This window comes from Equus przewalskii, chromosome 20 (assembly GCF_037783145.1).
Source record: "Equus przewalskii isolate Varuska chromosome 20, EquPr2, whole genome shotgun sequence".
Taxonomy (NCBI): domain Eukaryota; kingdom Metazoa; phylum Chordata; class Mammalia; order Perissodactyla; family Equidae; genus Equus; species Equus przewalskii.
This window is the reverse complement of record NC_091850.1, coordinates 382-61,593: the sequence shown is the minus strand read 5'-3', so window position 1 is coordinate 61,593 and position 61,212 is coordinate 382. Positions and strand designations below refer to the sequence as shown.

Genomic DNA, 61,212 nt, shown 5'->3' with positions numbered 1-61,212 from the left:
ATGTAGTAGGAATGGTGGTTGCCTTTAAGCGTATAGATTTCCAGGCCATAAGAGCCCGCAGCAGGTTAAGGGGAGGCCTGCACATCACCCAGACTCTGGACTCTGGGCTGAATGGAGGCAGCAGGTGGACTTTGGGTTTGACTCCCTTGGGATGTTGCGAGTGTGTTCCTTGTCTAGGAAGCAGGGTACACACGGGATGTTTTGGTAGTCAGCAGGATGGCCTGTTTGGGGACTGCTAATTGTGTATCAGGATATGCATTTTGCTCTCTTAGAATCCTTAGTTTGTAGGTATGCACATGGCTGGCTGTAACACAAATCATACCTGAAGGCTTTTCTTGAAGGTAGACTGGTTAAAGAACTGTACCATGTCCCATATGGAGAAGTCAAAACTACATAGTAATTCCGGGAACCCTCTTGAAGAGACAGCTGAGATGCTCTCCCTGTCCAGTCTTCCCCTCTCCTCCTTCCTGTTGCATGGACCATTGAGGTGGTGGGTGGAGCTCCATCTTGGGTCACAAGGACAAGACTACTCTTTGGAGCAGGTGGAGCAGACACCTCGATGCCATCAGGGTCAAATGACCCTGGATCAACCACACCCTGGAGTTGTACTACCAACGTCACAATCTCAGTCTGCTCTTTACCAGCTGTGTGGCTTGTGGAGAATTGTTTCTCTCTCTGAGCCTCAGTTCCTTTCCTGTGAAGTGTAGGCACTTTACCGCACTGCTGTGGAGATTGAATAAGCAAGCATGTGCAGCATGACTGGGTCAATATCTGGTGGGCATCAGCACTCAGTGAGGGTTACTTTCCTCCCTTTCGACCCTCTTTTTGTATCCCATCCTAAAATTTAAAATGTTTTAAAGTCATGAAGCTTACATTTAAGTTTTGAGGAATGTGGCGACTGGCTGTTGAAGAGAAGTATGATTAGAAGATTCAGTGAGTCCAAAATATCCATAGTTATACCTGAGAAATTACAAGGGCGTTCGATGCGAAGCTGGCCTCAAGCTAGGAAGTGAAAATGGTATTTTTACCCAGAGAAGCATGACCCGGACTTCATTTCAGCCCGGATATTCCAGGAAGTGGGGGTCACGCTGGTCTGCAATACCGAGAGTAATGTGGAGGGGGTGGCAGTGAGGCTGTTTCCTTCAGCACCTGGACAGCAGCCGCCCCTGGACTGGCTCCTGTCAGGCTGCAGTGTGTCCGGGGGTACAGGGTACAAGTCTCAGAGCCTATCAGGAGCCCACAGATTGAGGGCCTGGTTGGTTGGGTAACAAGCACATGAAAAGTTACTCAGCATCACAGCCACTAGGGAAATGCCAATCAAGGCCACACTTGATACCACTTCACAACCACTAGGATGGCAAGAAAATAAAAAAGGGAAAATAACGAGTGTGGATGAGGATGTGGAGTGATTGGGACCCTCAGACACTGCTGATGTGAATGTAAAATGGTGCAGCCATGAGGGAAAACCGTTTGTTGGTTCCTCTATAAATTTAACCTAGAATTACCATATGACCCACACCCAGGTATATTCCCGAAAGAATTGAAAACAGGTGTTCAAGCCAAAATTTGTACATGAAAGTCCACAGTGACACTATTCACGATTGCCAAAAGTTGGATTTTTGGGAAATAATCCAAATATCCATTAACAGATGAATGGTAAGCAAAATGTGGTCCATCCACATGAAGGAATATTATTTGGTCATAAAAAGGAATGAAGCACCGACACATCCTACAACTTGGATGAACATTGAAAGCATGATGTTAAGTGAAATGAGCCAGACACAAAAGGTCACATATTGTACAATTCCACTTACGTGAAATGTCCAGAATAGGCAAATCCATAGAGACAGCAAGCAGATTGCTGTTTGTCATGGGCTGGAGGGTGGGGGAATGGGGAGTGCCTGCTGATAGGGATGAGGCCTGGTCTTTGGTCAGGAAAATGTCTTGGAGCTCGATAGAGGAGGTGGTTGCACAGCATCATGAATGTACTAAATGCACGGAATTGTGTGCTTTACAGTGGCTAAAATGGTGAATTCCATGTTACGTGAATTTTACCTCAACCAAAAAATGATATTTTCTCACATATATGATATATATTCGTTATATACATTTGATATACATATATATATATTTGTTAATCTGGGTTTTTCATATAATAATATATTGTGAACATCTTTCTATGACATTACGTTATCTTACCGTGACATAAAAATGATCATCTTGGTATTTAAAATGTTTAAGTGTTAAGTGTGAAGCCACTCTCTACTTTTTAAAATGGAATCATGTTTGAAAATAGCAAAAGTTTGCCTCACTTTGCAAGAACTCTCATCATGCCATCGTGTACATTGATGGCTTGAGATATGCTATGGATTATAGATTGTGGTGTTCTTAATCAAATAACTTTTCGTGTACAAATTTCATTTTTAGAGCACTAGATACCCAGATATTTATGTAAGATGTGGGTGTTGTCAAAGACCTTTCATAGAACGTGTGTGGACTCTGCAGATACTGATGTTTTTGGTCCTTTCAACAGAGGTAGACCACTGAGAAGGGAGAAGGCAATAGTTCAGCTCCCCACCACAAATGCTGATAGCAATTAACTCACTTGCTCAAGGTCACTCAGTGAGTGGTGGAGTGGGGGTGAATTTGGTCAGCTTGGCATAAGAGGCATGCCTTAACCTACAAAGGAAGTGATCTCCAAGGTGTGTGTCAGCCCTCAGGTGCATCAGATCAACTGGGGAAGGACTCCAGGATTCCTAGATGAGACTCTGACAGTGGTGCCTAAATTCTTAAATATAATAGTTTTCACATGGAATACATTCACTCACATAAAAACATAATATGCACAGTGAAAATTATTGGTCCTCCATATGTCCTTTGCCCAGTTTCTTCTTCTTTAGGTAAACACTTTTCTTTTTTTATATTGTTTCATAGTATATTTATGTAAAGTAACATATGTGCTTAGTTACACTTGGCCTGATCTTAACATTGTATGTAAATATACAAAATTTACAAAAAGTAAAATTTTGCATGCGTGCTCACTGTGCCATGGTGGCCCAGCCTGTTGAGTGCTTTCTGCTGAGTGGTGGTGGCTCAGCCCGTGTGAAGCCCCACCTCTGCAAGCAGGACCTGCCACCCAACTGTGGTTGCCTAGCCTGCCTCAGTGAAGGCACTCTGCTGAGTGGCTGTGGCCTGGCTGGTGCAAATGCAGAGCATCCTACTGACACAACCATGAGTAGATGAGGCAGGAACAGCAAATGCAGCCCAATAATGACAGGGGGAGTCTGACCAGAAGTAACAAGAAGCACAGCAGAACCAGTGACCCTGTCCCCAGTGGTGGCATCCCTGGCACCACCTTCACCACCAGCAGCAGCTGTACACAAGTTCCTGAGTCCCCAGGCCCCTGCCAAGAACAGTGACACCAGTGAATGCAGCACCTCTGGGAGAAGTGCAACCAGCACCCCAAGACATCCTAGGAACAGCAACACAGGTGGAGCACGGGACTGCAGTGTGTGAACCTGCAGAGACCCAGTGGAGGACCATGGGACCCAGGTGACCAGAACCAAAGTAACCAAAACTGTACTCAAATAAGAAAAGGTGGTTACTACCAGAAATGCACCAGCAGAGGATCAAAAACCATCATCAGAACTTAGATCATCAAAAATCATGAAGAACTACAGTAACATGGCAGAACAGAATGAGAAGGACAGCTCTCTAGAAACAGAACCTGAAGTCACAGAAGATTACAACCTGACTGATGGAGAATTCAAAATAGCAGTCATAAAGAAACTCAGCAACTTACAAGAAAACTCAGAAGGACAGTTCAGTGAGCTCAGGAATTAAATTAATGAGCAGAAGGAGTACTTCACCAAAGAGATTGAAGCTCTACAAAAAATACAAACAGAAATTCTGGAGATGAAGGATACAGTTAATGAGATAAAAATAATGTAGAAAGCACAAAAAATAAGTAGATCATACGGAGGAGAGAATTAGTGACGTTGAAGACAGAAATCTAGAAATGTTTCAGGTGGAGGATGAGAGAGAAGTAAGATTTAAAAAAATGAAGAATTTCTTTGAGAAACATCAGACTGAATTAGGAAAAGCAACATAAAGATTGTAGGTATCCTAGAGGGAGAAGAGTGGGAGAAAAGAGCAGAGAGCTTGTTTAAAGAAATAATACATGAGAACTTCCCAAACCTGGGGAAAAACTGGACATACATGTACATGAAATCAATAGAACTCCTAATTACATCAGTGCAAAAAGACCTTCTCCAAGGCATATACTATTAAACTGTCAAAAGTCAATGAGAAAGAAAAAATATTAAGGGCATCAAGGCAGAAGAAAATAACCCAAAAAGCAACCCCTATCAGGCTTTCAGTTGATTTCTCAGCAGAAAACTTAGAGGGTAGGAGAGAATGAAATGATATGTTCAAAAGAGGGAAAGAGAAAAACTTTCAGCCAAGAATATCCTATCCAATGAAACTATCCTTCAGATACCTTGGAGAAATAAATGCTTTCTCAGATAAACAAAAGGTGAGGGAGTTCATCGCCACTAGACCTCCTTTACAAGAAATGACTCAAGGATGCTATGATACCTGAAACAAAAAGGCAAAGGTCTACAATGTTTACAGCAAGAAGATAAATAGACAAAATCAGAAAACTGTAGCTCTCTTTCAGGAGAGCAAGTACTTAATTATAACATAAAAGATAAAGGGAAAGAAAGCATGAAAAATAACTGTAAACACTTCATGGTGCTGGCCTACTGGCATAGTGGTTAAGTTAACACACTGCGCTTTGTCGGCCCAGGTTTGTGGATTTGGATCCTGGGCATGGACCAACACACCACTCATCGAGCCATGCTGTGGCGACATCCCACATACAAAATAGAGGAAGATTGGTACAGATGTTAGCTCAGGGCAAATCTTCCTCAACAAAAAAGCCAAACAGACAAACAAAAACCCTTTAAACACGTCAATTGAGTCACAAACTCACAACACAAAATAGAATAACTTGTGACAACAAAAACATAGATGGGCAGGAGGGAAGGCATAGAACCTGCATAGGCTAATGGAGAGATGAGGTTATCAGAAAGTGGACTATCTCATCTACGAGATCTTTTATACAAACCTCATGGTGAATGCCATAAAGTATTTCAGAGCAGAGTAACAAGTCATAAAGAAACAGAAAATTGAGAAAACCATCACAGAAAACCACCAAACTGAAATGGTAGTCAGAAATACAAAGGAAAAGAAACAATGGAAATATAGAACAATTGGAAAACAAGAGATAAAATGGCAGGATTAAGCCCTCATATATTAGCAATCACTCTAAGTGTAAATGGACTGAATTTACCAATCCAAAGACACACAGTGGCTGCATGGATTAAAGAAAAAGGCCCAACCGTATGCTGCCTCCAGGAAACACATCTCAGCTATAAAGACAAACAGAGCCTCAGAGTGAAGGGATGGAAGATGATATTTCAAGCAAATGGCAATCATAAGAAAGCAGGTGTAGCTATGCTCATATCACACAAAGCAGACTTCAAGAGAAAAAAGACAATGACAGAAAAAGATGGGCATTATATAATGATAAAAGGAATATTCCAGCAAGAATACATAACACTTATTAATGCATATGCTCCTAACACAGGAGCAGCAAAGCATATAAAGCAACTATTAACAGACCTAAAGGGAGAAATTGATAGCAACACAATAGTAGTAGGAGACCTCAACACTCCACTTACATGAATGGATAGATCATCCAGACAGAAAGTCAAGGAAAGTGGCCTCAAATGAAATACTAGACCAGATGGACTTAATAGATTTATTGAACCCTCCATCTCATAACAGCAGAATATACATTCTTCTAAAGTGCATGTGGGACATTGTCAAAGATGGACCATATGTTGGGAAACAATGCAAGCCAATAAAATTAAGAAGATTGAAATCACATCAAGCCTCTTTTCTGACTATTATGCTGTGAAAGTAGAAATCAACTACAAGCAAAAAGCTAGGAAAGTCACAAATGTGCAGAGAAGAAACAACATACTACTGAAGAAACATTTGATAAATGACAAAATCAAAGGAGAAATAAAAAAAATCTTGGAGACAGATGAAAATGAAAGCATAACATATCAACTCCTATGGGATGTGCAAGGGAGTCCTAAGAGGAAATTTATGGCAATACAGACTTACCTCAACAAACAAGAAAAATCTCAAATAAGTAATCTTAAACTACAGCTAGCAGAGCTTGAAGAACAAACTGAGCCCAAAGTGCAATGCTTTCTAATGGATTCTATGAGGCCAACATTACCCTGAAGCCAAAACCAGACAAGGACAAAACAAAGAAGGAAACTCCCAGGCCAATATCGCTGATGAACATAGATGCAAAAATCTCCCCCAAATATGGGCAAATTGAATACAACAATACATTAAAAGAATTATACACCACAGTCAAGTGGGATTTAGTTCAGGGATGCAGGGATGGCTCAACATCCACAAATCAATCAATATGATACACAACATTAACAAATTGAGGAATAAAGATCACATGATCATCTCAATAGATGTTGAGAAAGCATTTGACAAGATCCAGAATCCATTTGTGATAAAAAACTATCAATTAAATGGATATAGAAGGAAAGGACCTCAACATAATAAAGGTCATATGGGACAAACTCATAGCCAATATCATATTTAGCAGTGAAAAACTGAAAGCCATCCCTCTGAGAACAGGAACATGACAAAGATGCCCACTCTCACCCCTCCTATTCATCATAGTACTGGAGGTTTTGGCCAGAGCAATTAAGCAAGGGAAAGATATAAAATGTATCCAAATTGGAAAGGAAGAAGTAAGACTCGTGCTGTTTGTTGATGACATGATTCTATATATAAAAACCCTAAAGAATCCACCAGAAAACTATTAGAAATAACCAAAAACTGAAGCAAAGTTACAGGGTACAAAATCAACTTACAAAAATCAGTTGCATTTCTATACACCAATAATGAACTAACAGGAAGAGAAATCAAGAATACAATCCCATTTACAAGCGCAACAAAAAGAATAAAATATCTAGGAATAAACTTAACCAAGCAGGTAGAGGAACTATACACTGCAAATTATAAAACATTATTGAAAGAAATAGAAGATGTAAAGAAATGGAAAGATATTCCATGCTCATTGATTGGAATAACAAACATAGTTAAAATGTCCATAGCACCTAAAACAATCTACAGAGTCAATGCAATTCCAATCAGAATCCCAATGACATTCTTCAAAGAAATAGATCAAAGAATCTTAAAACTTGTATGGAACAACAAAAGATCACAAATAGCCAAAGCAATCCTGAGAAAAAAGGAACAAAGCTGGAGGCATCACAATTCCTGACTTCAAAATATACTACAAAGCTGTGTAATCAAAACAACATGGTACTGGCAGAAAAGCAGACACACAGATCTAAAGAACAGAATTGAAAGTCCAGAAGTAAAACCACACGTCTATGAACAGCTAATCTTAGACAAAGGAGCCAGGAACATGCAATGGAGAAAGGAAAGTCTCTTGAATAAATCGTCTTGGGAAAACTGAACAGCCACATGCTGTTCACCTAGTTAATATAACCATTCTGTCGGGGGTGAGGTGACATCTCAGTGCAGTTTGAAATTGCATTTCCCTAATAATTTGTGAGTTTAACATCTTTTCATGTGCCTGTAGGCCATCTGTAAATCTTCTTTGGAAAAATGTCTGTTCAGATCCTAAGCCCACTTTTTGATGGAGTTGTTTGTTTTTGTTGTTGAGTTGTATGAGTTCTTCTTTCTGTCATGAGGAAACATTGGCCAAGAGCTGAACATCTGTGCCAATCTTCCGCCTATTTTGTAGGTGGCCTGATGAGCAGTATGTAGGTCTGTGCCCAGGATCTTAACCCGTGAACCCCGGGCCACTGAAGCACAGTGCATGAACTTAATCACTGTGCCCCAGAATAACCCCTGACTATGGGTTCTTTAAATATTTTGGAAATAACCATCATCAGACATATGATTTGCAAATAACTTATCCCAGTTGATGGATTGTCTTATCGTTTTGGTCGTGGCTTCCTTTGCCTTGCAGGAGATTTTTAGTCTGATGTAGTCCCATTCCTTCATTTTTTTCTTTTGTTTCCCTTGCCTGAGTAGACACAATACTCAAAATAGATGCTGCGAAAATCCATGTCAAAGAGTGCACTACCGAAGTTTCCTCAAAGAGTTTTATGGTATCAGGTCTTACATTCAAGTCTTCAATCTATTTTGAAGTAATTTCTCTGCATGGTGTAAGGTAATGGTCTACTTTCACTCTTTTGGATGTGGCTGTTCAGTTTTCCCAAGACGATTTATTCAAGAGACTTTCCTTTCGCCATTGCATGTTCCTGGCTCCTTTGTCTAAGAATAGCTGTTCATAGACGTGAGGTTTTACTTCGGGACATGCAATTCTGATCTTTAGATCTGTGTGTCTGCTCTCCTGCCAGTACCATGTTGTTTTGATTACACAGGTTTGTAGTATATTTTGAAGTCAGGAATTGTGATGCCTCCAGCTTTGTTCTTTTTTTCTCAGGATTGCTTTGGCTATTTGTGATCTTTTGTTGTTCCATACAAGTTTTAAGATTCTTTGATCTATTTCTTTGGAGAATGTCATTGGGATTCTAAAGTATTAGAGAGGATGTGGAGAAAAGGGAGCCCTCGTACACTGCTGGTGGAAATGCAAACTGATGCAACCACTGTGGAAAACAGAATGGAGATGTATCAAAAAATTAAAGATAGAAATTTCTTATGATCCAGCTGTCCCACTACTGGGTACATGAAATCAATGATACAAAGAGTTTTATGCATCCCTATGTTCACTGCAACATTATTTACAATAGCCAGGACATGGAAACAACACAAGTGCCCACCAACTGATGAATGGATAAAGAAGATAAAGATATACCACACACACACACATATATATGTATACACACAAACAATGGAATACTACTGAGCCATAGAAAAGTCAAAATCATCCCATTTCCAACAACATGGATGGAACTTGAGGGTATTATAACTGAAATAAGCTAGACAGAGAATGACAAATATTGCATGATTTCACTCATATGTGGAAGATAAACAAACACTTGCATAAAGAGACCAGATTAGTGGTTACCAGAGAGGAAGGAGGGATGGGAGGGTGGGAGAAAGGAGTAAAAAAACACATATGTATGGTGACAGATAAAATCTAGACCATTGGTGTTGAGCACAATGCAGTCTATACAGAAACTGATATGTAATAATGTACAACTGAAATTACACAATGGCATAAACCAATGTGACCTCAATAAAATAATAAAAAAATAAAACTCCCCACTCACCAATCCCTTTCTTCAACACACACAATACTCCCACACAAAGATTGGCACTTGACATTCAAAATGCTTAGGATGACATGTAAACTCAGCCTTCATATGGATAGAAATGGCTCTAATTCTTAATCCAAAGAAACATTAGAACTATCTCTGAAAGATAAAGAATTAGGATACATCATTCCCTGGAAATCATTAATTGAGTAATCTTAACTCTTGTGCCACTTGGTGATGATTATAGAAGTTTAAAAATGGCAGTATCTAATCTTAGACAGCCCTGACATTCAGTTAAGAGTGGGTTTCAACATCTTACATCTCTGCTCTATAATAATTGAGGCAGCAAAAGTAACACATACTTGGACTGACCAGTTAGGGTCATCTTGAGTGACAGACTTCCACTTCTGTAAAATCTAAAACTATGACTCAAACAAAGACACAGCTAAGAACCATCAGGGTCAGGGACTCTCTGAGCATCACTGTCAGAGTAACAGCCTCTGGATCCTTTTTCTTGCTTTATTTCAAGGTTTGGATCCCAGACTCATCGCTCACTGTGCTGAAATGTATAAGAATGGAGTGTAGGGAAGGGCTCTAATAGGTGGCCAAAATATCTAGAAGCTGGGGCTCATCTCTGCTTTTGGGTTGGCCTTCTTCTAGTAAAAAATTCGTTCTGTTTAAGACTAAAAAACCCCCCCTCGTTTTGTTTAAGTGATTGGGGTCATTATGTTTGCTTTCTATAAATCCACAAGATAGGAGGTGAACCTGGGAAGAGAAAGGGAGCTGGTTATAGTACATCTTTCACCTGTACTGTGAATAAAAGAGGTTTCTACTGTAAGAGAGGGTCCCTGCAACAACCCAGCATCCCCCTTGAGGTCATCTCTTTGATCTGAAGCCAGCTCTGCCAGGGACCTTGACCAGAGCCATTCGAACTTCTCGATTTCTTAGGCCATAGATGAGGGGCTTGATTGTTGGAGTGACAAGACTGTAGAAGAGGGAGACCACGTTGTCTTGCTGTGGGCTGTGGTAAGTACCTGGCACCATGTACATGAACACGGCTGCCCCATAAAAGAGCCCCACTAGAGCGATGTGCGAGGAGCAGGTGGTGAAGGCCTTGTGTCGGGCCTCAGCGGAGTGCATTCAGAGAATAGCCCCCAGCACTTGGCTGTAGGAGGTGGCTATGAGTGACAGGGGCAGCAGCAAGATCAGCACCCAGGAGATGGACAGCGCCAACTCATAAGCTGAGGTGTCAGCGCAAGAGAGCTTCAGCAGGGCAGGCAGTTCACAGAAGAAGTGGTCCACAACGCGTGAGGCACAGTAGGGGAAGTGCAGGATGGTGGAAGTCTGGATGCACGCCACAAGTACACCTGACAACCAGGAGGTGCCCAGCATGAGCAGGCAGACCTGACGTCTCATGAGTAAGGGATAATGCAGGGGGTGGCACACGGCAACATAGCAGTCATAAGACATGAGGGATAGCATGACACCCTCAGAGACACCCATCAGCATCAGAAAGAACATCTGAGCTCCACAACCTTTGAAGGAGATGGAACTCTCTCCCTGCAGGAAGTCGACTGCCATCTTGGGGATGGTGACCAGTGGAAAGCCAACATCCAACAGGGAGAGTTGGCTGAGCAGGAAGTACATGGGGGTGTGGAGCCTGGAGTCTGTGCTGATCAGGAAGAGCAGGATGGCGTTACCCAGAAGGCCCATGGTGAGTACGGTGACCACAAGGGAGAATAGGACCAGATGTGGTCCTGAGTGGTTGAAGAGTCCCATGAGAGTGAAGTCGAGGTCACGGACTGATTTGATTCCTTCATCCTCCAGGAAGTGTCATTCATCTGCAAGAAGAACAGGATATTTGGCAAGGAATCTCACTGGAGGTTAGGTTCATCTCAAATGACAACTGCAGTCGTTTGATAATGGCTGCCTGGAGTCTCTTGAGAACCATGCTGAGCACATTCAGGTTCAGTAGGGAAAAAGTACCATGATTGATTCATTATGTCTGCTCTGGTCGGGAGATGAGGAACAGGAAAATGATGTCTGCATTTGTCATTTATTAATAAAAGTCATGTTTTCACCCTTCGGGCAAACACCATCCACCAACACTTGCAGTTAAACCACCTGTCACCAAGATAGACAGTGCAAGTCAGCCCCAGTGGAATATTGGACTACACCTCATGCTAGAGGCCTTGAGGTGAAAGCAGAAGTGGGATTCTGAAGAGACTAGAATATGAAGTTGGAGAATTGCCAAAGATGATAGGGGATGATGAGGCTGGATCAAAAATTAAGTCCCAAACCATGAGGAAATTCTCATTTCCAAATTCTGGAATGAAAGAAAGGAAGGGCTAATGTCTGGTAAGAGTCAGAGGTGGGATGACATTTAGGATGTGGACCCAAGGTGTCTATACCATAAAGAGACATATGAGGTTGGAAACAAAAGGGTGTGGTGTGGGGGACAAGTTATTCAGAATATCAGACCTCTTTCTGAGGCTTGATTTCATAGGGTGGGAGTGGAGAATATTTTTCTTAATGTGTATTAAGTATTAAATCTGCAGTATCAATTAGTGGACAAGGAAGATGTCTGAAGGATCGGAGGGACTGCCCCCACCTAACCAAAAATACTGATACTTGACCTTCCTACCTTCAATGTGACCTCCAGGGAAACTCAAATTGCCCTGGAATACTATTCACACACATCACCTCAAACACTGAGAACTTCTGGGCCAAAGTGGCATCTGTCACCATCATCAGTGGGGAAGCACAAAGAAGTGTATAGAGAATTATAGAGGAGCCAGCCTTTTGAGACCAGGAGGGTTCTACCTTGGAAAGATCCAGAAGAGGTCTGCTTTATCGGATGTGCAAAGGAAGTGAGCTACTTAGAGACCAAGAAGGGTCAGTGTTGAGCGGGTGTCTACTCAAGACCCTCTGATGCCCAAATCATTGATCACACTTACCCTGCATGTCTTTCAGCTTCTCTGACTTGATTTCCTGTAATCATGAAACTTGGCCAAGTGTTTTCCCCTTACCTAACTGCTGACTGCTGCCTTCTCTCCATCTCTCTCTCTCTGTATTGCCCATTTCAATGTCACACTAAAGCTGACATTGAAGGCTTTCTTAAATGACTGCCTATCCAGATTTCCCATCACATCAAGGTCCTTCATTATCCTGTCCACAACTATTCATTTATTCATTCATTCAAAGAAAATTAAGTTCCTCTTAAGTGCCAGTCACTGAAGGAGGCATAAGGGACACAGTGGTGGAAAAGATGGACAAGGTCACTGCTCTCATGAGAGATATAAGAAACAAGGAAACAAGTAAAACAAATAGTTTTTACTAGAAATAAATACAAAGAAATAAGCAGGGAGATCCTATAGGAAGTCACTAGAGAAACCATCTTTGGATGAAGTGGTTGAGGGAGGCCTCTCTGCACCGGTGAGAGCTGCTCTCAGAATCAAACTGTTATAAGAAGGAGAGGGAAGCCGTAACTATCTCATTTCACCTGTGGGAAGGAGTCAGACAGGCCAATTATGGTTCTGGCTGACATGGAATTCTTTAAGAGTGAAATCTACCCCAAATGGAATGAGAGCTTCATGAGGTAGTGTTTGTTGTATTCATTCAATGATGTGTGGGGTGGAAACACAAAGAGCTCTTAGTGCTGCCCTCAAAGAACTTAGAGTTTGGTTGGGGTGCAAGTAGATAAGCAAATCACTTTACGACAGCATGAAAAGGGATGCAACAAAGACATGTGTACTGAGCTGGGGGTTCCAATGGGGTCTAGTGCCCAAGTCTGTCTGTAGGGGTAGGACAGTAGGAAATGATTTTCAGAAGAGGAGACATTTGTGCTGTGTTGAAAGTCAGCTATGGTCATTTTTTAGGCAGGTAGAGAAAAAGGTCATTTCAAGGAGAAGCAATATGGTGTGTGTGGATTGTTTGGCATATAGTTAAGAGAATACACTCTGGGCTTAGAGCAAGATTTGAATGCCAACTCAGCTGCATCCTAACTTTGTGACTTCAGGTGCATTATTCAATCTTCCTGGGACTCAGTTTCTCATCTGTCTATGGGGATAAATAACACCTTCTTCACAGGAGTAGCTATGAGCATTAAATGAGATAATGAATTCAAGAGCTTAGCACAATGACAACCACATGGTAATTTCTTGATTTAAGTTCACAACTAGTGGTCCTATGGTAGAGGAAGGGTAAACATTAAAAAAGACAGACTGGATGACTTCTAAAACCCCTTCCAGAGGAGTGACATCAGCAACATGGCAGAGTGAGCTGTTCCCTTTGTCTCTGCCCCTCTGAATTAAACTAAATGAACATTCAATGACTGATCGGGGATACCCACACAGCACAACAGGATGCCTGAGAGACCTACACAGTTATACTTCTGAAGGTGGATGGACTGGATCCCCAGGATAGCAGAAGCAAGCCAGGTTTCAGGATCTCACATAGCAGTTGTTGCTACTCTAACAGGAGGTTGGGACAGCCCAGACTGCACATGAACACTATCCTCACCTACAGGAGGGTACACTGTGCTGTACCACCTGCCAGTGGGCATGCGCCCCAGCATGACTGTAAGAAGAAGTGGTGGCAGCCCTGTGAACATGCATGAACATCATCCTGGCCTCGGGGAGCAGCCACTGTGTCATTGCAGCCCTGCCAGTGGGAATGTGACCCATTGCGACTGCAAGAGTAGGTGAGTGCAGACCTGTACACCCATGTGAACAACATCCTGGCCTGCAGGAGCACAAACTGTACCTGCACTACTTTCAGCAGATGGTGTGGGATCAGAAAACATAGCTCCTGCTTCCCCTCAGTGGTAGCAATTGGAATCTGCAACCTGATACTATCACAAATGTGCCAGGAAAGGATTGGTTCATCAAACGTGAAAAAGTACTGTAACAATCCACAGCAGAAGGAAAATTACAAGTCTCCAGAAACCAATCCTGAAGTCACAGAAATATACAATATAAATGACAGAGAATTTAAAATAGTTTCATAAAGAAATTCAATGAGTTATAAGAAAAATAAGAAAGACAGTTCAATGAACTCAGGAATAAAATTAATGAGCAGTAGAAATACTTCACCAAAGAGATTGGAAGTAAAAAAACCCAAAGAGAGATTCTGGATAGGAAGAATCAAATTAGAGATAAAAAATAATCTAGACTCCTTAAAAAATAGAGCTGATTTTATTGAGGACAGAACTAGTGGTTTAGAGGATAGAAATGTAGAAATGCTTCAGGTGGAGAAGGAGTGAGAACCAAGATTTTCAAAAAAATGAAGGAGCTCTTTGAGAAATATCTGACTCAATTAGGAAAAGCAGCATAAGGATTATAGGTATTCCAGAAGATGAAGAGAGGGAGAAGAGAGCAGAAAGATTGTTCAAAGAAATAATAGCCGAGAAATTCCCAAACCTGGGGAAGGAACTGGACTTACAAATATATGAAGCCAATAGAACTCCTAATTACATCAATGCAAAAAGGCCTTCTCCAAGGCATATCCTATTAAAACAGGCAGAAGTCAATGAGAAAGAAAAAATATTAAGGACAGCAGGGCAGAAGAAAATAATCTACAAAGGAATTGCTATCAGGCTTTCAGCAGATTTCTTGGCAGAAAACTTTCAGTCTAGGAGAGAATGGAATGATAAATTAAAAATACTGAAGGACAAAACTATCAGCCAAGAATACTCTATCAAGCAAACTATCCTTCAGGTACAATGGAGAAATAAAAGCTTTCCCAGATAAACAAAAGCTGAGGGAGTTCATTGCCACTAGATCTTCCTTTGCAAGAAATAATGAAGGAAGCCTTCCTACCTGAAACAAAAGCCAAAGATCTACAAAAATTTGAGCAGGGAGATAAACAGACAGACAAAATCAGAAAATTGCAGCTTTCTATCAGAACATTTTAGACAACTCTAAATTATAACATAAAAGATAAAGAGAAGGAAATCATCAAAAATAACTATAAACACTTCAATTTAGTCACAAACTCACAACACAACAAATGATAATTTGCGACAATAAAAACTCTGAAAGGGAAGAGGAATGACATGGAATCTGCTTAGGCTAATAGAGAGAAGAGGTTATCAGAAAATGGACTATCCCATCTATGAGATCTTTTATACAAACCTCACAGTAATAACTAAACAACAAATCAGAGCATAGCCACAATTCATAAAGAGAAAACTGAGAAAATAATCATAGAAAACCACCAAACTGAAATGGTAGTCAGAAATACAAGGCAAGAGAAACAATGGAAATATAGAACCACCAGAAAAGAAGAGATAAAATGGCAGTATTAAGCACTTGTATGTCAATAATCACACTAAATTTAAATGGATTGAATTCTCCAATCAAAAGATACAGAGTGGTTGTATGGATTAAACAACAAGACTCAACAATATGCTGCCTCCAGGAAACACATCTCAGCTCTAAAGACAAACAGAGGCTCCAGAGTGAAGGGATGGAAGATGGTGCTCCAAGCAAATGACAAACAAAAGAAAGCAGGTGTAGCCATACTTACATCAGACAAAGCCAGCTTCAAGATAAAAAAAAGACAGAAGCAAAGAGGGCATTATATAATAATAAAAGGGACATTCCACCAAAAGTAAAAACTATGATATTATATCCACATAACTCTGGAGCACCAAAGCATGTACAGCAATTAATAACCGACCTAAAGGGAGAAATTAATAGCAATATAATAATAGTCACAGCACCTCAACACCCCACTTATGTGAATGGATAGATCATCCAGACAGAAAGTCAACAAGGATATAGTGGATTTAAATTAAATGATTTAGTAGATATATGTAGAACATTCCACCCTAAAACAGAATACAAATTCTTCTCAAGTGCGCATGGAACATTCTTAAGCATAGATCATATGTTGGGAAACAAAGCAGGCCTCAATAAATTTAAGAAGATTGAATACATATCAAGCATCTTTTCTGACCACAATGCTATGAAACTAGAAATTAACTACAAGAAAAAATCTGAGAAAGTCACAAGTATGTGGAGGCTAAACAACATAGTACCGAACAGCTATTGGATCAATGAGGAGATCAAAGGAGAAATCAAAAAAAGCCTGGAGACAAATGAAAATGAAAACACAACATCTCAACTCTTATGAGAAGCGCCAAAACTGGTAGTAAGAGGGAAATTCATAGCAACACAGGCCAACCTCAACAAACAAGAAAAGTTTCAAATAAGTAATTTTAAACTACACCTAGTAGAACTCAAAAAAGTAGAACAAAGCTCAAAGTCAGCAGAAGGAGGGAAATAATAAAAATTAGAGCACAAATAAATGAAACCTCAGCCAGACTCCCTACGAAAAAAAGATAGAAGACTCAAAGAAATAAAACTAGAAATGAAAGCAGAGATATTTACAATGGATACAAGAGAAACACAAAGGATTACAAAAGAATACTGTGAAAAACTATATTTCAACAAGTTGGACAACCTAAGAGAAATGGATAAATTCTTAGATTCATATAAACTCCCAAAACTGAATCAAGAAGAAATAGAAAATCAGAATAGACAAATCATGAATAAAGAGACTGAAACAGTAATGAAAACCTCCCATGGGGCTGGGTTGGTGGTGCAGGGGTTAAGTTTGCACATTCCACTTCTGTGGCCTGGGGTTCGCTGGTTCACATCCTGGGTGTGGACCTGTGCACTGCTTGTCAAGCCATGCTTGGGTGGCATCCCACATATAAAGTAGAGGAAGATGGTCATGGATGTTAGCTCAGGACTAATCTTCTTAAAACAAAACAAAACAAAAAAACCTCCCCCAAACCAAAAGTCCAAGACCTGATGACTTCTTTGGAGAATCCTACCAAACATTCAAAGAAGATTTAATACATATCCTTCTAAAACTATTCCAAAAAAATTGGAGAAGATGGAATGCTACCTAACTCACTCTGAGGCCAATATTACTGTGATACCAAAACCTGGCAAACACAATGAAAAGAAGGAAGGCAACAGGCCAATATTGATGATGAACATAGATGCAAAAAGCCCCCAAATATTGTCAAACTGAATACAGCAATACATTAAAAAGATCATACTCCATGATCAAGTGTTGATTGAGTGGTCAACATCCTAAAATCACATGATCATCTCAGTAGATGCAGAGAAAGCATTTGACAAGATACACAATCCATTTGTGATAAAAAAACTCTCAATAAAATGGGTATAGAAGGAAAGGACCTCTACATAATAAAGGCCACATGTGAGAAACTCACAGCCAATATCATACTTAGTGGTAAAAACTGAAAGCCATGCCTCTGAGAACAGCAACAAGACAAAGGTACACACTCTTGCCACTCTTATTCAGCATAGTACTGGAGATTTTGGTCAGAGCAGTTAGGCAAGAAAAAGATATAAAAGTTATCCAAATTGGAAAAGAAGAAGTGAGGACTTCTTGCAGTTTGTTGATGACACGATTCTATATAGAAAAATCTTAAAGAATCCACCAGAAAACTATTAGAAATAATCAACAACTACAGGGCAAAAGTATGCATAAAAATCAACTTACAAAAATCAGTTGCATTTCTATACACTATTCAGGAACTAACAGAAGAAGAAATCAAGAATACAATCCTGTTTACAATTGCAACAAAAAGAATAAAATATCTAGAAATAAACTTAACCAAGGAAGTGAAAGATCTATACACTGAATGCTATAACATATGAAAGAAATAGAGGAAGACATCAAATGGAAGAATATTCCATGCTCATCGGTTGGAAGAACAAACATAGTTAAAATGTTCATACTATCTAAAGCAATCTACAGTCAGCGCAATCCAAATCAGAATCCCAATGACATTCTTCACGGAAATTGGAACAAGGAATCCTAAAACTTGTATGGAACAAGAAAAGATACATTTTCTCAATCCTGAGAAAAAAGAACAAAGCTGGAGTCATCACAATTCCTCACTTCAAAATATACTGCAAAGCTATGTAATCAAAACAGCATGGTACTGGCAGAAAAGCACACACAGATCAACGGAACAGAACTGAAAGCCCAGAAGTGACACAACACATCTATGAACAGCTAATCTTCGACAAGGGAGCCATGAACATGCAATGGAGAAAGGAAAGTCTCCTGAATAAATGGTGTTGGGAAAACTGGACTGCCACATGCAAAAGAATGAAAGTAGACCACTACCTTATACCATACACAAAAATTAATTCAAAATGGATTAAAGACTTGAATGTAAGACCTGAAACCGTAAAACTCCTAGAAGAAAATATAGTCAGTACAGTCTTTGACATCAGTCGTAGTAGCGTCTTCGAATACCATGTCTACTCAGGCAAGGCAAACAAAAGAAAATGAACAAATGGGACTACATCAGACTAAAGAGCTTCTGCAAGGCAAAGGATGCCAGGAACAAAGTGAAAAGACAGCTCACTAACAGGGAGAAAATCATATATTTCTCATATATCTGAGGTTTTAATTTCCAAAATATATAAAGAACTACAACTCAACAACAACAACAAAACAACCTGATCAAAAAATGAGCAGAGGATCTGAACAGATATTTTTCCAAAGAAGACATACAGATGACCAACAGGCACATGAAAATATGTTCAACATCACTGATTATTAGGGAAATGTAAAGCAAAACTACAATAAAATATCACCTTACACCTGACAGAGTGGCTATAATTACCAAGACAAAAAATAACAAATGATGGAGAGCATGTGGAGAAAAGGGAACCCTCACACAGAACTGGTGGGAATGCAAAATGGGGCAGTTGCAATAGAGAACAGTTTCGAGATTTCTCAAAAAAATTGAAAATAGAAACACTGTATGATCTAGCTAGCCCACTACTGGATATTTATCCAAAGAACATGAAATCAACAACTCAAAGAGATTTATGCACCCCTATGTTCGTGGGAGCATTATTCACAATAGTCAAGACATGGAAGCAACCCATGTGTCCATCAACAGTTGATTGGATAAATAAGATGTGGCGTATATATATATATATACACAATGGAATACCATTCAGCCATTAAAAAAGACAAAATCGTCCCATTTACAACAACATGGGAGGAACCTGAGGATATGAGGTTAAGTGAAATAAACCAGACAGAGAAAGACAAACATTGCATGAGTCCATCATATGTGGTGATAAACAAACAGATGGACAAAGAGAACAGTTTAGTGGTTACCAGAGGCGAAGTGGTTGGGGGGCAGTGGACGAAAGAGGTAAAGGGGCACATATGCATGGTAATGGATAAGAAGTAGACTATTGGTGCATAGCACGATGCAGATTTATACAGTAGCTTATAAATAATAATGTACACCTGAAATTACACAATGTTATAAACCACTGTGACCTCAATAAAATAACTGAAGAAAAAACAACAAAAAGTGTTCACAAAACTATATGGAAGATTTTGTAAGGTCATTACTATAACAAATGCAGACACCAAACATGTTAAAGAAGGTTCCTATGATGGAGATGGGAAGGGGTATGGAAATTGAGGAGAAAAAATAAAATCATTAAAATAAAACAAGAGAGAAGACTTGCCAAAAAAAAAATCCCTTTGTATGGTAGGATAATGATGCCTGGTGCTCAGCTCAGTGTCTGTAGATAGCAAGACTGTTCAATACATATTGGCCCATTTTGTTGAGGTTTTTCAACATTATAAGACTTGTCCGGCTGCACGGCAAAAATTCATCAAGTTCCTTCTCAGTTGTGCTCTTCTGAAATGGCCATTCCCCTGTTCTCACTCTAACGCAGAGGCTCTCAGCCAGAGGTGACTTTGCCTTTTCTTGCTCAGGGGACATGGGCAATGTCTGGAGACATTTTTGCTTGTCACAATTGGGGGCATTCCTGGCATCTAGTTGGTAACAACCAGGGATGCTGCTAAATACCCTACAATGCACAAATGGCCCCACCACAAAGAATTATCTGGCCCCAAATTTCAATGGTTCCAAGATTGAGAAACCCTTCAACTGAAATTCATCGGCCCTTCTCTGACCTTGAATGGAGCCTTAGGGAGTTCCCTTGAATCCACTGACTTGGTCTGTCAGCAGAGATGAGCTTCATGCCCCATGCATCCCTGGAAATTAATCTGTGAATCTGAATTTTCAGATGCATTTTAAAGGAGATATTCATGAACTAGTGCCAACTTAAATCCCTGGACAATTGCATTGTTTCCATGTCTCTGTACAGAGAAGGGTTTGTTGTTTAATCATTATCATTTTGGGCCAACTCATAGCCAAATATTCCCTCTGGACCTTGTCCAGGAATGTCAAGTGCATGATGTACTTGGTTCTTTCTTTTCACCCATATCTCACCCCTCGTAAGGGGAAGAAAAGGGAGCTTATTCCTATTAAGCTTTCACTATGTAGCGGGCACCATGCTAGGGTCAGAGAGCGACTGATGGGTTTTGTTGAAGGGCTTTTCGACCTTGGCCCTATGGGCATCTTGGGCTGGATAATTTGGAGTATTTCACAGGCACGTTGTTTTCACGTGGTCCTTATCTGTAGGTGTTGGTATTATCTGCCTTGGATGGAGAAGGAACTGAGGTTTAAAGCAGTGCAGCAGCTGACTGTACTGGGGGGAATAGTGCTGCCACCAACTGTGCACTCACTGCAGCCTCAGAGTGTGGCCTGATTGGAAAGAGGGTCTTTGCGGATGTACTTAGTTAAGGATCTGGAGATGAAATCATCATGGATTTAGGGTGTGCCCTAAATCCAATGACCAGTGCCCATATAAGCAGAGGAGAGGACACACAGAGATGTTGAGAAGATGCCGTGTGAAGACGGAGGCAGAGATTGAAGCAACCCAGCTACACGCCAAGGAGCACAAAGATTGCCGGAAGCCACCAGAATCCAGGAGAGAGGCCTGGGACAGATTCCCCCTCAGAGCCCCCAGAAGGAATCCATGCTGCCAACCCCTCGATTTTCGGATTTCTGGCCTCCACAGAACTGCAGAAGAATAAATCTCAGTTGTCTTAGACCATCCAGTCAGCGGTGCATTGTGTCAGCTGCCACAGGAAAATAATACACCAAGCCAAGATCACCCCGCAAACAAGAGGTAGAATCAATTTAAAACCACAGCTGGTGTAACTCCAGAATCCCTGCTTTTCTCTTCACATCCTACCTTGCAACAAAGAGTAATGGATTGTTCAGGTCCTGCTTCCCTAAGGAAACCATTGGCTTTTCTGCCCCAATCATGGTGTGTTTATCTCCTCTGTCTGATGACTGTCTTACTGCCTGGCCTGGGGCAGAAGCCACCACACCGGCCACAGATCCAGGGTCCCCTTGGATGTCCTTGCCCTGGCGTACCCCCAGTCACTCACCTGGCTCTGGCATGCTGGTCCTTTCAGCTGGTTGGTCAACAGCCCCCCGTCTCCACCTCGAGAAGATACCATGCAGGTCAACTCTGGTTTCCTTCCAAGAGCTGTCGATTGGTATGGAACACAAAGTGAACTCAAAGCCACTGGCCTGGGACCTTTAGATCTTCCACCACTGAAGAATATATGGTATCTCCCTAATGTCTTAGCCATTGAAGGCCTCCTTCCTTCTATTGGGCCCTCAGCACTGCTTTTATCTGACTTTCTCTTCTCTTCCAGAATTACCAGGTGGTCCCCTTTCTACTGATGCATCCACAGAGCAGCACATTCCCCTCAATGGCTTTTGGAATCTCCTGCAAGCAGCTTCTCCAGTAGGAATGGATTCCTATGTCATGGTTGCCCTTGGGCTTCACACACATTCTTCCTTCAGGACATTTTAGGAAAAAGGCTGTTCCCTGCACTAAACCCACACTCCCCAGTCAGGCGAGCAGGGCTGGACACAGATAAGGCTTGGCTTCATGTGGGTTATCGCCTTGTCTTAAATCACCTCCTTTACTCCTCAGGATGAAGAGTCTCTACAACCAGTTTTTAGTTAGACTTTAAAACTCTTGCTTTCATATTCTCATGTTGCTCTTTGCATTTCATATCTGATGCCTTTTGCTGAAACGAGAGATCAAGAAGAGGCATTGGGGTTATCTGACTCTCCATAGCCAATAAAACCTTTCTAGCATCTCATAAGTGGGAGATATATATATATATATATTTTTTATTTATATTATATTATATTATATTATATTATATTTATATTATATATATATATAAAATATATATATATTTTATAGAAGAAAGAGCCATAGAGGCAAAAGTTCCTCTGGCCCATCCAAGTTACCCTGTAATTCTGCCTTTTCATCTCTTTGCTAGTTTGGTAATCAAATAATGAGTCCTTGAGACCCAGTTCTCAGAGCTCTTGCTCTTTATTGTCTATTCTGCCTCACTCGCAACCACAGAGCACCAGGTGCATAGCAAGGGCTTCATAAGCACCTTCTGTATGAATAAAATCTGAGAGAGAAATACTTAGTGTGATGACATGTCTAAGGTGACAGCGTGATTGACTGGCAGAGCTGGGAGTCAAACACACCCTGACTGATTCCTAGTCATGTGTCCTCTCTGTTCTGCCAAGTGAATGGAGGGTTGGCTGCTTCTGCTCTTGGCTCTCCAGGCCAGTCTGATTTGATCTCTGAAAACTGCTTCAGAGCATCAGATATCTAATCTGCCCCTGGAAGGAGAGCCGAAGGTGTGTCTGGGCTGTGCCAGGGAGCAGGTCCTAAATCCAATCTCTCAGCAGCAGCCAGAGCTCCAGGTCTTCCAAGCTCAGCAGCTGCTATGGAGGTTCAAGCGTGGACTTCAAAATAGATGACGTCCCCCTGAGGGTCAGGCATGCTCCGGCTCGTGAGGGGCTGACCGAGTGAAATAAAACAAATGGTCAGATGTCCGCCTCAGAGCTGGGGAAGATTAAGAGGCATACACAATCTGTCTTTCCCTCCAAATGCCTTCATAGACTCAAACTGCACAGAATCTTGAAAATGAATGTAAAATCATCAAGTCTGGGGGCTCTTTCTTGCCTTCAGTGTCTCCTCTCTAATCATGCCTAGACCCAAGAAAACCCCACAAGCAGGGGGTCCCAGACTCTCACCCCTACTTGTCAGGGTCTGAGAGACTCCCTCGTGGCCTTTACACACACTTCCATTCTCCTCCTCCTGGGACGCCTTCTCGGTAAAACCTCCCTGGAATCCAGCATCTTTAGCTAATGAATGTTGCCTTGGCCTTTGGGATGACTGACAAAACTGTGTGAGGGTAGAGGCTCTGGGGGACGGGGTTGCATCAGAAAGTCCCTTTTTCGTAAAGGGGAAATTAACAGCCATGAGAGCTGAGCTCTGGAGACTGGAATTATCCCTAGAGGAATGTGGGAGTCTTATTCCAGGAAGGTGGGAAGCAGTGTGATGGGTGATTGAAATTCCAGAGATTCCAAATCCAAACTATTGCTTCAGGCAATTCAAGAATTTTTATTTTTCCTCCTTTGGGAGAAGGGGATGTGAGAATCTCTTTTTCCTTAGCATCAAAACACAAGTATGCACACAAAATAACCTTTCTGATCTTCAGAGAACCTCTTATGAATGAAATAATGAAGCTGTGATGTTGAAGGAAAGCCAGGAAGTAGCCCAGCTTTCTTATTCTGCCTATTCTAGAGAAATTCTCTTGTCAAATCCGTATTCTCTGAGAGTATTCACAGACACAAGGGCAATCAGTAAACACTGGAGGTCTTGGTTTCCATGGGGACCTTGGCAAGGTTGCTGAAGAAATGGGAAAGGTCTTAGTATGTATGCAGTGATACCTAGACCAAAATCAGGTGATGAGGCAGAGAGTACACAGGAGTAATGAACCAAGATATAAAAGTAGCTGGATCCAGAACTGTAAGCTGATAAAGTCATAAACGGAGGCAAGATTGATGGCTACACATGAATCATAGTCAAGGAGTCAATTGCTCATCCCACTGAAACCATGGCAAAGGATATCCAGGTGAGGCAATCTGTAAGAGTGATTGCTTTGTACCCTTCTGGATGTTCTCTGACATTTTGGGGACCCTCGTGGAGGTGAAAAGATGTCACGAGGGAGAAGTCAGGACAAGATGAATTCCAAGGGTGCATGGAGGTGAGAGTCAGAGATGATAAGCGAGTAGTCAGCCACAAAGAACAAGCTCAGCCCAAAAAGAAGCCAATGATCTGAGAATCTCAGGAGAAGTAATTCCTTTGTAAGTATTTGTTTTTATGGCTTCATGAACCTGCTCATGCCCCTTGGGAGAGTCTGTCAGGTCAGAGAAAGAGACAAAGACTCATATCCTGCAAAGCTATCTTTCAAAAATGAAAATGAAAGACATTCCAAGATTAAAAACCGGGAGAATATGTTGCTAGCAGAGTCATCCTACAAGAAACACTAAAGGAAGTCCTTTATGCTGAAAGCAATTGACCCCAGATGGTAATTTAAACCCACAGTGAAAAAACACCACAAAATTCAGGTCAAGTTAATTGTATAATTATAAGAGAGCATATGAATATGTCAGAGGATACATTCTGAGCAATGCATCATTAGGCGATCTCATCATTGTGTGAACATCACAGAGGGTTCTTACACAAACCTAGATGGTACTGCCTACTACACACCTAGATTATATGGTATTACGTATTGCTCCTAGGCTACAAACCTGTACAGTATGTTACTATTCTGAATACTTTAGGCAGCTGTAACTTAATGGTATGTATTTGTGCAGGTAAACATAGAAGAGGTACATTACAAATACAATATAAAAGATAAAAATGGTACTCCTGTACAGGTCAAGAGAGACACACAGGGCCAATATATAGTGATCAAAGGGACACTTCATCAAGAAGTGATAACGCTTATAAATATCTATGCACCCAACACAGGAGCACCAAATTTCATAAAGCAACTATTAAAAGACCTAAAGAAAGATGTTAAAAACAACACAAAATCAGTAGGGGACCTCAACACCCCACTCACATCAATGGACAGATCATCCAGACAGAAAATCAACAAGGAAACAGTGGAGCCAAACGAAAAGCTAAAACTGTTGGACTTAATAGACATATATAGAACTCTTCATCCAAAAACAGCAGAATACACGTTCTTCTCAAGTGCGCATGGAACATTTTCAAGGATAGATCATATGTTGGGAAACAAGGCAAGCCTCTACAAATTAAAAAAAAAAAATTGAAATAATAACAAGCATCTTCTCTGATCATATTGCTACAAAGCTAGAAATTAGTTACAAGAGAAAAGTTGAGAAAGGCACAAGGATGTGGACACTAAACAATATGCTATTGAACAAGCAATGGACCATTGAAGAAATTAAAGAAAAAAAAATACCTGGAGACAAATGAAAATGATAACATGCCATACCAACTCATATGGGATACAGCAAAAGCAGTATAAGAGGAAAATTCATCACAATACAGACACGTCTTAACAAACAAGAAAAATCCCAAATAAGCAATCTCAAATTACACCTAACTGAATTAGACAAAGGACAACAAACAAAGCCCAAAGTCAGCAGAAGAAGAGAAATAATAAAAATCAGAGCAGAAATAAATGTTATTGAAACAAAAAAGGCAGTAGAAAGGATGAATGAAACAAAGAGCTGGTTCTTTGAGAAGATAAACAAAATTGACAAACCCCTAGCCAGACTTACAAAAGAAAAAAAGAGAGAAAGCTCAAATAAACAAAAACAGAAATGAAAGAGGAGAAATAACAACAGACTCCTCAGAAATACAACGGATTATAAGAGAATACTACAAAAAACTATGTGCCAACAAAATGGATAACCTAGAGGAAATGGATAAATTCTTGGACTCCTACAATCTCCCAAAGCTCAGTCAAGAAGAAGCAGACCATTTGAACAGACCAATCACAAGGAAAGAGATTGAAACAGCAATCAAAAGCATACCAAAGAATAAAACCCCAGGACCAGATGGCTTTCCTGGCGAATTCTACCAAGCTTTCAGAGAGGACTTAATACCTCTCCTTTTCAAGCTATTCCAAAAAATTAGGGAGGATGGAACACTTCCTAACACATTCTATGAGGCCAACATCATGCTGATACCAAAACCTGACAAGGACAGCACGAAAAAGGAGAACTACAGGCCAATATCGCTGATGAACGTAGATGCAAAAATTCTCAACAAAATTTTGGCAACCTGGATTCAGCAGTTAATCAAAGGATCATACATCATGATCAAGTGCAATTCATACCAGGGACACAGGGATGGTTCAACATCCACAAATCAATCAACGTGATACACCACATTAACAAACTGAGGAATAAAAACCACGTGATCATCTCAATAGATGCAGAGAAAGCATTTGACAAGATCCAACAGCCATTTATGAAAAAACTCTGAACAAAATGGGCATAGAAGGAAACTACCTCAACGTAATAAATGCCATATATGGCAAACCCACAGCCAACATCATGCTCAATGGGCAAAAACTGAGTGCCATCCCCCTGAAAACATGAACGAGACAAGGATGCCCTCTATCACCCACTCTTATTTAACATAGCACACTGTTTAACAAGAGTACACTCTTACTTAACATAGTATTTAACTAACAAAAAAAAGAACTCAAGAACACAATACCATTCACAATTGCATCAAAAAGTATAAAATACCTTTGGGTGAATTTAACTAAGGAAGTGAAAGACCTATACAATGAAAATTACTAGCTTTCCAACAAATGGATGAGGACATAAAGAGATGGAAAGACATTCCATGCACATCGATTGGAAGAATAAACGTAGTTAAAATGTCCGTTCTACCTAAAGCAATGTACAGATTCAATGCTGTCCCAATCAGAATCCCAATGATATTCTTTACAGAAATAGAACAAAGAATCCTAAAATTCATATGGGGCAACAAAAGAGCCCGAATTGCTAAAGCAATCCTGATAAAAAAGAACAAAACTGGTGGCATCACAATCCTTAACTTCAAAACATACTACAAGCTTACAGTAAGCAAAACAGCATGGTACTGGTACAAAAACAGGTGCACAGATCAATGCAACAAAATGAAAGCCCAGGAATAAAAGCACACATCTATGGACAGCTAATCTTCGACAAAGGAGCTGAGGGCATACAATGGAGAAAAGAAAGTCTCTTCAACAAATTGTGCTGGGAAAACTGGAAAGCCACATGTAAAAGAATGAAAATTGACCATTCTTTTTCACCATTCACCAAAATAAACTCAAAATGGATCGAAGACCTAAAGCTGAGACCTGAAACCATAAGGTTTCTAGGAGAAAATGTAGGCAGTACACTCTTTGACATCAGTATTAAAAGGATCTTTTCGGACACCTTGTCTTCTCAGACAAGGGAAACAATAGAAAGAATAAACAAATGGGACTTCATCAGATTAAAGAGCTTCTTCAAGACAAAGGAAAACAGGATTGAAGCTAAAAAAAAAACCCCACTAACTGGGAAAAAATATTTGCAAGTCATACATCCGACAAAGGCTTAATATCCATGATATATAAAGAACTCACACAACTCAACAACAAAAAATCAAACAACCCGATCAAAAAATGGGCTGGAGACATGAACAGACATTTCTCCACAGAAGATATGTGGATGGCCAATAGACACGTGAAAAGATGCTCATCATCGCTGCTCATCAAGGAAGTGCAAAGCAACACTACACTAAGATTACACCTTACACCTGTTAGAATGGTAAAAATATCCAAAACAAAAAGTGACAAATGTTGTAGAGGTTGTGGAGAAAAAGGAACCCTCATACACTGCTGGTGGGAATGCAAACTGCTGCAGCCACAAGGGAAAACAGTATGGAGATTTCTCAAAAAGTTAAAAATAGAAATACCCTATGACCCAGCCATCCCACTACTGGGTATATATCCAAAGAACTTGAAATCAGCAATTCCAAAAGTCCTATGCACCCCTATGTTCATCGCAGCATTATTTACAATAGCCAAGACGTGGAAGCAACAGAAGTGCCCATCAACAGATGATTGGATAAAGAAGCTGTGGTATATATATACAATGGAATACTACTCAGCCACAAAAAAGAACAAAATCGTCCCATTTGTAACAACATGGATGGCCCTTGAGGGCATTATGTTAAGTGAAATAAGCCAGATAGAAAAGGACAATCTGTATGACTCCACTCATATGAAGAGTTTAAAAATGCAGACAAAGAGAACAGATTAGTGGTTACCGGGGGAAAGGTGGGGTGGGGGTGGGCACAAAGGGTGAAGGGGTGCACTGAAAAGACGACTGAAAAACAATAATGTACAACTGAAATTTCACAAGATTGTAACTTATCATTAACTCAATAAAAGTTAAATTAAAAAAAAAAAAAAAGAATGGCAAGAGTCGGCATCCTTACCTTGTTCCTCCTCTTAGAAGAACAGCTTTCAGTTTTTCACTACTCAGTATGATGTTGGCTGTGAGCTTTTCATATATGGCCTTTATTATGTTGAGGCACGTTCCTTCTTCACTGGAAAAGAATGTACCAGTTTATCGAGAGTTTTTTTTTTTATCATAAATGATGTTTGATCTTGTCAAATGCTTTCTCTACATCTATTGAGATGATCACATGACTTTTCTTCTTCTTTTGTTGATGTGGTGTATCACATCGAATGATTTGTGGATGTGGAGCCATCCCTGCATCCCTGGAAAAAGTCCCACTTGATTTTGGTGTATGATCCCTTTAACGTATTATTGTATTCAATTTAGTAATATTTTATTGAGGATTTTTGCAACTATTTTCCTCAGCTATATTGGCCTGTAATTTTCATTTTTTTTGTGTTGTCCTTGTCTGGTTTAGTATAAGGGTGATGTTGGTCTCATAAAATGAATTAGGAAGTATCTTCTTCTCTTCCGTTTTTGGAATTGTTTGAGTAGGATAGGTGTTAAATCTTGTTTGAATGTTTTAACATGGAATTCACTGGAGAAGCTGTCTGGTCCTGGACTTTTATTTTTTTGGAGGCTTTTGATCACTGTTTCGATCTCTTTCCTGGTGATTGGTCTATTCAGGTTGTATATTTCTTTCTGGTTCAACTTTGGGAGTTTGTATGTTACTAAGAATTTACCCAATTCATTTCATTTTTCCAGTTTGCTGGCATGTAGCTTTTCATAATATTTTCTCTTATAATCCTTTGTATTTCTGTTGTATCCATTGTAATTTCTGCTCTTTGCTTTCTGATTTTATGTATTTGAGTCTTTCTCTCTTTGTTTATTAGGGAGTCTTGCTAAGGCTTCTTCAATTTTTTTTTTTTTTGTCATCTCAAAGAACCAGCTCTTAGTTTCATCAATCCTTTATATTGTTTTCTTCAGTCTGTATTTCATCTGTGTCTGCTCTGATTTTTATTATTTCCTTCCTTCTACTGACTTTGGGCTTCATTTGTTGTTCTTTTTCTAGTTCTTCTAGGTATGTTTGAGATTTTTCTTGTTTCTTGACGGTGGCCTGTATTGCTATAAACTTCTCTCTTTGTACCACTTTTGCTGCATCACCTAAGTTTTGGTATGTTGTGTTTTCATTTTCACTTGTCTCTAGGTATTTTTAATTTTTTTGATTTCTTCATTGATCCAACATTTGTTCAGCAGCATCTTGCTTAGTCTCTACGTATTTGTGACTTTTCCAGCATTCTTCTTGTAGTTGATTTCTAGTTTCATAGCATTGTGTTTGGAAAAGACACTTTATGATTTCAATCTTCTTGAATTTATTGAGGCACACCTTATTTCCCAATGTAAGATCTATCTTGGGAATGTTCTGTGTACACTAGAGAAAAGCGTATATTTTCCTGTTTTGGGATGGAATGTTCTGTACATACCTATTAAGTCTTTCTGGTCTAGTGTTTCACTTAAGGCCACCGTTTCCTTGTTGACTTTCTGTCTGGGTGACCTATCCGTTGACATAAGTGGGATGTTAATGGATCCCTACTACTATTGTGTTGCTGTGAATTTCTCCCTCTAGGTCTGTTAATATTTTCTGTATAATTTGGTGCTCCTGTGTTAGGTGTATATATATTAATGTGTTATATTTTCTTGGTTAAATCTCCCTTTTATCATTATATAATGCCCATCTTTGTCTCTTGTTATTTTTTTCTGTTGAAGTCTGCTTTGTCTGATGTAAGTATGGCAACAGTTGCTTTCTTTTGCTTGCCATTTACCCCAAGCAGCATCTTCTATCCTTTCACTCTGAGCCTATGTTTGTGTTTAGATTTGAGATTTGTTTCCTGATGATATCATATTGTTGGATCTTGTTTTTTAATCCATCCAGCCACTCTGTGTCTTTTGATTGATTGTATGAAATCCATTTACATTTAGAATGATTCTTGAATTATGAGGGCTTGATATTGCTATTTTATCTCTTTTCTGGTTGTTCTATATTTCCGTTGTTTATTTTCCTGTATTCCTGTCAGACATTTCAGATTTGGTGGTTTTCTGTGATGTTTTTCTCAGTTTCCTCTTTATTTATGATTTGTGAATCTGCTCTGATTTTCTGTTTTCTGGTTACCATGAAGATCGTATAAATGACCTCATAGGTGAGATAGTCCATTTTCTGATCACCTCTTATCTTCCATCAGCCTAGCTGGTTCCATCTTGTTCCTCTTCACTACTATGATTTCGTTGTTACAAATTATTCTTTTTGTGTTACGAGTTTGTGACCAAAATGAGGTGGTTATATTTATTTTTGATACTTTCTTTCCCTTTATCCTTTATGTTATAATTAAGTATTGTCTAACCTCTTCCGACAGAGAGCTGCAATTTTTTGATTTTTTTGTGTCTATTTACCTCCTTGCTCCAAACTTTGTAAACCTTTGCCTTTTGCTTCAGGTAGGAGGGTTCCCTACCTCACTTCTTGTAAGGCAGGTCTCATGGCAATGAACTCCCTCAGTTTTTGTTTGTCTGGGGAAGCTTTTATTTCTCTATATTATCTGAAGCATAATTTCACTGGATAGAGTCTTCTATTGGCTGATAGTTTCTGTCTTTCTGTATTTTGAATATATCATTCCACTTTGCTCTTGCCTGTAAGGTTTCTGCTGAGAAATCTGCTGAAAGCCTGATGGGGGTTCCTTGGTAGGTTATTTTCTTCTCTCTTGCTGCCCTTAATCTTCTCTTTGTCATTGACTTTTGCCAGTTTTAATATGAAATGCCTTGGAGAACGTCTTTTTGCGCTGATGTAAATTAAGAGTTCTATGGGCTTCATGTGCTTGTATGTCCAGTTGTTTCCCCAGGTGTGGGAAGTTCTCAGTGATTATTTCTTTGAATATGCTCTCTGCTCTTTTCTCCTTCTCTTATTCCTCTTAGGATACCTATAATCCTGATTTTACTTTTCCCAATTTGAGTCAGTATTTCTGAAAGTATTTCTTCATTTTTTAGAAATCTTAGTTCTCTTTCCCTTTCCACCTGGATCGTTTCTAGGTTTATTATCTTTGATCTCACTGATTCTCGCCTCCATAAGTTCTACTCCACTTTTTATGCTTTCTATATCATTCTTTTTTCATAATTGTGTTCTTCATATCCAGAATTTGTGTTTGGTTGTTTTTGGATCTTCAAACTCTTTGGTGAAGTATGCCTTCTGGTTATTAACTTTATTCCTAAGCTCATTGAACTGTCTTTCTCACTTTTCTTGTAACTCACTGAGTTTCTTTAAGAGAGCTATTTTGAATTCTCTTGGTAGATTATCATCTTCTTTGACTTCAATTTTGTTTTCTGAGGAGCTGTTGTTCTCCTTCTGTTCTGCCGTTTTGCTGTATTTTCTTCATGGTGTTGATGAATTGGTCCTCTGCCTGTGCATTTGTCAGTAACCATCTTTCTTATTAGAGCATGGCTGTGGTTGCTTTGGTTCTGAGCTGTTCTGGCTGTATTTTAGAACCTGCACTTTCACCCTCCACTCTCTCTGCTAGAAGCAACATCAGTGCCCTCTTTGTGCTGCTTGTGCCTCTGAGGTTGCTGATGTCTTGTTGCTTTTGATGTCGCTGCATCCCTCCTGCTGGGAAGACCTCATCACTGCAGAGAAAGGTGGAGAGGCCGGGTTTCCAGCTCTGCTGAGTCCTGGAGCCTCAGGATGTATGCACCACCTGTCACCACTGGGGGCATCGGCCAAGCCACAAGTGCTATGTTTGCCCTTGAAGCCTGTGGCGCTGGTGTGCCCACTGATGTGAGCATCCAGTTTTGGCTCACTGTTCCTGGAGAAAGGGAAGGAGCTGCCCTCCTTGGTCCACTTCCTCCAGGAGACCCAGTCAGCCACCTTTCAGATGTATAGATGCATGGATCACTTAGCTGTTCTGGAGTACTGTGCAGGGAGTCCTTGTGGGTCACTGGGTGTCTGGCCAGTTGTAACTTAGAAGAGAGAGACAAGAGAATGACTCACTCCACCTAGATGCTGACGTCACTCAACATTGAGCTTTTCTCAGGCCCATTTTACAGATGTGGAGATTGAGGCTCAGAGGGGTGACAGGCAGTGCCTGAAGCTGGAGACTCACAGAGTGACCACTGCTGGTGTGACACATGCATGCCCCCTGCCTGGCTGTGGGTGAAGTGGAGGGACCCTGGAGAAGGACCAGTCTCTGTCTTCCTGTGCATGGCTCCCTGCTCCACCACTGGCTGGGGGACATTCCATAAGCCAGGCTGCTGTGATCTGGCAGCTTACACATCCAGTGTTGGATGAGAAATCATTGGGGACGCTCCAGCCTCCTCAGGCTCAGAACAGAAATCCCCACATGAGGCTCCCTGCCTGCCACGCTGGCCTCCTTTCCCCTGCTGTCACCTGTCTCAGGAATGGGGGAGCCCCAGGACACCAGACCCTTCCATCCCTGTGGAATAGTCAGAGGCCTGCCCGGGTTTGAGTCTTTGCTATGGCCAGTGAAAGGTCCACACTCACTTATAGCTTTAATGTGGGATTGGATTTTGCTGTCCACATTGGTCTTCCCAAGGATCAATGGCACAAGCTCGTGTGTTATTGCTCTCAGCCCCAGTGTCAAAGGGACAAGACTCCACTTGCCCTCTCACACAGCCTGGGTGTCCCACTCACGCCTGCCTTTGGAGGCTTCCTGTACACTCAGACCTCTGCTCACCCTGACCCCTGGCCTAAGGTAGGACCCCTCCACCAGGCCCATCGCTTATCACTGCCTCATGTGTCCTTGGTCATTTATTTGACTGGTGCCCATCTCTCCAGTGGATGTGAGCTCCTCAGCAGCAGGGACAGTGTCTTATATGCTTAGCAGCTGACCCTCAGGGTCTGACACACAATGAGTGTTCAATAGACATACAACCATATATGTGAACAGTCCTGTGAGGTGTAGGTATTTCTCATTTCGCAACTGAAAAAAACTCTGAGAACCAGAGGGGTGAAGGTGCTGCCCTTCCTCCATCCCTCACAGCACCCGGACTCAAGGGTCTTAAAGCAACACTTCTTAAAACTTGAAGGAGTGTGCACAATTCTCCTCTGGTTCTACTTAGATGCAATTCTGAGTCAGCATTCCAGGCGGGGGCACGAGATTCTGCATTTCCTGCAAGCTCTCAGGTGACACAATGGTGGAGGTCCAAGGACCACACTTTGAGGAGCCGAGCCTTAGAGCTCATGGCTGCAAAGCTTTCTTCCTTCCCCGGATATTTAATGAGCACCTATGTGCCAAGTTGCGCTGTCACCTGCAATGTCATCTTTACCTAATTTGCTGTGTGGCTGGAGCAAGTTCTTTTACCTCTCTGGACCTCTGGTGCCTCTTCTCTAAAAATGGGCTCATGAGTGCGATATTGCAGAGGTGGGATGATTACATGACACAACAGTAGCAATGACAATGACAATGAGGAGCATTTGTTAGGCCCTTCCTCTGCCCTGTGTGTTTTATGTGCATTGTCTCTTTTGATTATTCCCACATGGGGGGAGGTGGCACTAACTAAATGCCCATTTACAGACACGAAGGAGCACAGCTTAGTGGCTCAGGACACCCAGTGTGAAACATGGTGCACAGCCTGGCTCTACCAGCTCTGCGACTTTGGACAAGTCACTCAAATAGTTTTGTCCTCAGTTTACTCATCCATAAAATGAAAAAAAATGGGTAATATGTCTAAAGGGCTTAAAACAGCTTCAGTGGCTTGTTGCCAAATGCTGGTGGTGGCCACCATTCCTGCTCTCGGCTGCCTGCATATTCCTGGCGCACCAGTAGGTCCACAGTGAGTTGAGCACCTCTGGACACTGAGGGCCCTTTCTCCTGTGTGTCCCAGGACTCTGCCTGGTTTATCATCATCTGACTTTGTCCCCCTGATCCTGACATGGTTGGACCTGCCAGTAGGTGCTCTGCCCCAGTGAGGGGGGGAGGCTCTGGGGGCATGGTGCACCCCACTGCACTGAGGGCTCTAAGACATGAATCCCCCAGCCAGTGGGAGGGGGAGAGGGAGGTTTGGAGTTCTCCCCAACATCCCACCAGTATCAGGAGGACTGTCTTTGCCCCACCATCCTGCTCAGTAACTCTGCCAGGAGCCCCATCCTTCGAGCTCCTCACCTGAGACCATCCCACAGGGCCATTCTGGACAGAATAGGGGAGGCCCAGGAGGGGACTCAGATCCTTTGGGTGGCACCTCCTGGATGTGGGAGGATGATCTGCCGAGTGACACAAGGGCCTCAAGATGTCCCCTCTGGGGTCAACACATTGCCTGAGATTCCACCATCACAAATGTCCGTGGGTTAATAGGGCATTGTCCCTTATGAGTGGGAGTGGAGCAGCACCACAGCAGAAGGAAAGGCTTGGGCTTGGGAGCATGACCAGCCCTGCAACTTGGGCTCGAGGCTTGCCCCCTCTGTGCCTCATTTCACTCTTCAGTTAAATAGGCATCTTTCCTCCTGCAGATGCATTGCCTGGGTCTCTCTGCCTGATCCCAGGGTGCTGGCCCAGAGATTGAGGGGAGGGTGATGCTTTATCCTGCTGGCAGGACATCTGGCACACAGTAGGTTTACCTTATGTAGATCACCTGACACACAGGAGGAGCATTTCACATATGGTACCCTGTACACAGTAGGGATGCTTTATGTAGAGTACCCAGCACACAGTAGGCACACTTAATGTAATATACCTGGTACTCAGTAGGCATGCTTTATGTAGAACACCTGGCATGCAGTAGACAGGATTTATGTAGAGTGATGGGCTCATAGTATGTACACATGTTTTAGAGTACCCGGCACACAGTAGCCACGCTTTATGTAAAGTGTTTTGGGCAGAATAGGTTTACTGTATGTAGAGTACCTGACACATACAGTAGGCATACTTTACACAGAGCACCCAACACACAGTAGGCATGCTTATGTAGAATGCCCAGCATGTAATGGATGTGCTTTATCTAGAGCACCTGGCACTTAGTAGGCATGCCCTATGGAGAGTCTGGGCACACAGTAGGCATGCTTTATCTTGAACACCTGGAATACTGTTGACAGGATTTATGTAGAGCACTTGGCACACAGTAGGCACACTTTGTAGAGAGTACTTGGCACACAGTACATGCCCTTTATATAGCATACCTGCCATACAGTAGGCATGCTTTATGTAGAGATCCTGACTTGCTGTAGGGATGTTTTGTGAGGTACCCAGCACATAGTAGGCACTCTTTACATACCCATCCTCTGCACAGAATAGGTCTACTTTATGTGGAGTATTGGCACACAGCAGCACAAGGACTAGTTAGCGGCCCTTTCCCTTCATTCTGTCTTTTTTGGGGGTCCTAATCCTCTCACCTTCCTGTGGAACCCTCCTCTGTGCCCCTAAGGCCCTGATCTGACATCCAGTTTCCCGGATGGAACCCTGAGCCCAGAGAGGGCCGGCACAGCCCATGGTCAGAGTGAGGACAGGCAGGACTCCACCCAGGCTCTCTCAGCTCTGCCCTCCGCTGTCTGCACCCAGTGCTTTCATGGCCCCCTGCAGCCTCACCTCCCACTCCTCCACATGCCCTCGCCTAGCGGACTCCTTACCCCAGAGTCTGGCGTGGGTGATCCCCACAAGGCTGGTGTCTTTGTTCCTGCTCCCAGCACTCATGTCTCAACCCAGGCCCTGGGCTGCCTGGAGGCAGGTCTTGAACTCCTGCCAGGCCGCGCTGTCCTGGGGCCAGAGGCTTCCTGTCTCTGAGCTTCCTGCTTCTGCACCAAGAAACAGTCATCCAGCCCTGTGGCCTCAAGGGACAACAGCCCAGGAGATGTGGTCGGGCAAGGCTTGGCCTGGCCTTGCCTCACCTGACCCCTGAAACCCCCAATTGCAACTTTTCACCTCCCACACCCTGGACTGGGAAGGCCAGGGGCAGCTGGAAACTTGGGGTCCAGAGTCACCTTTGGCCGCCCCCAACTTTCCCCTCCACACCACAAGAACGGTGCTGAGTCCTGAGGAGCCAGCATCCACACTGTGTGACCCTGAGCTGGTTCATAGGCCTCTCTTGACAACACTGGCTCCCCTCCCCACCTCCATCTGGGCTGGCAGCCAGGTGGGGAGGAGGTAAGCAGACGCATGGGGATTGGCTGGCCCAGCCTGGCCCTGCCAGCCTCCACAGGTCCAGGGCCCAGGGGCCCAGACTTTCCCAGGAGCAGGGGAGAGAAGGCTGTGTGCAGTTGCAGACAGGAGGTGTGGTCTGGGGTCCAGGGCTGGAGGTGCTGGCCTGGGGTGGGGAGGGCGCTGCCCACTGCAGGAGTGGCTTAGGGAGCAAGCAGCCCTGGACTTCCTGTAACTGGAGCCTCTGGCGGCCTCCCACTGATTCCCTTTGGGCCTTTCCTCCTTTGTCTCTCTTCCTCTTATCTCTTCTCCTCTGTCTGTCTCTGTGTCTCTGTCTGTCTTTCTGTCTCTTTCTTCCTTCCCTCTGGATTTCCATGGACCCCCTCCCCTTCTCTGAGCCCTTCTCTGAGCCCTCCCTGCCCTGGCCCCAGCCCTCACCATTCCTGCCCCTCCCCTGTCCTGTCCCTCACGCCTCGCTGCCCTTGCCCTCTTTGTCAGCTGTCTGTCTCTGCCTCGAGCTCACCAATACTCACTTTTCCTGGGCCCCAGAGCTCGCCCTCCACCCTGTGTGCCCTGCAGGATGCCGTGGCTGAGCCTGTCCTGGCTGGGGCTCGGGCCCCTGGCAGCCTCCCCATGGCTGCTCCTGCTGCTGGTCGGAGCCTCCTGGCTTCTGGCCCGCGTCCTGGCCTGGACCTACACCTTCTATGACAACTGCTGCCGTCGATGCTTCCCGCAGCCCCCCAAACGGAACTGGTTTTGGAGTCACCTGGGCCTTGTGAGTGTGGCAGCAGGAGGGGTCTGGGGCATCAGGGTGGGTGGACTTCCCGAGGGGTCAGGAATGGGGCTCGGGGTAGGGCTGGGATCTAGGAGAGCGGAAGTGAGAGGGAGGCTCAGGCGGCCCATCCTTGCTCACTCACTCATTCCTCTGCTCTGCCATCCCCAGGCTTTCCCACATCCTTGTCCCCACGCCAAGCCTGCTCTGGATCCATCAGTGCAGCTCTGAGGGGCTCCCACGTCCTTGTCCCCACCCCAAGCCTGCTCTGGATCCATTGCCACAGCTCTGAGGGGCTCCCACGTACTTGTCCCCCACCCCAAGCCTGCTCTGGATCCATTGCCACAGCTCTGAGGGGCTCCCACGTACTTGTCCCCCACCCCAAGCCTGCTCTGGATCCATTGCCACAGCTCTGAGGGGCTCACAGCACAGGCTGCACAGAGCGAGACACCCTGGCATTCCCAGTCTCCACCGCTGAGCTTAAGATGGCCTTGGGGGCACTGTCCGGGGTCGGCTCTGCCTGGCCCAATTCCTTGAGTCTGCTCACGCTGGGCTGCAGTTTCCCCACAGGAATTAGATATGGCCTCCCCACCCCCACCCACCGGGCACAGCTCCCCACCCCTTTCTGGGACCCCTTCCTCTCATCTGACTCTTCCTGCCAAGATGTCCCAATGGGCCCCGTTGTCCAACCTGGAGGATATAGGCCACTCACTTCCCTTTCAGAGGCCTGTTCCACTGCCTGCCCACACCCAGGCCTTGACCTTTCACTTGGTCCTGCTCATGCTTAATTAAACATTAATCATCCAACTACTTATTATCTATCTCTCCACCTTGATGACAGCTCTGGCAGAAGACATGGCAGGGCCAGCCCAGGGGCGGGTGGACAGCGGGCACTCAAAGGCAGTGTTGATGACCTGGGTGGAGAACGTGCCTTCGCCCCTCTCTGTCACAGCCACAGAGCTGACCGCCTACTCCTCCCGTCCTCCAGACCAGCTGAGGGATGAGCACAGCTTTCCTTCCCTTCCCGGGGCAAGAGCCACAGCTCAGGGGAGCACTTCCTGTGATTTTACTGTTCTAGTGACAAAGTTCAGAACGGGGATGTTCCGAAGCTCATCGTGAGGCATTCCTGGGATTCTGTGTCTTGGGATGTTCTCAGAGGGCCCTGGGGGCAGCAGGAATGCTGTGGTTCCTGCAAGTCTGGCTCCTGCTCTGAGGGCTAAGCTGTCGGGGCTGGTCATGGACACTCTTCCCACCTCCAGCCCCTCTCACTGTGTTACCTTGGCTGAGTGACTATTCCTCCCTGAGTCAATTCGTTGAAGTGCTTTGAGTGTTTGTCTCAGCATCCTTGGGAGCAGGGAGGGGTCAGAGGTGGAGGCCAACTGCCTGGAGCACCAGGGGTAGTTGTCAGGCTTGGGAATTCTGAAGGACTGGAGAGGACACTTTACCAGGAGCCAACCCTCCACTTGTTCCCATTTTAGAGTATATAGTCTCAGTTTTTTCACTTGTAAAAGACACTATTTATGTGTCTGTCCACTGTTCAAAAGAGACAGACAGGACGCACTGTGAGAGATAATGACAGACAGGACACAGTGTGAGAGACAGAGAGACAGACAGGACCCACTGTGAGAGATAAAGAGACAGACAGGATCCACTGGGAGAGACACAGAGAGACAGACAGGATGCAGTGTGAGAGATGGAGAGACAGACAGGAGGCACAGAGCCTGGCCATCAGAAGAGGTGGGAGCTGCCCTCTGATTGATGCGCAGAGTTTACGTGTGTTCTCTGGGGTCTGCCTGGCCTGCTACATCCTTTGTCTGCAAACCCATCACCACTGGGGCAACCAGAGACCCCCTAGACATGTCAGGACTTTAAAAGGATGTGAGAATGAGCCCCTGGGTCTTCCTGAGTCCACCCTCCTGCCCACAAACCTCCCCCTTGAGCACCTCCCCCTGTGGGCGCCCCGGGGCTGCAATCACTCCCAGGATGAGGGAAATCCGTCTTCTGGAGCCAAGGTCGGACTCTGTGTGCAGAGCGTGTCTTCTCCCTGTGCCCTGGGTTGCACCCTTGGGACTTGGAGAGGCCTAGGGACCCTCCTGCCCTGAGAGGAAAGAAGCAGGAGGAAGCAGGGATTCCAACATCCCTGCAGAATCTGGACACAGCAGAGGCGGCAGGGGGACGGGCTGTGGCTGCTTCTGGAGAGTGACGGCCCCTCCTTGCTTGCAGGTCACCCCCACTGAGCAAGGCATGAGAGTCATAACTCACTGGTGGCCAACTACCCCCAGGGGTTTGTGACCCGGCTGGGCCCCGTCATGCCCATTGTCTTTCTCTGCCACCCCGACATGATCCGGACTGTCCTCAGCGCCCCAGGTACCCATGCAGAGCTTGTGGTGGTGGTGCCGTGGCACAACCGAGGGCTTCTAGCTGCTCCCTCCAAGCTTCTGTGCAGCCCCTGCAGGACCCCAGCCCTCTGCCCCTCTGCCACTCAGTCAGCTTCCTCTTTCCTTCCTGTTTTCACCAACCTGCATCTCACCGATCCTCCCTCCACTGCTGTTTGCCCCCTGCCCTGCTGTCCTGGGCACCCCTGGGTCCCCAAGAGTCCTGAATCCAAGGCCTTGTTCTACGGGAATCCCCACTCATAGAGGACAGGTCTAGGCAGAGAGATTCTCCGATCTCAAGTGGTGAGGAATGGGCCAGAGGGAGATGAGTGAGGCAGCCCAGAGGAGAAGCAAGGTCTCTGCTGGGCCAGGCTGGAAGGCTTCCTGGAGCAGGGGTTTCTGTAACTGGGTCTGAAACAATGAGCAGAAATTTTCTAAAGCAGAGGGCAGAGGGGTGCAGTGGGCAAGATAGCATCTGAGGCCCCCTGCCAGGCCTGGCCTCAGCCCCACCCACCCCCAGGCCAGAGCTTGAGGGTTTGAGGCCGGAGCGGGATCTGGGCTGCTATTTTCATGACGTCCACCTTTGATGGGTTGATTCCTTCTACTCCCTCCTGTGGCTTGTCCTCTTCAAGCTCATGGCCCTCCTGCTCCAGGCCCCAGGAATCGCTCCAAGCAGACCCCACCCCAGCCAGGCTCCCTTCTGCTGCCCCGCTGCCTTTCTCACTTCCAGACGGACCAGGCTGAACAGGGGAACAGGCAGCAGCCGACAGGGACCTTGGCTCCAACACCAAAATGCTGGGTGACTCTAGTCAGGTCCCCAGCTCTCTCTGGCTGCCAGGGTCTCTTTCAGCTGTGAGTGGTGGAATGTCTACCCTGTATGGTCTAAGCAAAGAAAGGGAGTTGACTGACTGTTCAGGCCAAGGATCTTGTCTTCAGGCATGGCTGGATCCAGGTCTCAGACAGTGTCATCAGGTGTCGGTCTTCGTCTGTTACTTCCATGTCCCTCTGTGATGGCTTCACTCTCATGCTGGTCAAGATGAGTCCCAGAAGCTCAGCTCCCATGGAAACACAAGCTTATTCCCAACAGTTCCAGGAAGAGCTGCAGGACTCACTTTAGTTTGCCTGCTTAGGTCACAGGACCAGTTCCTCATCCAGTCACTGTGACTCCGATTGCCTGGATCGGCAGGCATAGGGTTCTCAGAGCTATTGTTCTGGGGTTCAAGGCAGTTCGATGGGTAAGAACTCAGGCCCTGGATTCAGACAGACCTGGGCTCAGGTCTCAGGCACACCACTTACGACCTGGAAGGCTGTGGGCAAGTGACTTCATATTGTTCAGAGCCTCAGTCTCCTTATCTGGAAAATGGGGAGAGGAGAGAAGTCAGGTGAGCATGGATTTGGGATTCAAATGGGGAAGGACCCTCTGTGTCCCTGTAACTGAGGGACCTCAGTTGTCGTGTATGGAAGGTGTGGGGAGGGACCCCCAGAGGAGGATGAGCCGCTGGGTGGGATTCACGGGGCTCAGGTCTGGGTCTCTGCTCTGCAGGTCCTTCCCTCTGGCCACCTGGAAGGGTGGTTCAGTTCCTCTTTGTTCCTCTCCAGATTCGGAGCTCGGAGGAAGGTCTCCAGTACACAGGGCCTGGCAAGGACTTATGGGGACGTGTGCTTCTGGTGGGTGGGCCCCTGGCATGTGGTCATCTGCATCTTCCACCCCACCTGCATCAAGCCAGTGCTCTTTGCTCCAGGTAGACACCCTGCTGACCACAGCTTGCCTGCTGCTGAGGTCTCTGTGCTGCCTTCAGCTGGGCAGGTGACCCGGTGCAGACAGGAGGGGCCGTGGTGGAGAAGACACTACCTCTGTCTTACCTGGATCCCCACTTGCCTGACCCCTGGTCGTGTCTGCTCACGCCGAGGCTGTGTCTGTGTGATGTCTGCTGTATGGCCATGTCTAGTCACATTTGCGTTTCCACCTGGGTCCTAGTAACAGCTGGTGCATGTTACACTTGGTTATGGCTGCTGGTGCATGTTACACTTTGTTACGGCTGGTGTATGTTACACTTGGTTACACAGTTACACCTGGTATGTGTTACACTTGGTTACAGCCAGTCTATGTTACCCTTGGTTACACTCGGTATATGTTACACTTGGTTACACAGTTACAGCTGGTCTATGTTACACTTGATTATACCTGGTATGTGTTACACTTGGTCACAGCTGATCTACCCTACCCTTGGTTCCACCCGGTGTATGTTACACTTGGTTATGGCTGGTATATGTTACAATTTGTTTACAGTGGGTATATGTTTACTTCTTGGATCAAATGGTGATGGTCTCAGTCATGTCTGGGGCTCGGCTGTGGCCAAGGACATTCGAGGTGTGTTGGAGTCTGTCTGGTCTTGTCTGTTGCCACCTGAGATTGTCTGGTTCTCCTGCTGGTCAGGTCTGGGCCACATTTGGGGTTTGTCTGAGGTCTGGGACCTCGGTCCTTCTGAGAAATGCCTGAGACCTTGTGTGAGTCTTGTCTGAGGCAGGTCTTAGCATATTTCTGGGTCATGTCTGGTCCACATGTGTAACATTAATGGGACTGCATTTCAGTCCTATCTGTGAGATACACCGAGGTTATCTTCAGGTCCATGTCAGAGCACGTTGTATGATGTGAGGGTGTGTCATGCATTTTGTTTCATGTCAGGACATGTTAGTGCATGGTGGGGCCATGTCAGATGTCCCAGGATATCTGAGAGAGTGTTGGGCAGACACAGTGTCCTAGGTCCCTGTAAAGGCATTTTGTAGAGTGCTGGGCTGTGCTCGGGTGTTTAGAACATGTTGGACCCCGTAGGAGCCATGCTGAGCCATGCTGGGGCGTGTTGTGCCATGTTGGGGTGCATCTAAGTACGTAGGGGTGTGTCTGTGGGCTCTGCCTTTGCTCTACTATGTGCTGCAGCCTAGTCCTGGCCCCCTTTGCCTTGCCGCTCCTCCCAGCTTTGTCTGCCCTTGCCCCACTCCTGCTATGCTGCTCCTGGAGGGGGAGTGCAGACCATGGCTGGGGCTCCACCTTGCCTCAAAAGTCCCTCCCCTCCCACCTCCATGGCCCCTGATGGCTTATCTCTCATGTCAGCTGCCATCGCACCCAAAGACATGATCTTCTCCAGATTCCTGAAGCCCTGGCTGGGTGAGTAACTGCGTGTGAGGGGATTGGGGACAACCTTGGGGGGCAGGGGAAGGCCCTCCCTTGCTCACTCTCTGTGGCTGCCCCTACCAGGGGATGGGCTCCTGCTGAGTGGCGATGACAAGTGGAGCAGGCACCGCCGCATGCTGACACCCGCCTTCCACTTCAACATCCTGAAGTCCTACGTGAGGATTTTCAATGACAGTGTGAACATCATGCATGTGAGTCTCTTGAACCCAAGGTCCTACCTGGAGCTTCGGGGGCAATGGGCGCTCAGAGACATCTTGTCTGGAATTCTGGCTCTTTTGGGTAGCTTTGGGGCCATTGCTTCTCCTTTCTGAGCCTCGGTTTCCTCAGCTGTAAACTGGGGATAATGATCCTCACTTTGCAGGGTGGTCAACATGACGTAATAGACTCATGTCCCTGGCACATAGTAGGTGCTCATGTGCTAGTTTCTATGTTTCCCTCTCAGAAGCCTTGGAATCCTGAGACACTGTTGACGATAGTGATGAATATTGCATGTTGAGTCCTGAATATGGAGTAACAAACCACTTTTCAAGATATGAGGTTTCATTATTGCTAACAAGTCTACGAGTCAGTGAGCTTGTTCTTCTGGATGTGGATGGGGTCACTCACGTATCTGTGATCAGCTGTGGGTCAGGTGCTTTGCTGTTCTGAGCTGAGTCCTCTCATGTGTTTGGGGCTTGGTTGGCTGCAGGTTGGTCTAGGATGCTCTCAGCTGGGACAATCCTCTCATGTGGTTCCCTCCCTCCAGAAGGCATTTCAGGCTGTTCACACGGCAGAGGCCAGGTTCCAAGAGGCTGAGAGGAAGCTGCAATGCCTCTTGAGACTCTAGGTTTAGGATGATCACTCGTCATTTTTACCACATTGGCCAAAGCAAGCCCAAAGGCCAGCCCAGAATGAAAGGGTGGTGAAATGGGCTCCTCCTGCTCATGGAAGTTTCTAGGCACGTTGCAAAGGGTGGTTGTAGGGAGGTGAAGCATTGGAGGTGGGGGTTTTGTGAAGTGCCTGGGACTTTTCCATACTTGCAAGCTGACAAGTAAGCTCATTACTGTTTTGTGGATCCTGCCAGAAGACACGAGACTCCTGAATCACAGACAAAGGACAGTTTACTCTTACTTTACAACTCATGGCTCAGCAAGTGGCGTGTGCCTATTGTTAGTTTGCACTCTTTCTCCAAATCACAAAATCCCATGAGGATGGCGCAGGTGGGCTTCCATGGATGCCTGCTCATGCAGTAGGTTTTAATGCACAAGAGGAGTACTAGATTTAGGGACTGTGTGAGTTTCATAGCAAGTGGAAGCAAGCCTGATATTTGCCCAGGGGGAGACATTTCCTCTTCCCTCCACATTGTTTGCTGCAAACACAACTCTGAGAAATGGCCCAGGTAAAGAACATCAGGGCCTTGTGTTTTTGGCATACCCAGCAAGAATGTGCAGGGTGCTCAGGGCCCATGGAGGACTACCGCTACCAACATAGGGGACAGTCTCCTAGACAATTTATAACAATAAGATGATGAAAGCTAGCATTTATTGAGCACATTCTATATGCCAGAGGTTACATGGCAATTCCATGATGTGTGCTGTCTAATTTAATTTTCACGGCCCTGTGAGGTGGAGATTCTTTTTCCTCATTGCAGATGGTGAAACTGACGCTGAGAGAGGTTAGGGAGTTGCTCGAGTTCACACAGACGGCAAGTGAGCTAACAAGTGGAGCTGGGATTCCAACCTGGTTTGTCTGACAACAAAGCATGTTATCAGACCTGTCACTGAGGATTTGACAAGTGGAGCCCAGAGGAAGGCAGTGAGCTGGCCAAGGGCACACAGAGTGTAGCAGGCAGAGCCAGGACTGGAACACAGGTCTCCTGACCCCCAGCTGTGGGGTCTTCATGTCCTCACAGTAACAGTGTCTACTAGCACTCATGCCTGGTCCTCCAGGGGACAGGTGCCTGGGGCCAAGAGGCCGGGTCAGGGGAGCCCATCCTGGTGTTGGGTTGGGGCGGGGCTCAGGGGAGGCCCATCCCAGCCCCACCTCTGCCCCTTCTGTGTCCAGGCCAAGTGGAAGTGCCTGGCCTCAGAGGGCAGTGCCCATCTGGACATGTTTGAGCACATCAGCCTCATGACCCTCGACAGTCTGCAGAAATGTGTCTTCAGTTTCGACAGCAACTGCGAGGAGTGAGTCCTTGCCCAGGGCCTGGGAACATGGGCCATAGAGGCAAGAGAATAGATGGAGGGAGGACTGACCCCGACAATCAGAAGGGCCTTCCTGGGTGAGAAGGGTCCAAGCTGGACACCAAAGTGCAGGAAAGGGAAAAAACAGAGAGCAATCCTTTTGGGTAGGTAGAAATGTTTGATACAGGACTGGAGGCTAGGATGAGCAGAGCGTGTGCAACAATGAGGAGATGCCTGGGAAGCGAGGTTGGAGGTGTAGGCTGGGGTAGATCTTAATGACATTCAAAAGCCAAGCAAACGGCTATGAACTTGATCCTGAGGTTTCCAGGGAGCCATGGAAGGTGTTTGAGCTGATGAGGGTCATGGTCAAAGCTGAGCTTGGACGTCTGACTCTAGAGAAGACAGACTGTCATGTAGACACATGTGGTGTTGACACTGGATGCATGGACACTCAGGAGGGTCTAGGTCCATTGTCAGTTGGAAGAGGACAAGGTCTGAGCTGTGTTGACGGTTTTGGAAGGAGAAGGGGCAGATACTGGTCGGAGAGAGAGGAGAGAAGCGTGATGTCTCAGCTGTGCCCTGGGCACCTGGCACATGGAGGCAGCTCACAGAGACTAGGAAGCAGGGAGAGAAGAAAGACTGGAGAGCCATGTCTCCTGGATCATCCCCACCATCCATCTGTGGGGCCATCTGTTTCAGGAGACTCAGTTTCCCCATGGGTGGTAGGGCCTGGTTTCTGGTGAGAGGTGCTTCCTGGGCTTCAGGTGAGCTAAGTCGTTGCCTCTCTTCATGCCCGCATCCTGCAGGAAGTCTAGAGAATATATTTCTTCCATCTTGGAGCTCAGTGCCCTTGTGACAAAGCGGAATGTGCAGATCTTCCTGTATGGACTCCCTGTACCACCTCACCCCTGACGGACGGTGCTTCCGTAGGGCCTGTCGCCTGGTGCACGACTTCACAGATGCCATCATCCAGGAGTGGCACTGCACCCTCCCCGATCAGGGTCTTGATGTCCTCCTCAAGACCAAAGCTAAGGTCAAGACTTTGGACTTCATCGATGTGCTCCTGCTGGCCAAGGTGGGCTTCTCTGGGACCTGAATTCACGAGGGACGATGGACCTTGATTTCAAATGTCAGATAGGCAAACTTGGACTTGATCCAGAGGGCAGTGAGGAGGCATGGAAGGTGCTTGAGGAAGGGAGGGATGGGTCAGGAGTATGTTTTAGAGATGACTGTGTGGAATGCAGGCTCCGGGGGACTGCTGAGTCTGAAACTGATGCTGGGCAGGGCCTGGGACTTTACTTAATACATTAGTCATATATAGATAGACATATAACTAACTTATTAAGTCTAATATATATATATTAGACTACACATATATATACCTCAGAAGCCTGGGTCAGAGCAGCCCACGAATTGCTCACAGCAGTAACAGTAGCCAGAGCAGAAGTGTGGCTCTGGTTCCCCATTCCCAAGTTCCTCTGAGGGTGACATGATGCTTTTGCCTGTGCGTGCCACCATGCTTGCATCATGAGAGAGGTGTCCCCACAGTATGAACCTTGGAACTTACGAGGGCTGACTCATCTGTCCTTTCTTCCTTATGGTGAGAGAGACAAGGAGAGGAGGAGAAACGGGATGTTCTGGAATAGAAGCAGATCTTCAGTGAGAAGGCAAATTTTGTAGGTTCTGTAGAGTTATCTCCAGGGGAGATAAGGAATCTCCCAGAATGTGACCAAATGGCTCTGGAGCGATGGTCAATCTCTAACTTCCAAGGCAAGTTGCCAGTCAATCATCCTGCAGCCTGGGTTGCCAATAAATTTTTCTCAGAAACCCCTCATCACATAGGACAATGGAAATGTTCATGGATCATCGATTTGCCCCACCAGGGACAAGAGAGGAGGCGAGGATGCCAAGGAGGAGGCCTGCAGGGTAGGGCCTCTGGGGATAGGGACCAAGGGAGGTCCAGGAGTGCAGGGTTGGCTTGGGGTCCTGGGTGGATGATGGAGCTTCAGAGATTGCCTCAGGGCCCCTAGGAACTGGTGATGTGGGGGGTCTTGCTTTCTCTCCAGGATGAAGACGGGAAGGAACTGTCAGATGAGGACATCCGAGCTGAAGCTGAAAGCTTTATGTTTGCGGGTGAGAATACAGAAGTGGAAGGGGTCTCTCTATTCCAGGGATTTGGTTGGTGGACCCTGGACCAGCCCATAGTCCCCCATCCTCCCTGAGGGCATTAATCAGGGTGCTGAAGCCGCCCAGAGACCCAAAGCTGTCTGGCTGCCTCTCAGGACATGACACCACAGCCAGCGGCCTCTCCTGGGTCCTGTACAACCTCACGAGGCACCCAGAGCACCAGGAGTGCTGCCGGCAGGAGGTGCGAGAGCTCCTGAGGGACCGCGAGCCTAAAGAGATTGAGTGGTGAGTGCAGGTGCACATGGTCTGTTCCTGAAACCCTCTCCTTGGCTCTGCTCCCCAGCTGGGAGTGGGAAGGTCTTATCGTCCATTCTGTGATTTTTGCTTAGTGGGAATAGGAGCAGAGCCCAGAGGTGGGGTCAGGTACCCAACGCGGGTCGTTAAGGACAGGGAAAAGCCTTCTGAGTAGAAGATCTGGGTGGCTGAGTGAACTAGTGACAATGTGTGAGGGCAGATCATGCCCCTCAGGACACGTTCAGAGAGTGAACCTCCTTTCTGCTCCCTTACTTTTCTCTCTCAAATCACATTCTTTCAAACATCTGCACCACCTGGATGTTTGCTGGGCTCCTAACTCCTATCATATTGTTCAGTCCAGGGTTCACAGGGGACACCTGAGGATTGAAGTCACTCAACTCTTGCCCACGAACACCTCCACCTTCATCCATCCAGTCCCCTTTTGGCAAACACTGCCACACTGCCTGCCCATCCCCAATTCTGTGCCATCCCCAACTCTTCCCAGCCCTATCCTGTGTCCTGGAGACCTGGGAAGCACCCAGGCCTGGCCTGTGCCTTCCAGGAGCTCCCAGCCTGGAGGGGGATCGTCCCAGGTCAGGACACTCCCAGTCCACATGGGCAGGGCCTGTGTTCAGAGCAGGACAGGCAAGACTGAGGGTGGAGAGAGTTCTCAGCTGAGACCTTGAATGCTGATCAGTAGACATTTGGGTGTAGTTGTGTGCGGTTCTCTCAAGAAGATAGAGTGGGGAAAATTGAAGGGGAGGGAAGGTAGCAGAGAGGGAAAGATAAAGAGAGACAAAGAGGAGGAGAGAGGGATAGAAGGGAGGAGGGGGAAGGAGAGAGAGAGAAAGGAGAGGGAAGGAGGGAGCAAGAGAGGGAGAGAGAGAGTGGGGGATGGAGGGACAAAGGAAGGGAAGGAGACGGGAAGGGTGGGAGAAAGAGCGAGAGAGACTAACTCATGGTGAGATGATGAGGCTGGGAGATGGCAGGAGAGGCTGGTTGTGGAAGACTTTAGTGAAATGTTAAGGGCTCAATTTTTAACTCAAAGGCAATGGGGAACCAAGGAAAGTGTTTGAGCAGGAGGAGGACAGGTGAGATCTGGGTAGCAGAGAGAGATTTCTAGGGCTAGGGGGGCCTACTGGAGAGGACAAGCTGTAGGATCGGGCCCAGGGAGGAGATCCGAGGCCTGAGCCAGGCCAGGGGCTGGGGGATGGTGAGGAGACGTTGGACTGGACAGGCGTTTTGGAGGAAGTGTTCACTCCAAGTCCTGCTCAGCACAGCGGTCCTGTGAGGTAGGGAAATACTTTTATTCTTTTTAATCCAAGACGTAACCAAAATTATGCACTTGGTAAAAAAGAAGAGTGCAAAAGAGTTTATAATAAAAATGAACTTCCTTCTTAATCCACACCCTAGCAACAACTCCTGTCAAGAATTTCCTGTACCTCCTTTTAGAAGACATCTATCCTTATTTCCACGTTTATATGATTCCTCTCTTTCTGTCTCTGTCCAGGTGGGAGTTCAGGACTGCACATTGAAAGTGTAACTTTGAACTCTCTACGTTTTTACAAAAAATGAGTTTTGGAAAAGTAGTTTTGAATGAGATAAACGATGATGAGAACAAGTTCTTATGGCACTAAACGAGACATTACAGAGAAGACTAGTGTTATCCTTGACACCGTAAGTTTGGTTAACATCCATCACCACACACAGTTACAAACTTTTCTTTCTTGTGATGAGAACTTTCAAGATCTACTCTCTCAGTAGCTTTCAAATATGTAATACAGTATTGTTAACTAAACTCACGTGTTGCACCTTACATCTATTTGGGTACTTTTGGCTAATTTTCATAAAGTCAAACTTGTCAGAATTTTCTTTTGCAGACATTCCCTCCATTTGTACCCTAGGGTTCTGTGGGCTTCCTTTACCAGATGTGAAGTTTTCACTTATTCACGTGTCTGTCTCTGAGCTCTCTATTCTGTTCCATGGGTCTATTTTCCCATCATTGAAGAGGTGCCACACTGTTTTTTTTCAGTACTGCCTGTTTGTGATAGGTCTTAATATCTGGTAGAGTTCCTTCTCTTTCATCTTTCAATTTTAAATTGACCCAGCTCTTCATGACCTTTTATTCTTCTAGAAGAAAACTTTTAGAGTACGTTTACCAAGTTTCTGAAAAGGTCAGGTGGATTTTCATTTGAATTGGATATACTCTGCTGGTTGACGTGAATGTATGATTGGCCTGTGGAAAATGGATTATTGCACAATATTAACACACACTATCCCAGAGTGTGGAATGGATATCCATTTCTGGATATTCAAAATATCTTTAGTCACCTAATAGAGTCGAACGTTTTTGCATAGAGATTTTTTGCATATTTTGTTACTATAACCCTTAGAATCTTTTGTTGCTACAGTGAATCATATCTTCTATTTGGACTGAGAGAAGTTTATAAATTCATTTGGAATATACAGATTTCATTTCATCGCTGTTTAATTCAGATTTTATATTATTATTATTATTATTATTATCATCTTTTCTTTTATCTTTTCTAACTGGTTGTTATTTCTACATAGAAAAGCCAATCATTTATGTATATAAATTTTGTGCCTACTGAACAGAGTAAATGCCAAATAGTGAGTCTTGTGTCAGTAGGAAAAATCACGATCATTTAATTAAAGCTCTTGGAACAACTGGGAAGCTACCTGGAAAACAGTTAATTCAACCTGCTTCTCACATCTCATAACAAGATAAGATACAGATGAATCAAAGATTGAAAATAAACAATAAAAGAGTCTAAAAGCTCTAGAGGAAACCATGGAAAATTATTTTATAGTTCCAGGGTGGGGCAGGTGCTATTTTTTATTTCTGGTGAGTGAGATCCGCTCTGAGCTAGCATCTCTTGCCAATCTTCCTCTTTTTTTGCTTGAGGAAGATTAGCCCTGAGATAACCTCTGTGCCAGTCTTCATCTATTTTGTATGTGGCGTGCTGCCACAGCATGGCTTGACAAGTAGTGTAGGTCCCCGCCAGGGATCCTGGCCTCCGTCCCGGGGCTGCCAAAGTAGAGGAGGCTGGACTTAACCACTATGCCCTGGGGCTGGCCCAGGAAGGCCGTATTTTTGACACAAATCCCAGGAGACAGACACGAAGAGATTGATATATTGTTAAATGAAAAAGATACAGAGCAGTGTATAATATATAGTATGCTACTATATAATTATCTTTAACTTTTTATTGAGATTATGATAGTTTACAACCTGACTATGTAATTTTTTAAAATATATTTTATTTTTTCCTTTTTTCTCCTCAAAGCCCCCCAGTACATAGTTGTATATTTCTCGTTGTGTGTTCTTCTAGTTGTGGTATGTGGGACACTGCCTCAGCGTGGTCTGACGAGCAGTGCCATGTCCGCGCCCAGGATTCGAACCAACGAAACACTGGGCTGCCTGCAGCGGAGCGTGCGAACTTAACCACTCGGCCACGGGGCCAGCCCCTCGACTATGTAATTTTTTAAGATGCAAAAATCGCAACTCTAGAAGGATACATAAAAAAATAATCTCAGCAAACTGTGAGGAGTGTAATGAGTGGTGTTGGGCCATAGGGACGGTATGTTGTAGTTTTCCAATGTAGAACCAGTTAACTGTATCAGCTATTAAAAATTCAAATCACAGCACAACAAGAAAGGGGTTGAAGAAAAAGAATTCAGCCCCCTTACCGAATTTTCACTGTTTATAAAATTTTCCAGTGGATTCTCTTCTGTTTTCTAAGCATAAAATCACTCTCTGACAAAAATGACACAATTACCCCCACATTTCAAACTGCATTACATCCTTTTTTCCCTTGTCTAATTGTATTAGCTCGTATCTCTAGTACGATGATAAATAAGAGGAAAACATTGGATCTGCTTCTGTTGCTTCTTTCTTACTTATCTGCCTTTGATTTTGGTCTCTTGCCGTAGAGAATATTTTATTTTTATGCCAATTTGTAAACCTTTTCATGGTTGACATTTGGATGCTGTGTTTTGCTCAGAAAAGCTTTTAAAAATATCTGACTAAATTTTCTCTGTCTGGCACTGTGTAATATTGCTTTTCTTTCTTTTATTTTCAAACCACTGTATTGAGGTATGGGTAATATACAAAAAGCTGTACACATTTAATGTGCACAACTTAGTGAGTTTGGAGATGTGTGATCCATCTGGAAATTTTTGTTGTTGTAGGGACAGAGGGTCTACCTGGGCAGGAGGAGGGCTGGGGGGTCTCTGTCTTGGCTCTCTGGATAATTGTTCGGGGGTTTCCTTAGGGACGGCCTGGCCCAGTTGCCCTTCCTGACCATGAGCATCAAGGAGAGTCTGTGGTTACATCCCCCCGCCGTGAGCATTTCCCGATGCTGCACCCAGGACATTGTGCTCCCAGATGGCCGGGTCATCCCCAAAGGTGCCCTCAACGTCAAGGGGATGAGCATCTGGGCAGGAAGAGGGGCCGGTCTGCCAGGAGGGGACCTCTTTCTGACCGGCCCTTTCTCTCCCACAGGTATTATCTGCCTCATCAGTATTTTCGGGACCCACCAGAACCCATCCGTGTGGCCAGACCCTGAGGTGCTGCCTCCCCCAACACTCATCCTTGCCTGCTCCTCTAAGGGGACTCAGGGGAGGGCGCAGTGTTCTGACCTGGCAAATCAGACATCACCTCCCCCCATCATACATACGTCTGACTCTCCAAGGCTGGCGGTCCCGGGAGACCCCACCCAGCAGCCCTGTTTTGGCCTCGCCCCCAGGTCTATAATCCCTTTCGCTTCGACCCAGAAAACACCAAGGAGAGGTCACCTCTGGCCTTTATTCCCTCCTCAGCGGGGCCCAGGTGAGGGTGGCAGGCATCTGAGGTGGGGATGTGTTGATGGGGGCGGGGGTCTGGGACTGAGATCCCAACATGACTGTGAGGGCGGGAAAAGGGGAAAACTGAAGATGGTCAGAGTTCCAACTCTCCTTCCCTGCCGCCCAGGAGGTTATGGGTAATGGTCTGGGGCCTGGGGTCCGCGGTGTGCTCAGAGCCCCTGCCCCCTGTCTGTTGGTCTGAGCTCGGGCTGAGGTGTGGGCCAGGCCCAGGGGATGTGCAAGCCCTCGTGGGGGGTCCAGGCTTCTCTCTGCCTTCTGGTGGGGATGGGGTTCCCAGGACAGGTTCCGGCGCAATGGTGCGGGGATGAGGGTCCGGGCGCCGTCGAGCCCTGACTCCTGCCCATAGGAACTGCATCGGGCAGACGTTCGCCATGACGGAGATGAAGGTGGTCCTCGTGCTCACGCTGCTGCGCTTCCGCGTCCTGCCGGCCGGGGAGGAGCCACGCCGGAAGCCGGAGCTGATCCTGCGCGCCGAGGGCGGACTGTGGCTGCGGGTGGAGCCACTGAGCGCGGGCCCCCTTGACCCACGGCCTCCCGACCCAGGATCCACCCCGACCCCACACCTCACTGTGCAGATTCCCAGGAATAAATCTGTGCTGTCACCTCTGCCCCAGCCTATCGGGAGCCAGCAGGGGGCGGTGGTGGCTGCGGAGGATGGGGAGGGGACGTGGTGGGTGGAGGCGGGGCCGGTGTCTCTGAGTCCAACATCCTGCCTGCCTCTCCCGCCGACCACAGGGCCCCACGCCGCTCGAGGGTTCTTCTAGAAACCAACGAGGGAGTTCATCCTGTGGGCAGTAGGGAGCTGTGGGAGGTGTCTGAGCAGGATGGGGCCAGGGTGGTGGACGGACGTAAGGGGCACATTTGAGGCTCTGAGCCAGGGAGGAGAACCTGTTCTCTGAGCACTCTGACCTCGGTTCCATCTCCTAATATACCCAATCTTTCCTCACCTCAGAATCCTTCACTATGTATCTCTGGTTACTGTGTTGACTTGAACATGACAAGCCGGATGCTTTATAGTGTGTTGTGTTGTCTGTCCCTGTTGCAGTGTCTGCTGTTTTTGCTGGTTTTCACTCCTAGGGTCAGTGTTCTTGTGTGCCTGGTTACCACTGCCTGGGTAGTGGCTGCCATATTTGAAATAATATCCATCAAATTTGAAGAAGGCAGCTTTCTCTAGGAGGAATCCTAGGAGGCCTACTGGGTGAGGATGAAGTTCAATGAAGTTCAAGGCTCGTGGTGCCCAAGGCCACCAGGTAGATTAAAGTCAAGGCGAAGTGACACTTGCAGGCTCCTCCTCTTCCATTTGCTGTCACACTGAGGGTGGAGCTTTGTGAGGTCTCCACCAACGTGAGGAGCGTTCCCCTCCTGGCCTCTCCCTGGGCTCTGCCTTTTCTCTCCCCACTATGAGGACGTCCAAACAGGGATTCACATTTTCTTGCCTGGAGAAATGCCTCCAGGGTGATAAAATGAATAATGTTCATTTTATCTCTGGGTTTCTGTTCTCATTTGAGTAGTGTCTTCCTAATTCTTTACTGTCTTTTCAGGTCGTTATTCATTTAAGAAACTGGGAAGGTATCCAGCTTTGAGAGTTGTTTTTAGAAACCTGAAAGTTTAATCCAAGTAGCCTGGCTTTCCATTCATGGAAAACAGAAGTCTCAATTGGGATTTTAAGTGGTCCTGGTCCAGTTATGACTCCACTCTTGCATGTAGTAGGAATGGTGGTTGCCTTTAAGCGTATAGATTTCCAGGCCATAAGAGCCCACAGCAGGTTAAGGGGAGGCCTGCACATCACCCAGACTCTGGACTCTTGGCTGAATGGAGGCAGCAGGTGGACTTTGGGTTTGACTCCCTTGGGATGTTGTGAGTGTGTTCCTTGTATAGGAAGAAGGGTACACACGGGATGTTTTGGTAGTCAACAGGATGGCCTGTTCGGGGACTGCTAATTGTGTATCAGGATATGCATTTTGCTCTCTTAGAATCCTTTGTTTTTAGGTATGTGCATGGCAGGCTGTAACACAAATCATACCTGAAGGCTTTTCTTGAAGGTAGACTGGTGAAAGAACTGTACCGTGTCCCATATGGAGAAGTCAAAGACTACATAGTAATTCCGGGAACCTTCTTGAAGAGACAGCTGAGATGCTCTCCCTGTCCAGTCTTCCCCTCTCCTCCTTCCTGTTGCGTGGACCATTGAGGTGGTGACTGGAGCTCCATCTTGGGTCACAAGGACAAGACTACTCTTTGGGGCAGGTGGAGCAGACACCTCGATGCCATCAGGGTCAAATGACCCTGGATCAACCACACCCTGGAGTTGTACTACCAATGTCACAATCTCAGTCTGCTCTTTACCAGCTGTGTGGCTTGTGGAGAATTGTTTCTCTCTCTGAGCCTCAATTCCTTTCCTGTGAAGTAGTAGGCACTTTACCGCACTGCTGTGGAGATTGAATAAGCAAGCATGTGCGGCATGACTGGGTCAATATCTGGTGGGCATCAGTACTCAGTGAGGGTTACTTTCCTCCCTTTCGACCCTCTTTTTGTATCCCATCCTAAAATTTAAAATGTTTTAAAGTCTTGAAGGTTACATTTAAGTTTTGAGGAATGTGGCAACCGGCTGTTGAAGAGAAGTATGATTAGAAGATTCAGTGAGTCCAAAATATCCATAGTTATGCCTGAGAAATTACAAGGGCGTTCAATGCTAAGCTGGCCTGAAGCTAGGAAGTGAAAATGGTTTTTTTACTCAGAGAAGCATGACCCGGACTTCATTTTAGTCTGGACATTCCAGGAAGTGGGGGTCGCTGGTCTGCAATACCGAGAGGAATGTGGACCGGGTGGGAGTGAGGGTGTTTCCTTCAGCACCTGGGACAGCGGCCGCCCCAGGACTGGCTCCTGTCAGGCTGCAGCGGGTCCGGGGGTACAGGGTACAAGTCTCAGAGGCTGTCAGGAGCCCACAGATCGAGGGCCTGGACTGGTTGAGTAACAAGCACATGAAAAGTTGCTCAGCATCACAGCCACTAGGGAAATGCCAATCAATGCCACAATTGATACCACTTCACAACCACTAGGATGGCAAGAAAATAAAAAAGGGAAAATAACAAGTGTGGATGAGGATGTGGAGTGATTGGGACCCTCAGACACTGCTGGTGAGAACGTAAAATGGTGCAGCCATGAGGAAAAACCGTTTGGTGGTTCCTCTATAAATTTAACCTAGAATTACCGTATGACCCACGCCCAGGTATATTCCCCAAAGAATTGAAAACAGGTGTTCAAACCAAAATTTGCACATGAAAGTCCACAGTGACACTATTCACAATTGCCAGAAGTTGGATGTTTGGGAGATAATCCGAATATCCATTAACAGATGAATGGGAAGCAAAATGTGGTTCATCCACAGGAAGGAATATTATTTGGTCATAAAAAGGAATGAAGCACCAACACAACCTACAACTTGGATGAACATTGAAAGCATGATGTTAAGTGAAATGAGCCAGACACGAAAGCTCACATATTGTACAATTTCATTTACGTGAAATGTCCAGAATAGGCAAATCCACAGAGACAGCAAGCAGATTGGTGTTTCTCAGGGGCTGGAGGGTGGGGGAATGGGGAGTGCCTGCTGATAGGGATGAGGCCTGGTTTTTGGTGATGAAAATGTCTTGGAGCTCGATAGAGGAGGTGGTTGCACAGCATCCTGAATGTACTAAATGCACGGAATTGTGTGCTTAAAAGTGGCTAAAATGGTGAATTCCATGTTACGTGAATTTTACCTCCACCAAAACATGATATTTTCTCATATATATGATATATATTCGTTATATACATTTGATATACACATATATATTTGTTAATCTGGGTTTTTCATATAATAATATATTGTGAACATCTTTCTATGACATTACATTATCTTACCGTGACATAAAAATGATCATCTTGGTATTTAAAATGTTTAAGTGTTAAGTGTGAAGCCACTCTCTACTTTTTAAAATGGAATCATGTTTGAAAATAGCAAAAGTTTGCCTCACTTTGCAAGAACTCTCATCATGCCATCGTGTACATTGATGGCTTGAGATATGCTATGGATTATAGATTGTGGTGTTCTTAATCAAATAACTTTTCGTGTACAAATTTCATTTTTAGAGCACTAGATACCCAGATATTTATGTAAGATGTGGGTGTGGTCAAAGACCTTTCATAGAACGTGTATGGACTCTGCAGATACTGATGTTTTTGGTCCTATCAACAGAGGTAGACCACTGAGAAGGGAGAAGGCAATAGTTCAGCTCCCCACCACAAATGCTGATAGCAATTAACTCACTTGCTCAAGGTCACTCAGTGAGTGGTGGAGTGGGGGTGAATTTGGTCAGCTTGGCATAAGAGGCATGCCTTAACCTACAAAGGAAGTGATCTCCAAGGTGTATGTCAGCCCTCGGTGCATCAGATCAACTGGGGAAGCACTCCAGGATTCCTAGATGAGACAGTGGTGCCTAAATTCTTAAATATAATAGTTTTCACATGGAATACATTCACTCACATAAAAACATAATATGCACAGTGAAAATTATTGGTCCTCCATATGTCCTTTTCCCAGTTTCTTCTTCTTTAGGTAAACACTTTTCTTTTTTTATATCATTTCATAGTATATTTATGTAAAGTAACATATGTGCTTAGTTATACTTGGCCTGATCTTAACATTGTATGTAAATATACAAAATTTACAAAAAGTAAAATTTTGCATGCGTGCTCACTGTGCCATGGTGGCCCAGCCTGTTGAGTGCTTTCTGCTGAGTGGTGGTGGCTCAGCCCGTGTGAAGCCCCACCTCTGCAAGCAGGACCTGCCACCCAACTGTGGTGGCCTAACCTGCCTGAGTGAAGGCACTCCGCTGAGTGGCTGTGGCCTGGCTGGTGCAAATGCAGAGCATCCTACAGACACAACCATGAGTAGATGAGGCAGGAACAGCAAATGCAGCCCAACAATGGCAGGGGGAGTCTGACCAGAAGTAACAAGAAGCACAGCAGAACCAGGGACCCTGTCCCCAGTGGTGGCATCCCTGGCACCACCTTCACCACCAGCAGCAGCTGTACACAAGTTCCTGAGTCCCCAGGCTCCTGCCAAGAACAGTGACACCAGTGAATGCAGCACCTCTGGGAGAAGTGCAACCAGCACCCCAAGACATCCTAGGAACAGCAACACAGGTGGAGTACGGGACTGCAGTGTGTGAACCTGCAGAGACCCAGTGGAGGACCATGGGACCCAGGTGACCAGAACCAAAGTAACCAAAACTGTACTCAAATAAGAAAAGGTGGTTACTACCAGAAATGCACCAGCAGAGGATCAAAAACCATCATCAGAACTTAGATCATCAAAAATCATGAAGAACTACAGTAACTTGGCAGAACAGAATGAGAATGACAGCTCTCTAGAAACAGAACCTGAAGTCACAGAAGATTACAACCTGACTGATGGAGAATTCAAAATAGCGGTCATAAAGAAACTCAGCAAATTACAAGAAAACTCAGAAGGACAGTTCAGTTAGATCAGGAATTAAATTAATGAGCAGAAGGAGTACCTCACCAAAGAGATTGAAGCTCTACAAAAAATACAAACAGAAATTCTGGAGATGAAGGATACAATTAATGAGATAAAAATAATGTAGAAAGCACAAAAAATAAGTAGATCATATGGAGGAGAGAATTAGTGACCTTGAAGACTGAAATCTAGAAATGTTTCAGGTGGAGGATGAGAGAGAAGTAAGATTTTAAAAAAATGAAGAATATCTTTGAGAAATATCAGACAGAATTAGGAAAAGCAACATAAAGATGATAGGTATCCTGGAGAGAGAAGAGTGGGAGAAAAGAGCAGAGAGCTTGTTTAAAGAAATAATACCTGAGAACTTCCCAAACCTGGGGGAAAACTGGACATACATGTACATGAAATCAATAGAACTCCTAATTACATCAGTGCAAAAAGTCCTTCTCCAAGGCATGTACTATTAAACTGTCAAAAGTCAATGAGAAAGAAAAAATATTAAGGGCATCAAGGCAGAAGAAAATAACCCACAAAGAAACCCCTATCCGGCTTTCAGTCGATTTCTCATCAGAAAACTTAGAGGGTAGGAGAGAATGAAATGATATGTTCAAAAGAGGGAAAGACAAAAACTTTCAGCCAAGAATATCCTATCCAGCGAAACTACCCTTCAGATACAGTGGAGAAATAAAAGCTTTCTCAGATAAACAAAAGCTGAGGGAGTTCATTGCCACTAGACCTCCCTTACAAGAAATGATCAAGGATGCTATGATACCTGAAACAAAAAGGCAAAGGTCTACAACGTTTAAGCAAGGAGATAAATAGACAAAATCAGAAAACTGTAGCTCTCTTTCAGGAGAGCAAGTAATTAAGTATAACATAAAAGATAAAGGGAAAGAAAGCATGGAAAATAACTGTAAACACTTCATGGTGCTGGCCTAGTGGCATAGTGGTTAAGTTAACACACTGTGCTTTGTCAGCCCAGGTTTGTGGATTTGGATCCTGGGCATGGACCTGCACACCACTCATCGAGCCATGCTGTGGCGACATCCCACATACAAAATAGAGGAAGATTGGTACACATGTTAGCTCAGAGCAAATCTTCCTCAACAAAAAAGCCAAACAGACAAACAAAAACCCTTTAAACACGTCAATTGAGTCACAAACTCACAACACAAAATAGAATAACTTGTGACAACAAAAACATAGATGGGCAGGAGGGAAGGCATAGAACCTGCATAGGCTAATGGAGAGATGAGGCTATCAGAAAGTGGACTATCTTGTCTACGAGATCTTTTATACAAACCTCATGGTGAATGCCATAAAGTATTTTAGAGCAGAGCAACAAGTCATAAAGAAACAGAAAATTGAGAAAACCATCACAGAAAACCACCAAACTGAAATGGTATTCAGAAATACAAAGGAAAAGAAACAATGGAAATACAGAACAATTGGAAAACAAGAGATAAAATGGCAGGATTAAGCCCTCATATATTAGTAATCACTCTAAGTGTAAATGGACTGAATTTACCAATCCAAAGACACACACTGGCTGCATGGATTAAAGAAAAAGGCCCAACCATATGCTGCCTCCAGGAAACACATCTCAGCTATAAAGACAAACAGAGCCTCAGAGTGAAGGGATGGAAGATGATATTCCAAGCAAATGGCAAGCATAAGAAAGCAGGTGTAGCTGTGCTCATATCACACAAAGCAGACTTCAAGAGAAAAAAGACAGTGACAGAAAAAGATTGGCATTATATAATGATAAAAGGAATATTCCAGCAAGAATACATAAAACTTATTAATGCATATGCTCCTAACACAGGAGCAGCAAAGCATATAAAGTAACTATTAACAGACCTAAAGGGAGAAATTGATAGCAACACAATAGTAGTAGGAGACCTCAACACTCCACTTACATGAATGGATAGATCATCCAGACAGAAATTCAAGGAAAGTGGCCTCAAATGAAATACTAGACAGATGGACTTAATAGATTTATTGAACCCTCCATCCCATAACAGCAGAATATACATTCTTCTAAAGTGCATGTGGGACATTGTCAAAGGTGGACCGTATGTTGGGAAACAACGCAAGTCAATAAAATTAAGAAGATTGAAATCACACCAAGCCTCTTTTATGACTACTATGCTGTGAAAGTAGAAATCAACTACAAGCAAGAAGCTAGGAAAGTCACAAATGTGTGGAGAAGAAACAACATACTACTGAAGAAACATTTGATAAATGACAAAATCAAAGGAGAAATAAAAAAAATCCTGGAGACAGATGAAAATGAAAGCATTACATATCAACTCCTATGGGATGTGCAGGGGAGTCCTAAGAGAAAATTTATGGCAATACAGACTTACCTCAACAAACAAGAAAAATCTCAAATAAGTAATCTTAAACTACAGCTAGCAGAGCTTGAAGAACAAACTGAGCCCAAAGTTGTATGGAACAACAAAAGATCACAAATAGCCAAAGCAATCCTGAGAAAAAAGGAACAAAGCTGGAGGCATCACAATTCCTGACTTCAGAATATACTACAAAGCTGTGTAATCAAAACAGCATGATACTGGCAGAAAAGCAGACACACAGATCTAAAGAACAGAATTGAAAGTCCAGAAATAAAACCACACATCTATGAACAGCTAATCTTAGACAAAGGAGCTAGGAACATGCAATGGAGAAAGGAAAGTCTTGAATAAATCGTCTTGGGAAAACTGAACAGCCACATGCAAAAGAGTGAAAGTAGACCATTACCTTACACCATGCAGAGAAATTACTTCAAAATAGATTAAAGACTTGAATGTAAGACCTGAAACCATAAAACTCTTGGAGGAAACTACAGGTAGTGCACTCTTTGACATGGATTTTAGCAGCACCTTTTTGAGTATTGTGTCTACTCAGGCAAGGGAAACAAAAGAAAAAAAATGAACAAATGGGACTACATCAGACTAAAAAGCTCCTGCAAGGCAAAGGAAGCCACGACCAAAACGATAAGACAACCCACCAACTGGGATAAATTATTTGCAAATCATATGTCTGACTAGGGTTAATTTCCAAAATATATAAAGAACTCATACAGGAGTTATTCTGGGGGCACAGTGATTAAGTTCATGCACTGTGCTTCAGTGGCCCGGG

The 61,212-nt window shown here is 44.6% G+C and overlaps 1 long non-coding RNA gene and 2 pseudogenes across 1 annotated transcript; 1 reads left to right on the top strand and 2 right to left on the bottom strand.

Annotated features, from left to right (window-relative positions):
- Positions 1-10,235: 10,235 nt before the first annotated feature.
- On the bottom strand, positions 10,236-11,179 carry LOC103544842 (olfactory receptor 2Z1-like; annotated as a pseudogene).
- A 25,596-nt stretch (positions 11,180-36,775) lies between these two features.
- Positions 36,776-53,440, top strand: LOC103544914 (cytochrome P450 4F11-like; annotated as a pseudogene).
- Positions 52,472-55,471, bottom strand: LOC139077761 (uncharacterized). Its single transcript, XR_011530209.1, has 2 exons — positions 53,498-55,471; positions 52,472-53,038 (listed from the first exon to the last, which is right to left on the bottom strand). It is a non-coding gene; the product is annotated as an uncharacterized lncRNA (long non-coding RNA).
- Between the last annotated feature and the right edge of the window lie 5,741 nt (positions 55,472-61,212).